Raw genomic sequence first — 72089 nt, forward strand, 5'->3', positions numbered from 1 at the left:
GGCGCTCACTCCACCCCCGAACTAGGGATTACACATTTTATTCACATGTTCACCACACATATTCCCGTCTTGACCACATTTTTGTACACCAATCCCTGCAGGGCGACTTGCGCGATAGCAAAATCTTTCCACTTTCGGTTTCTGATCATAGCCTTTTGGCGACGTGCTTGATCTGGGCCCCAGAGTCGTCCCCCCACCGCAAATGGTATTTCCCGGCATCCCTTACGCGGGATGAGGAGTCCTGCAAGAAGCTTAGGGCAGCTATTGGGGAGTTCTTTGAGCTTAACAAGATTGGTGACATCTCGGTCTTCACCCAATGGGACGCCTTCAAGGCGACGACACGGGGCACGTGCATCGCATTGAACTCCGCCCTGAACAAGCTTCGACGCGAGGAGAGGGAGGCGCTGGAGGCGGAACTGGCGACGTTGGAAACTGCGCATAAGCAGAATCCTTCTAGAAAGACCCTTCGCCCTCTTGCTGCGGTGCGAGGGAAGCTTAGGGCGCACTATAATAATCGGGCTGAATATACCCTCTTGCGCCTGCGGCGCCTCTCCTATGCTCAGGGCAACAAAGTGGGGAAGCACTTAGCACGGCAGCTCCGTGATAAACGTGAGAGGGAATATGTGGGAGGCATTCGGGCCCCCTCCGGGGTCGTAGAACACAGGGATGCGGTTAAGGCAAAGCTCTTCGGCGACTTCTATGCCGCATTATACTCGGCAGACTGTCTGGTGCCGGCCGCTTCAGCGAGCATACTTGGAGGCCCTGCCACTTCCGCAGGTTTCCAAGGAATGGAACGAGCTCTTGGAAGCCCCCTTTACCAGGGAGGAGGTGCTGTCCGCCATTCGGTCCCTTAAACCGCACAAGGCCCCAGGCCCAGACGGCTATACGGCTTTCTTCTATCAAACGTTCGCGTCCGAGTTGGGGGATCACTTGGTGACTCTTTTCAACAGCATGAGGGAGGCGGGACATACTTCGGGCACTATGGCGGAGGCTATGATCTCAGTCATTCCCAAGGCGGGGAAGGACCCCTCTAAATGCGAATCGTACCGGCCCATAGCCCTATTGAATGTTGATGCCAAATTGTACTCCTCTATCTTAGCCACCCGACTCCAGGACCTTATGCCTGCCCTCATCCATCCGGATCAATCGGGCTTTATAAAGGGTCGCCAGACCCATGATAACACTAGACGGCTAATCCATCTGGTCGAGAAAGCTGAGCGCTTCAAGATTCCGGCTGTTCTACTAGGCCTTGACGCTGAAAAGGCGTTTGATCGGGTGGACTGGGACTTTCTCTTTGGTACTCTACTTGCTTTTGGCTTTTCTCCCAAATTTATAGATATGCTTCGGGCCAATTATCATGGCCCGTGCTCGAGGGTTATGGTGAATGGTCACGTCTCACCCTTCTTTGCACATTCCCGAGGCACGAGGCAGGGTTGCCCCCTGTCTCCCTTACTTTTTGCGCTCAGCATTGAGCCTCTTGCCATTAGGATACGAGAGGACCCGGATATTGTGGGCCTCCCCTTTTCGGGGGAGCAGCACAAAATATCTCTGTTTGCTGACGATGTCCTATTGTCGCTAGCTGACCCCGGGACTTCCCTCCCGCTGGTGCAGGACGCTCTCTCCCAGTTCGAAGCGGTGGCGGGATTTCGGGTGAATCCCGGCAAATCATACATTCTCAACCTCACTCTGCCACCCTCTGAGGTATTCAACTGCTTACGCCTCTGACCTGGACTAGCTCCTCCATTCAATATCTCGGGGTCCGGCTGACCTCCTCTATCGCCACCTTATATGCAGCTAACTTCCCTCCTCTGCTGACTCAGATACGGGCTGAGCTTAATCGCTGGAAGCCTATGTTTATCTCCTGGCTGGGACGCGTCCATGCCATCAAGATGACGCTGCTCCCCAAGCTGCTTTATCTATTCCAAGCCCTCCCCATTACCTTGGACGGGGTTTTTTTTCGACGTCTAAAGACTATGGTTCTGCTTTACATCTGGCAGGGGGGCCGGGCTCGGCTCTCCTTTCTTACGCTTCGCCGGCCGTTGGGGAAAGGCGGGGCTGGACTTCCAGACATGCTTCTTTACTACAAAGCGGCACAACTCCGGGTGCTGGCTGAATGGACACAAATGGAGTCAGAGAAGCACTGGCTGCATATGGATAGGAGTGTGGTGAGTCGCTCTATATGGGACCTGGTTTGGAAGGCAAAGGGGGATCGGCCCCGCAACGCATATATTAGCACCCCTACGAGCACCACTCTGAAGGTCTGGGACTCGGTCTCTGGTGATGAGAGATGGACCTCCTTTCCCTCCCCCTTCACACCTATTCATTTTAACCCAGAGTTTCTGCCGGCTCTTGTTGAGGGGCCTTTTGATGGGTGGAAGGCGGGGGGCTACCATGCACTTACACATTTGTTCCATGGCTATGAGCCGCTCACCTTCCAAAACTGCATGCGTGACTATGGTGTGCCACCTACTGAGCGCTACCGGCACGCCCAGCTGCTGCATTGGGCATTGTCTCCTGAGGTACGGGACGCCGCGACGAGGCCTCCCAAGGATTTCGAATCTTACATCACACGCACATCATCTATGAAGGGGGTCATTTCATTTCTCTATGATTTACTACTAACCACAGCTATCTCACCTCGCCCTAGATATATGGGTCTGTGGGAGGAGCACCTGGGGCGGGATATCTCCGACGAAGAGTGGTCTCATTTATGGCGGGATTTGCACAAATGTAATCACTCTATCGATCTGCGAGAAGCACATATGAAGACCATGCTGGATTGGTATCTATATCCGACTCGGTTGAAAAAGATTTTTCCCTCTGCGTCTGACAGATGTTGGCGGGGCTGTGGTCTCTTGGGGGACTTTCGCCATATCAGGTGGAATTGCCCCATCATACGACCCTATTGGGAGGAGATTTTGTCTCATATTAGGGAGATCCTGGGATACCCGATTCCGGATTCCATTGGCTTTGTGCTCCTGGGCCTTCGGGACCCACTTCTGGAGCACCAGACCAGGGCTGACAAACACATTCTTTCGCTCTGTTTGGGTGCGGCCAAATTGACTCTGGCTGCTGCATGGAAAAAGAGGGAGGCCCCAGCTCTTTCCCTTTGGTTGACTAGGTTGTGGAGGCTGCTGAGTGTGGAGCGTATGGCAGACATTTTCAGAAATAACTTTAAGAACTTTACTTTCAGATGGGGCCCATTGGTCCGCTTTCTCTCCCGAGGGTTACCGTCAGCGGTTTGCCCTCCCACCATACGTGCTCTACATCTGTTTCAGGTGTAAACTGTGCTTGCGTGAATGGCTGATTTCAGGCTGCCACCAACGGGGGGAGGGGAACATCGGGGAAGTTGGAGCCTCTGGGGGGGGGGGGTTTGATTTGTTTTTCTTTTCTAGAGGGGGATGGAGACGTTTGAATTTTTGTGAGCGTCTCTGCCGCGTTGTCTTCCTTATGGCCGGACCGCCTGGAGGCGTGCATGGACTTGGTCGACTAAGCCTCTGACTTGGATGGCTTTGCCCGATGCCAGTGCGGGCTTCCCCCTCCGGGTCTTCCCGGGGGGCTTGACACTGTCCCTGGCAGATTTTTGAACTCTCTTTCCCTGCCCTGACTGATGACACTATGCGGCCCTTCATTACTGTTATTACTATTCGGCCTTTTGCGTTGGCCCCTGCGAGCGCACTTCTTTGTTTTGAGATTCATGTGCTTTCATCCCCTCTCTCTTCTGTATTTTCTATCTTTCTATCTTCTCAATAAAAATATCTTTAAAAAAACAAAAAAAATCAGTAGAGCTACTTTGACATGTTTATTTTAAAACTGTACTAAATTATTTAGTGGTAACTAGACAGAATGTAAAAAGGAATGCAGCAATGCATGCAATGGTCAGCAAAAATGGCAAGAACATTTCTAACATGGCTAGACAATTCTTAGTATCCTAACTCCCTAAAGTATTTGTAGGTGCTATGGTACATTTGAGCAGAAGCAGTAAATACCAGCAGGTATATTGAGATAGTTTGCATAGTGTACCTGTTTTTGTTGGAAAATATCAACTCATATTCTCTTTCACAGCTTTGCTAGGGAATGAAATAAAGTGCTAGGCCAAAGGCCACTTCTCTGCACTGCTCACCAGCATCGCAGACCACTGAAGCGGATTGTTGTTGGAAACTGGCATGACCTATGACTTAATAGTCATATCCTGAAGACTCTCTAAAGTATTGTACCTGGGTTTTGAAAGTATCTGGTTGCTGACCGTATCTTTATATTTATAAAAGAGAACTGTACTTAAGGATACTAAATTGTCAACAAGATTAATCAGACATTGTCATAAATCTGTCATCTCGATTTACATAACAATATATACTCTTATAACAAAAAACAGGAAAACATATAAATGTATGCCTTGAGTGCCCATAAGGTTATAGCACAGTTCATAACTGAAAACAGTAAAATATAGAAGCCTAGATAGTAAGCAGACATGCCAACATTTCTACTCATGTCTAAAATATCACACTTTCTAAAAAGAAATAAAATACTCTGAAAGCTAGCATAGGATAAAAATAGAATGGATGAATGAGTGATGGGTTTTTAGACAGTGCACCTACTCATCTGAGAGCTCCTGCACTTAGCCACAGGTTCCATGGGTCCAGAGGAAGCTGATTCCTAGTTTTATGTGACAAAAAATGAGAAAACTGTACCTCTACTCATGATTTGAGGCCCCACCACCAGAGCTGCCAACACCAATCACAGTGATCTCGCCAGACAGTAGTGGGAGCACGTGGTCTGAAAGATCATCATGGCTAGCTTGGAACAAATCCTAGTGAACAAAGGATCAAAAAGAGCTTGCTTCCTAATGAGCAGCCAGTGAAGAGATCTAAGCAAGGGGTAAATCCAAAACCTTCTAGGAGGTTTCAGAATAAGGTGGGTCACCAAGTTTTGCACAATATGCATTTGGCATAAAGAAGCTTCAGCAGCCCCCTGGTAAAGAGCATTAACGTAGTCCAGCTGACGTGACCAATGTATAAACCACTGTTGTCTTACAACACAGGTTCTAGTAAGAGCCAAGATCTGAGTTTAAAGAGAAAGTTTGTCGTCCAATTAAACTCCTAAGTATTCAGGCACAGAAGATAAAGTGTGGGGGCAGAAAGGAAAGTCAGGCTGCTTCCTACCAATTGGCTGTGTGGGAGCCAAAAAGAAGAATTTCCATTTTTATAAATTACATTTTAGGTAGCTACTGTGCATCCAATCAAAGACTGTCAGCATGTGGTCCGTGATTAATTTCATAATGGAAGAGTGGGCCCCCTCAAAGGCAAAGTGCAGTTGGGTGCCATCTGCAAAATAAATAATTCTTTATCCAAATGATTCTATCACCAATGCAGGCAGAGCCTTTAAGACATTGCAGAAGGTAGGGATCAATGAAGAACCCTGAGGCATCCCCTTCTTAACCACTTTAACAGCTAAGGTAAATGACTCCATGCAGACGACCCACCTTCTAGCTTCAAGGAACAATTTCACACAGTCCAGAACAGCACTTTCAACCCCTGTCTGTGAGTGACTGTAGGAACATTTTCCCTGTGAGGTGGTATCAAGTGGTGCTGAAAGATTGAGTAAAATCAGTGCTGCATTATTGCCTTGGTTCAGAGATATCTTGATATGGTCAGGTATTTCTAGATGAGCATTCTCAGTGCTGTGGCAGGGGCAAACCCTTGCTTGACAAGGAAGCAACAGCTTGCTCTGCTCTAAGTATTCAGAGAGCTGTGTGTTAACCAATTTCTCCATCATCTTAGTAAAAACTGGCAACATGGAGATGGGCCTGTAGTTACAAGCGATGTTCGGATCTAGAGAAGGTATCTTAAGCAAGGGAGCCACCTTAGCTAGCTTCCATACAGCTGACACAGTGTCAGATAGTGGTTAAAAATGTTACTATTCACCAGATGGCTTACTTCAACTGCTACTGCTAACATTGCAGGAGGACTGGAGTCCAAAGGAGAGCCAGATTTGCAGTCCACAATTGCTGCTGCAGATTTCTCAAGGGAAATCCCACTGAACTGATCAAAGTTACTTTTATCATCATCTGGCCTTTCAGGTGGAGATACTTCCAACAAAGTGGGAATATTCCTTTGAAGATCCATGATCTTAGCTTCAAATAAATATGTAAACCTGCACAGTTCCTGAGGAGGCAATCACCCTGTTGAGGGCCTTAGGAGTAAGAAAAGACTTTGCAATCTGATAGATGGCCCGAGGTCTACTGGATGTGGCTCTGATTTTATTCTCAAGATAGGATATCTGCGCCAGTTTAATGAAGGCATGATAGAGCCTCAGAGCATTTTTATATCTGGTTTTGCTGTCTAGAGAATGATCCTTAAGCCACACCCCTCTTGTCTTTTGCAGACTCTTTTTTGAGCAGCCAGGGAAGAGAACCATGTGGCAGAAGCACCACCTCACACCTCCTTTTTCCACTAGCAAAGGACCATACTCTCAGCAGCCTTATCTTGCCACTTTAATTGATGTTATTGGTTGAAGGGAAAGCTGTCCTGGCTAAGAACCCCGACCAATCGGAACTCTGTTCCAAACACAGAAAGATTTCTATACTCCAGGACTGGCTTGTTGACCAATGTTATTGAACCTTCACTTAAACGGGATTTGAAAGTGATCTCACCAGGTACTTCTTCTTGAAAACTAACAAGGACAGGACCATTTGAAAAGATCAGGTCTATAGTATGGACTGCTGATTGAGTGGAGAGTTTTACAAGCTGAGACAGTTTTAGTGAAGCCATTGTATTGGTCAAAGTAACCCCTGATGAAGGTTAAATTCCCCTAGCAAAGTAAAATTGACAAAATGCACTGTGAAATGGGCCAGTGCAGAGTGAAGGAACTTAACAAAATTGCAAGAGTAGCCTGGAGGGCAATAGATTAAAGCACCCATATGGGACAACTGTACTGATACTGACAGGCAATACTTCAAAATCTTAGCTTCCAAATGTTTGGGCAACTTGAAGGTGAAGCATTGTAGTGGTTGTTTAAAAGCAACCATGACCCTTCTTCTAGAGATATCATTTTGGTCTACGTGAACAAAAGAAGGACGAATCGGTTGAAGAGTTTGTTTTAGCCTTAATAAAACTTGCATCTACATGCAAGTTTGGTGGTGCTGTGGAGGAAAGAATCAGGGATCAATTTGTGTGCACATGACAAAATTAGAAAAGAACTGTGCTTAAAAGATGAGCCTCCGTTAGATGTGGTTTTAACGATCGCTAAACAGGTTGAACATATGATGAAATGTGTTGATGAGTTAAGTTCTGATAAAAGTAAATCTAATGTAACTAGCACAACTGTTGAAGAGGTTGTATGTCAAGTTCAAACCAAAATCCTGTGGCCAAAGATAGAGACAAATTTTCATCTACTATTAGTGGTGGTCCTGCTTTTGACAACAAACCTACCTGTTTTAGATGTGGTAGGATAGGACATCTGGCGAATGCTTCTTTCTGTCCAGCCTTATGTGTTATCTGTAGTACCTGTGGTAGGAAGGATCATTTTTCCAGATGTTGCAAAAGCAAAGTTAAAAAAAGTAGATCAATCGTTGGCCAAAGATCAACCTCAGGTTAAGGAAATTATCTTTCAGGTCGATGAACAGAAGGCTTGGTTGATATTGAGGGTGTTCAACTTGAGCTAAAGTTTGATTCATGTTTACATCTCACCATGATTAGTGAAGATATTTTTCGACAGCATTTTTGTGCTAAAGTTAAGCTGATTAAAAATGATGTTTCTTTTCTGGGTTATGGTGATTACCCATTAGAATATTACGATATTTTTTGGCTACCATTGAATTGTGTGGACGTGTGACTGCTGGCAAGGTTTATGTGGCCAAGTATGGGGATGCTCTTTTAGGGTGGCCCCATCAACGTTTGCTTGGTGTTCGTCTTAATCCAAATGCAGTTCCACAAGTTCCGGTTCAAGAGGTGGATGACTCTGTCTCGGTTTTTGCGGAACAATTTGCTGATGTGTTTGGGGACAAACTTGGATGCCTCAATGGGTACAAACATCACATTAGATTGAGAAAAGGAGCCGTCCCGGTAGCTGCAAAAGTAAGAAGAATGTCTTTGATTGAACAGGCAGGGGTTCAGAAAGAGATTCAGTGGTTAGTCGAAATGGGAGTCATTGAACCTGTTGAAGCGATAGAATGTTTAGCTCCCATAGTCGTGGCCAAGAAGGCTAGTGGTGAATTACGCCTCTGCATTGATTTACGCTCGCTTAACAAGGAGGTGATAGTGGACAGATTTCTCTTGCCCAATATTGATGAGATGGTTGACACTTTGGTAGGCCCTAGTATTTCACTACCCTTGATCTGGCATCAGTGTATCATCAAGTGGAGCTGGAAGAGCCTTCGCAGGATTTGACAGCCTTTGTGACACCTATGGGAACTTTGAAGTGTGGTGGGATGCCATTTGGGCATCGGTTTTTAAAAGCATAATGTCTAAAATTCTTAAAGGGGTTACAGCTGTAAGGTGCTACCAAGGGCAAAGGGTTTAGGTGCCTTGTTACTGGAAAATTTCGATGGTGTTGAAGTTTAATTGCTTCCGCCTCCAGGTGTCTGAGGATCGGAACTTAATTACTCGGTTATAGAAAACGAGTTGTTGACCATCTTTTGAAGTGCTAAGAATGTTCAGAATCTTGTTATGGGGTACCAAAGGTGAAGGTGTTGTCTGATCATAAACCTCTCAAGGATGTGTTTTCTAAAATAAGGTCTTGATTCCATCTCTTCAAAAATTAAGAAGTTGGTTATTCAGGATTTTGATTTTGAGGTTGATTATATTCCTGGTGCTGTCAATAAATCTGCAAATTGTCTTTCTTGGTTGGTTAATGATAAGGAACTTGATACTGATGAAGAAATTTTGGATGATGATGTGGTTAATGTTTGTGAAATCACTGCCGGTGCTGTTAGTGAGTCTGAGTAGAAAGATGAAATTGAGAATGCTGCACGGGACATATGCAGAGCATGCCCACGTAAAGCTCAGGCCAAGGACGGGCCCGTCCTGCACCCGTCATCACCAGGAAGATCCTTAAGCTCACTCCTTATGGCTTTGTCTCTCCATGCAGGGCTTGTTTTTATTTTCCATGGCCTTGTCCAGCCTACCTGCTTGATTGACTGGTTGGTGGTGCGTGTTTTGACTTTGCCCTTGTTTATTATCTCTACTCCCCTTAAGCGCCATGAAAAAATAGAAAGTGTCCCAAAATTCTGTGGGTGTTTTGTGAAGAAGCCCAAACCTAAAGGGGGCCCTGCAGCTTAAAATTGTGCTTTTCAAGAAATTGATGTATCAGTTGTTGAAGTCAAGGACATGATTAGTAGTGGGAGATTTGTCCCTGCCATGCCTGTACCTAGGAAAGCAAAAACTGAGCTCACTCAATTCTATAAGGGACAAGACGCTGCTTTCAATGGTGGTCCATGTAACAAAGACTCATGTGGACCAGCCATTAATTTGGTAAACGAGTCAGGATGTGTGGGTGCTGCCACTGCACTCATTCCTCCTCACCTGCCATTGACACTTGCCATTTGTCAATTGGGGAGCTGTCTGTTCAAGACTCCCAATCTCCATCATTACCCCCACTTTCCATTCCATTGCCCCCACCAAACATACTAGTTTTAGTGCTTAGCAGAGAGCTGGATCAGAACCTGTTACTGTTGACACTGATTGTCCAGATGAAATTAAGAGCCTGGTTGTACATCTTAGAGTCAGAGGCAGATGCACTACGGAGTACGTGAGAGGCGGAGCAAGCTGTGTGAGCTGTGCGAGCTGAGGCAAGGAGAAACAACCTGCTCAAACTTCCTCTGAGCCACAGACCAATCCCCGCACGTCCCTGCTGGCTCACAGGGACACACTGCGGCCAGAATACAGGACCGGCTTAAGGAGTGCGAGGAGAAGTGCGGTCACCGTTAGCTGGTGACCGCGGACTAGGAACCATCATGTGCCCATGGAATTGACCCGACTTGGATCGGGTGCAGCCTGTGGACTCGCTGGGCGTGCCCCACTCGAGCAGAATAGGGGACTGGGACATTTTAAATTAGCCTTCTTAAAGAAAAGGCACAGGCAGAAATGATTTTATGGGCGTATTGGGAGTTGGGCACAGCATGTATTTTCCTGGATTACCAATGATCTAGGACCATGGAGGGGCCAGTAGGAAAGCAGTAAAGGAGGTAAAAATATCAGGATAATGGCATGGAAGTGAGGCAACAGAGGGCATGGCTGCTGCGGAGGACAGAAAGGCAGTGGATGCTGACCGCTCTTGAGAACAAAAGAGGAATACATTACTAGAGAGTAATTAAATGGTCAAGGGTCAAGCCTCCGAAAGTAGCTGGTCGGCACCAGACTTTTAACTACCCTGCCAGTTTTCGTAGATTACAGCCCAAAGTGCATGCCCTTCTTCACTGCAGAAGCAGCCCGTGTAGAGTTGGGTACGGGTTGCGGGTGTGGATGGTGTGCCCTACTTGAGCCTTGAAGCCTTAGAAAATATGATGGCTTGGTCGTAAGGTACAGCAGTCTAAAACGGAATAAGTAAGGCGCCACAACGGCCTCCTCTAGCTCACTCCGGATTGTGGATTAAGGAGGGAGGCGAAGTCATTAAACTACAGAGGCCCGCGTTTTTCATTGACTATTATGAAGCTGCAGACCCAGAGGTTATAAAGGGAAATGCCACTGAAAACAAAATCACGCAGGGTTAAAAAGGGACTGAAAGATGGCACACAAGAAAGTGCAAAAAGGACCAGCATCTTAATTCAGTAGAGAGTACTATCATTGACCCCTTTAAGAAAAATCAAAATCTACTAGGCAAGATACAGTGTTGCTCCCGGTAGAAGAAGTGAGTGGGCACCCTTGGGGCAATCTATAAAAGAATGTGTGAGGAAATATTTAAAAATAAAACCTGTTGCTTGTGATCATCCTTCTGCGTCTGGGGGAATTTAAGGAAATGAGGACCATAAAGAGAGTCTAAAGAACGTAATGACTGTAACAAATGACTCTAATATCCTTAAAACACTATCAGATTTGGACCAAGTACTGGGAGATGAAGGGAGGGTTAATGGAGGGGGGTTGTTTTTTATGGGAAGCTAGGTTATCGTCATCACCCTGCCTCTCCCTTAATAGAATTGATAGTCCCACAGTAGACAGAGAAGCCTTGCAACAAGCAGCGACTAGACAGGGATGAAAGGGAGCGGATACCCTCCAGCAAGGCCCTATCTCCCCCGATACCCCACTATTGTCTTTTGCACTCAATATGACAGCAACCTCAGCCTCTTCATTACTAGGGGTGATGTTTTCAATGCAAAAGACCCTCCAGGCAATATTAGAAGCTCTAGTTGAGAACAACGGACAAGGGAAAACCATTAAAATCCAATTACAGCAGATCACAGAAGAATTAAAATAAATTGACAACTGTATGTCAACCATAGTATGACCAGTAACAGAGAAGCGAGATCAGGAGGCATATGGGTCATCACGCACTGATGAAGGAGAATCTGCACAGCCCAAAAATCCCCCTACGGTTTATATCTCAAAATGCCCAATGCTGGTAATGAAGAGGAGGCAGCACTGGAGAACGAAGAAATATATATCTGATCATAAAGCTAGAAGGAATTCTCAGAAAATGTTGAAAAAGAAAGGGGGTTTAAAACCAAGTTGGAGGAAAGGGCAAGGTGTGGCAGAACCAGAATTAGAGAGATGACTGACAGATGGAATCAGAAGTAAAAAGGGACCTGGGGGAAATTAAATAGAAAAGACAGAAGAACCCTGAAGGGGATGAACTCCTTGTTCGGAAGCATGCAATTCCAAGGTCTGGTAGTACAGAGGAAAAAGGAAAAAATGGGGTCAAGGACGGGTGGTGATCTGCCCAGTATAATAATAAGGGGAGAGCCCTCTTCAGATCAACCCAGGAAAAGAGATTGCCCAAGGCCGGAGACAGTACCTACAGATGGGAGGAGTAAAGGGAAGTATAATAACAGAGATAGTCTATGGGTATTTATAGAACCATGGGGGAAGAAGGTTAGCAAGAAAACGGCAAAGGACACTAAAACCCCTAAATCGCTTACACCTGCTACAAATACTGGTTAAATGTCCTACACTGGGTGAGGTTACATCTAGTGATATAAGGAAAATAGGCTCCACAACTAATTTGGAAGACAATGAGGTGACAGGTCCTTTTATATTCCGAATGTGTAAAGCAGATGGTGGGAAGGGCAGAGGGAATACTGTAAAAGGAAGGGATAAGACTTGTGCATGATGGTGAACTGGGTATAAAAGGGAGTAACCCCGGGAACCTTGGGGCCCTCACCTACCATGCAGGACTATGCCCAGAGCAAATAGAGTATGACATATCAGGTGCTCAGCATGGAAGAATTTGTACTGATAGAAATCAGGGAGGTATACAAGTAACTATACCAAATGCTGTAAACGGTCCAGTATTGAGCAATCAATGTGAATCACTATCTGACTCATTATTAAGTTGGGGTGATAATATAACTGAAGGGTTGAGCGACCTGGATTAGGAAGTGGGGCACAACCTACGGATATTGTTATGGAATATAGGGGGATATAAGAGACAGTTAACCCAAGACAGCCTTAGTGAGATTTTGGACAATTATGAAATTGTGTGCTTCCCGGAGTCTTGGTTGTGCAAGGTACCCAAACCAATAGACTTTTTTTATGCTTACTAAAGAAGTAGTGCGTATGAACCTAGAGTGCCCTTCAGGGGGGTTGATTACATTAGTAACATCAAAAATAGCTAACAAAGTAACCAAGTTAAAAGTGAAATGTCGGTGGCTATTAGCTAGTCAGGTAGAGCTCTATAGTGGCACGCGGGCAAGAAGACAAATAATATTGATCAATATATACATCCAGCCAGGAGTCATAACAGACTATGAAGAGCAACTGGGATTGCTAGACGAAGACCTGGAGCTCATCTGTACAAAAAAAGTATCACAGATGATGATGACCTTAGGGGATTTCAAACACAAACTGGACCCCTCCCTTTGAAATAAACAGTTTAAAGACATATTCACCATGGCACAGGTGCCCCCAGCAATCTTTACTAGAGTAGGTAGTTCTCCATGAATCTCTAGCAAAGTTTCTTGGATCTATAGGGCTATTCTGTGCCAATGGTCGGGCAGATACCGCCCGCCCGCAAGAAAGAACTTTTGCATAGGGAATCAGAATTGCCCAACTGATTATGCCTTTATAAATGCTTGGCATTTTACGGAAGTAGAAGGCTTTGAGTTGCTGCAGAGTGAAGGCAGTGACCACTGTCCCTTACGACTATTACTCAGGATAGAACAAGGGTCGATAAGAGATAGAGTTGTCCCTTTACGGATAGAACACCCTCGATGCATAACCACCCGAATAACAGAGGACAGTCTGAAATTGGTCAATGACCTCATGATTGATTATACATCTCTCGGTAATCTAGAGAAAAGAGAGAAAGTCCTAACATGGTATGACCAGATGATTGAGCGGGTGGTAAATTGTTTAAGGATACACATAATTAGAGAAGTGTGGCTCAATGGTTAGAGCGGCAGACCCTGATGCAGAGGTCTGGCCCAGACCAGGGTTCAATTCCATCCTCGGTGGGACTTGGGCTCAATTTCCCCGGACCTGATAATTCTCGCCTCGGTGCCTATTCTAATCATGGGTCCCACTCTGCAACTATGGGCAATAGCTTGCTTAATCTCCACAATGGCACCAACAGTGCTAGGATGCCTGGCTTCACCTTGGGGTGCCCAGGAGTTGGCACTTCACAGGAAAAGTCCAGGAAGGGTTCCAAAGTGGTATGTGCACAGCGCCTTGAGACCCCTTTGGGGGTGATTCGTGAGCTATATAAAAGCACTACATTTACATTTACATTAAGTAAGGCTGGTGGGCTAAGACCTAAGATGGGGGGACTCATATATCATGTCTGTTATACTCCGACGATCTAGTGATAACAGACATGACAGGGTGGGGTTTGCAAAAAAATCTGGACCTTTTTAAGATTATTGTTTAAAAAACTTCTTACGGACAATTTAGAAAAGACTCAAATAATGTTGCTGGGGAAAAGAAAGGGTTCTTTCTACTGGCAACTGGGAGCGGTCGGAGTTGAAGTGGTGGCCAAATATAAATACTTGGTAATGTGGTTCGAGAGCAAGCTAAATTGGAGGGACCACATACAGTCATTCAAATCAAAGGCTTTTTTCCTCAGTATCGGACCATAAACAATGTAAGATGAAGTATGCAGGCCCTTCTCTGTGGCCAATTCTATCAGCTTTCAATGCAATGGTCCGCCCACAATTTCAATATGGAGTAGAGGTTCTATTTTTAAGTGGTAAATTGGATTAGAATCTATAGAAGAGTAAATGTGTTAAACAGCTCCTTGCTCTCCCACCATCAACTATGATCCAGGCGGTGAGAGTAGAATGTCAACTTACAGCCTGGAGTTTCCAGGGAATGCAAGCTGCATTGAACTTCTGGCAGAGACTGAACAGAAGGGCCCACCAAAATATCAAAGGTTTGTAAAAGAGAAATAGAGGAAAGCAAACTTATTTGGGTATCCCAGTTGGACATAAGCTAGATAAGTTGCAGGTGGTTGTTGGGGGTGCCCTAAATTTCTCCAACATTTACCCTGCACAAGAACTCAGCATTAGATACATTTAAGACATTGTTTAGCATAGCTCTCGGCTATGTCTCTTGATTTGTTACAAGAGTGAGCCAGTCTTTGAGAGCCACTTTTGTGTCACTTTTAACATGGGAAAAGTGACACAAAAGTGGTGCAAGGGGCTTGCAAATCTACCCCCCATTGTCTTGTCAGATAAGCTTATTCGCCTATTTAAAATTAGCATTTCACTTGAATGGCTCTAATCGTTTTAGTAATCAGCATTGTATCACTTACCCTGACAAGAAATTGCTCAAACTGCAGTTTTTCTCTTTTTTCCTTACACAGATAAAATGGTGACTTGTCAAAAACTATTCCTAATGCTCATTATTTAACTTTAACTTCCCTGGGTACTCAGCCCTATTTGGAGGGGGTACTTAATGCATACAAGCAAACCCTTCTTACTAGACAAAGTTTGTTCATTATTATCATTAACTCAAATTTCCAAAAACAGTGGTGGTGTCCAAACGACTCTGATCTTTGCCCTTGTGATTGTCTCTTAATTCACACTATCATGTAATCCCTCTTAAATGTATTTTAGAGAGTTCCAGCCAGGAATTGTATCATTCCCTTGTAGCTCCCCTTTAGCATGAAATGGGCTTCACCACAATTTACCAACATTTGTATTTTTTCTTTGTTTCCATCTATTAGAGTCTATTTTGTGGTTGGGACATGTTTTTAAAAAAGTGTGAAAATTAGATCAAGTTCTCCCTCAGGATTTGATTATTTTTCACTGACTGTATCAATATGAATTGGATGAAGTTATGTGCCTTTAATTTTATATTTGCATGAAACAATGTTTCAATTATTTTATTTTCATTTCTTTGACTGTTTATGGTTTATATATGGTTTAATAACCTTTTTTTGATAATGATACATTTATGGATTATATGAGCTTCATTGCCTTAGGAGTGAACACCAAATTCATAGAACTTATTTTGAGTAAATTCAAAATCATCTGTGGTGATCCACCCTGTTCACGGAACACCATCTAGTGGCCTTCAGCCATAGGGTTTCCTCCACCATCAGTAAACCTGCACTTAATTAATGGGTTATTCCTCATTAACATGCGTCTTTTACCACCTACATCAATTGTTGATATTGGTCTGCATTTTGTTCCTCATCATTCTTAAGAAAATGTGCCCCTTTTCCTGATCTCCCGAAAGAAAGATTTGGTCTAGGCCACTAATATTTCTTGCCTGAACTATTACAACTCTCATCTCCTCAGTCTCCCATTTTACATATTGGTCAAATATCACACACATCAGGTTTTTCATTGGCTTTTAATTCAAGAGTGATGTCTGTTAAAAGCCCATTGCCTATTTTATAGTTCTATTTCTCATTCTGCTCCGTTTTATCTTACTCACCAAACAGAACATTGCTCCTCTACAACTTCCTTAATTGCTGTACCACAGTTTCAATGCTACAGACTGAGAGGCAGGACCTTTTAAGTGATCACACACAAGGAATGGGATAGCCTACCTCTCTGACAAATGTTGACAAGAGAAATCTCCTCTTTTCATAAACTTCAGAAAACTTTTCTCTTCTCCTCCTTCTGGTGGGTGCCATTTCATGCTTGTGCTAGAGCATCTGTTTACATTGCACACTATAAATGCTAAATGAGATCACATTTGTAACCTGAACAATAACATATATGAGAAAGATCAATGTGATATCTGTTATTTTGGCAGAAGCAGCTACAAAGGACTGTGGTCTTTTCTATACTGCATATGTTATGTTATGTTATGTTATGTTATGTTATGTTATGTTATGTTATGTTATGTTATGTTAAAAACATTTAAACCGCGCACGGTCACCAAATGGTTTCATGGCGCTCCAGACAGTTGCGGGAAGAACAGTGCTGCAGGTTAACTCAGTAGGCTAGCTTGAAAAAGTGGGTCTTAAGTAATTTGCGGAAGCAGTCGTACCGAAGGCAGAGTCTAAGGGGGATAGGGAGAGAGTTCCACAGAGTGGGGGCCAGGAAAGAGAAGCATAAACCTCCGTGTTTTTTACGTTTGTACCTAGGGATTGTGAGCAGGTTATGGGAGATGGACCGGAGGTCTTTAGATGGGGTATAGCGCTGAAGGCTAGATGTAATGAAAGCAGGAGCTTGGCCAATGAGGGCATTAAAGACAATACAGCCAAGTTTGAACAGACAGTGGTAGGCCACAGGGAGCCAGTGCAATCTGTTCAACAGGGGCGAGGTGTGTTGATGTTTGGGCAGATGAAAAACTAGTCTTGCCGCCTGGTTTTGCACCAACTGCAACCGGTGGAGATGATAGGCAGGGATACCAACATAGAGGGAGTTGGCGTAGTCAATGCGTGAGGTCACCAGAGCCATAATGACAAGAATGAGTGCTTCGGTGGTAAGGAACCTACGGATTTTGCACACCTGCGAAGATGGTAAAAGCAGGATGATGTTACTGCATTGATTTGAGGTCTCATAGACAGGTCATTAGCGATGATTACACCTAGGCTCTTTACCGACTTGACAGGGCAGGGCGGAGATCCAAGAGATGGGGGCCAGAAGCTGGAGTTCCAAGGGTTGGCTGGCCCACCCATCAGTACCAACTCCGTCTTGTTCGGATTAAGCTTTAGCTGACTATACTGCATCCACTCCGAGATCAGAAGCATGGTGGATTGAAAGTTGGTACAGGAAGAAGGGGAGGAGTCCACGGGAAAGATCAAATGAAGATCGTCTGCGTAGTTAAAAATAGTAACGGGGCGTGACAAAGGGAAGCCAAAAGGGGTTGCATATAAAGATTAAACAAAAGAGGCGACAGAGCAGAGCCTTGAGGGACTCCACACACTAAGGGGGTATAAGAAGCAGAAAAGGTAGACAGATGAACTGCCTGAGAGTGCTGATACAGGAAGGATCTAATCCATGAGAGGGCCACACCCTGGATACCCATAAACATCAGCATCAGCTTATGTATCCACTGAAGACAGATTATACTTAAATGAAAATACAGATCACTTTTGATTCGGTAGGATAGGATGTCAAAATTAATAAAATGCCTATATCATATAGGCAAACTGTGATAGAGCCCACGCCTACACATGATTTTCAGATAAATAATGCAAATGTGTTACACACTTTCAAACCTCCAACACCCATATAACATTAATTGTCTACTGTGAATTGTTACCTATAAATAAAGCTTGAGGCGCTAATGTCCCTATTTCACTTGAGTGGCAAAACATTTGCTTAGACACCAGTCAAAGATAATTTCAATATATTTAATCATAGCAGGACCTCAGGCCCAAGAACCAAAACCTTCTCAATGACACTGATCGTAGCATACATTGAAGAGAAGTCTTTTCAGTAGTTGCTGCCTCCTTCTGTACTTTTGTAGGGAGTGAATTCCGCTGCATCATCCTACAGGAATAAACTGAGAGGGATTCCAGTGTTCATTTTCCCTCACAATGTTCTATAGATTAAGGGGGCCTTGTTGGAACATACCCATTAGAGCACCTTATGTTTACGACTGATTCATTTAAAAGACTGCACACCTTTGTTAAGTATGGACCTAAGAACCATAGTCAAAACCACAACTTTCACTCACTTTAAAAGTTTTCTTAACAGTATGGTTCTTAGTGTGCTGTAATTATGCCAAAGCAGAGAAACAACATCCTAGTTTTTAGATACAGACTGTGTCGTAATCTAAAATAGAAAGTATAACAGGAAATGTTAAAACAACTATATTTCTGGTTAGAACTAAGTAGGTGGAAATTCAACATTTTTATATTTTCTGAACTCTGCCTTTTTAATGGGTAACTGTGTCCAGCCATTAAATAAAAGGTGAGAGTTCTGATGATGTAGAAGCGCCTATCTGTATTACTCATACCTTTATGCTAATTACAGTCAATTTACTCCTCCTTGACCATCAGTGGATCACCTCCATGCCTTCAGGCAAGATCTTATTTTCCCCTTTCTCCACAGGCATCATCAGTTGAGTATTATGGGTGCACATCTGAATATCCATCATTCAATACCTCCAAAGTATGTGCAGAATTGGATATCGATGTTAAACAATATTGGAAACATACCCCAACAGTGCACCATAATGTAAGGCAAAGATGACGTCAGTTTCTCTTGTTTCTGTATTGAATTCATAAGTTTATGAAAGGAATGAGAATTTCCATACAGTCAAACTGAAACATTGTTTATATTTGAAACCTGAACCTGGCAATTAAATTCATAATCCTGTCTAGTTTTTAGAAATGTAATGCTTTATGTCTTCACACATAGTTGCCAAACCATTCTCTTTACTAATTGTAATATTGTAGAAACAGCAAAAATAGCAAATAACAACTGCAACCTACAAATACAATGAAATAATAATGACCCTTTAATACAGACAAATTGTTTGCTTTGTGGATCATCTGGTTTTAGACTTTTAACGGTGGATGAGGCACACTATATGTGTCACAACCATGGTAATCACATGGCAAATGGACTGTGCATGTTTACCACCCGAGGGTGCCCTCATTTTAAAATAAGGCAGCTGTAAAGCAGCAAGGAAAATGGGCACTTGGCTGGTTACACAGGAACATCTCTCCACATGCATGAATTTATGTGTGAGGGATGTGCATGTGAGACTACTGTTGTGCACAGCCTGGTAACTGAGGGGAACTCTGCAGGATTAGATATTGACCTGGGGGGGCTTGGCTTGTCACCAGTAGAAGATGGCCGTGCCCGAGGGACAGTCCTCGGGGCGGCAGGGTCCGACCGCTCTCAAACATAGTCGTCTTCGGTTTGGTAGGGCGCTCCTGCTTGCGGATGCCGTGCTGCTGCTGGCAAAGTCCTTTGAGGCTGAATTCCTGGCTCTGCAACAAAGAGACTCACCGCCTCAATGAAGCACAGGTCACGGCCGCCATTTCAGGTGATGACAGGCCCCGGCAGTAGTGCGATGATGTGAGAAAAGTGGTATGAATTACCAATCTTTCCGTTTTTCTTTTTTTTTTCCTATGAAGCATCCTTCATTGCCACTCATGTCAACCCTTTCCTTTATAAACTCATGCTTTATGGTGCACTTATATTTTTAAAACTAACTTTCATCTGGTCTTTGCCTCTACTGTGGATTTCCTATTTGATGACCTATTCTTTTTGATAAAGTCTGGAATTGCTTTCTGGCCTCAATTTTTTTTTATTTTTATTTTCTATGGCAAGATTGAAAACGACAGGACCCCAAGCCTCACGCTCTGCACAATATTTCATTAAAAACTCTAAATTCTTTACAGTATTTTCTAAAATGGACTACTCCTTGGTGTTTCTGTCTAAAAGCTCCTCATCCTCATGGCCGATTCCTCTTGCTGCAGGGAAGGCTTCTACAAAATGCTTGAAGAAGGAACAGTTTTCCCCGCCAAAATCAACTTCTCCTGTCTCCTTAGAGCTGTTGATGGAGGATATTTGTGCTTTACACTCTTTCATGGAGGTAACAAATGTTAGGCTGCAATTCCTCATAGAAACTGGTCACGGATAGATAGATAAACATCTTACCACAGTGGAACACAAAATGTCTTCTTTCGGGCTCACTGATGTTAATGTCAACACACTTCAATCACAGGTATCCTCACTTCAGAAACAGGTTGAAGACCTTGAAAACCAGAACAGAAAAAAAGCAACCTTCACATTTATGGTTTAAGCAGAGGCACAGGGGCTCGGATCCCAGCTCCTTCTTCAAATCCTTCCTCCCCAAGTTTCTGAATTTGCCAGAAGGACCTACGCAAAATATCCAACGCAACCATAGACTAGGTCATCAGCCGATGGCTGTATCCAATTCAAGGAGACCAGGAGGAGTCAGCTTGTATTTCCTTGAGAACACAGATCTGCTTAAAGTCCTTGCAGCAGTCAAGCCAATTCGACATATTTTATGGCAGGGTACCACCTTATACTTTGCTCAAGATTATGCCAGAGCCACTGCAATCAGACGTAAGGAATTTCTGAATATGAGACCTGACCTTCTTTCTTTGTGGGCCTGTAGTGGACTTTTTCATCCATGCCTCCTTAAAGTCACTTATGAAAACAAAACCACAACATACAAAGATCCTGTAAGGATGCGGAGGTTCATCAATTTCTGCAAATCAGAATCCATGGACTTTTTTATCCATGCCTCTTTAAAAGCCACTTAAAAAAAAAAAAAACCACAACATACGAAGGTCCTGCTAGATTGTGAATATTCATCAATTCCTGCAAATCAGAATCCATGGACTTTTCTGGAGTCTCCTCGTCTCAGGTTATTTAATTTTAGTGGACTTTCATAGTAGTTTTTGATTTGATAGTTATTTGTTTCAAACTTTATTGGGTAGATGGCTAGTTTATAGCTGTTTGCTATAATGCATTCCATCATAATATTGTGGTTGTTTTTGATGGTTGCCTTCTTTCCTCCTTTACAGGTTTGTTGATGTTTGTGCCTGCCTTACTCCTGAGTTATTTATGATGTGGTCCTTCCTTACCCACTCTGTTGTGCTTGGGCATATCATCTGGTCCATGTGGTCTCACCCCCCCTCCTTATCTGGAACTTTTAGGTAAGTTCTTCTTCTCTTATCCTCTTGTTCTTTCCTCTTCTCTCTTTTTGCATGCCTACCCTTCCTTCTTTCTTTCCCTTTGTTAGATCTTTTTAACATTACTTTATTCAATTTGTTTTTTATGTATTAGTATTTACTTTTCTTGTTTCAAATGTACTATTATATTATTTATTTGAATGGTTGGGCTGATATATGGCTTGTCTCATACGTCCTATATAGTATGCATAGATCATTGCTTTTGCATTTTCTTTGAAATGTTGCTATGTCTATGAGCATAGTATCTTGGACTGTCAGAGGTTTAAATGCTCACATAAAGAGACAATGTGTTTTATACCACTTATCTTAACTTGAGGCAGATAACACCCTTATACAGGAATCCCACCACACCATATATGAATCTTTAAAGTTGAAGAGTTGTTGGGTGGGTGAAGTCTTTTTCTCACCAGGAGATAGCAAACAGAATGGCGTGAATCACTATCTGTTAAATTGCTTTCTCAGATTTCTGACGATGATGGTAGATGGCTTTATACTAAATTGTTGATAGGGAATACCCCTATTTCCTTGCTCAATATTTATGCCCCCACTGTTGGAGATCCCTCTTTTTGGTTGTCTCTTTCTCAAGAAATTATACAATGTGTAGATGATAACTTTATTGTTTCAGGTGATGGTAACCAAGTTGTTTATACTTTTATTGACTTTAACTCGTTGGTCTCCTTCACATAAAGCAGATACCTTTTTTGTTCAAACTGTTTAACAATATAAACTTATCGATGCTTGGAGGATTGCTTTGTAATCCCACTTTGAGTGAATACACCTATCTTTCCCCTGTTCACCAGACCCAATCATAAATCGTTTATTTTTCTATAACACACATGTATCCCAATCCTTAATTGCTGCAGATATTGGATCTATTCTAATATCTGACCATGCCTGGGAGCTGGTGTTTTATTAATGCTCTCCTTTTGGACCCTACATTACCTCCTCTTTTATTCCCTTTTGTAATTAATATTTTTCCTTTAATCAAAATGATACTTTACCTTTCTCTGTTATTTGGGATACATTTAAAACAGCTGCTCGTGATTTTATGATTGGATATGTCTCCAAAAAACATAATACCTCATGTAAGCAGGCCAAAGAAATGTTAGCAAAGATAAAGAATTTGGAGCTTTCCTGCTACTCTTCAAAATTGAAAGATTGTCCATCGCAGGCGTTATCCGTGGGGGAGGCATCACCATGCAGGGCTTTGAACCAGAACACATTCATCACAACAGTGTGTTGGCCTTGTTGAGCTGTAATCATGGTGCCATCCACTTGGGTCACTGTCCACACATCAGGCTCATACAGAGTGCAAAACTTCCATCCTGGATGGCAATTCTTAAATACCACCCAGGCTCCTACTTGCAGTGTTGGAGTATTTGCCCTCTGATATTTGCTCACTTTTTCGTTGGTTATTTGCCACTTCTGTTGGGCACTCTCTATGTCCACACATGGCAGGATCCCGGTCATGGAGTGAGCTGTTTGTCGGTATGAAAGCATGAAGGAACTTGTGCAAACACACTTCGGGGTCTTGTTGTTGATCCACGCCGATCCTGAGTGCTCTGTTCAGCGTCATCATGAATCGTTCCACCTCCCCGTTAGCTTAGGCCCTTTGCAGGGTGGTCTGACAGTATTTGATGGCCCTTTGTGCCAGGAAATCATGAAAGTCTTGCCCCCGGATGGAGGCCCGTTGTCTGACTTGACATCTTCTGGGAGGCCAAACAGCGCAAAAGTCTTCTCCAGTACTAGCTGGACATGAATGAATGTCGTAGTCGGCACAAGCTCCACTATGGGGCAATTCGAGAATGAGTTCATGATTACCACTGTGGCCGCCCATCTGGGAAGCTGCCAAAATCGATGCTGATTTTCATCCAAGGATCCCAGCAGGGCTCTTCTGTCAGTTCGGGCGCTGAAGCTGGTTCCTTCACAGTGATTGCATAGGGATGACAGCGCCTGACTTCTTCATCCATCATTTTGTCCATGTTGGGGAACAACACTTTCGCGCAAAGTCTTGCTTATGTCTTTGTGGCCGCTTGATGTCCTTGATGGGCAAGTGCAACTATTTGACTGCAGAGGCTTCTTGGAATGACAATTCATTGTCCTCGTAGTGCCAAACCTGACCCGCTGATGCTTAGCTTGTGTCAAACCCTCCAGAGCTGGCATCTGACATTTAGTTCCTCTGGTATGTATGAGTGACTTGGAACTATCAAGGAATCAATACTACTGTCCACTAGCCAGAGTCTCCTTCTCCTTTTCGAGGGTTTCATCTGCACTTATGGCACTCTTGCGTGATGGAGATCAGCTAAGCATTGGCTTCCACCATGTTTATGAAGCATTCAGTGTGTTTGTCCTCCGCCATGGGTTCCCCTATGCTGCTGGGGGGTGGGTGTCTTGACAGGAAGTTACCTGGGTTGTCCACACTGGATCTGTAAATCAGCTGGAAGGAGTAGGCTTGTAGCTGGATGGCCCATCTCTCTATTCTTGGTAGTGCTAGGCGAGACAATCCATTGAACAAGGGTATTAGAGGTTTGTGGTCCTTGACTACACAGAACAGTTGGCCGCAGAAGTATAGGTGGGAATGTTTGCATGCCCACTGGATGGCCAGGACTTCCTTCTCTATTTGTGCATAGCGGCTTTCAGTCTGTGACATTGCCTGACTGGTGTACGTGATGGGGATACAGGTGCCTCTGTTGATTTCTTGCAGGAGGACTGGCCCGAGCCTACAAGGCTGGCGTCCACAACGAGCTCTGTTTTCTTCGTTATAGTTGACTGGTAGAGTAGCACCTTTTTAATATTGTTGAATGCTGTCTCTTCTCTTGGGCCCCACCCCCATGGCACAATGGCCTTCGTAAGTTGGCGAAGGGGTTCAGACAGCGTTGCTAGGCTGGTGATGAACCTCCCGCAGTATGTCGCCAGGCCAAGAAAGCTCCTTACTTCTGTCAGGATCTGGGGAACCAGGGCATTTTGGATGGCATGCTTCCTTTCGTGGATCTACATAGAGTCCATCTCAGGAGAATATGAATCCAAAGAACTCAATCAACCCCTGATAGAATGAGCACTTCTTCTTGTGCAGCGTGAGGCAACAGTCCACCAGATGCTGCAGCATGGCCACAACCGGACGTGGTGTTCTCCCAGGCTATCAGAGTATATCAAAATGTTGTTACTGAGATTCATCATGCTGACCATACCTGAGAGGGTCCCTTTGATTACATTTTAGAGCACCTCGCTAGAGGCCCACATGTGTTGAAAAGGTTGTTATGTAATGACTTTCCAGTGCCAGCTCCAGCTGGTGGTACCCCAAGTTCAAGTCCAGTTTGAAGAACCCCTGAGTGCCATTTAAATTGGCAACAATGTTGTCCATTGTCGGGGTCAAGTGTCTTTCTCTCCGGATGGCCTGGTTGGGGAGCCTCATACCTACACATGGCCAGATGGCTCCAGGCTGCTTGGGCTTCAGGGCTATCATCAATCAATCAATCAGTCATTTGTTAAGCGCACTACATACCCGCGAAGGTCTCAAGGCGCTGGGGGGAGGTGGGGGCCGCTACTGATCGAACAGCCAGGTCTTTAGTATCCTCCTGAAGGTCAGCAGGTCTTGGGTCTGTCATAGGCTCAGTGGGAGGGTGTTCCATGTCTTGGCAGCGGGGTGGGAGAAGGATCTCCTACCGGTGGTTGCTCTTCAGATGCATGGGGCTGTGCTGAGTGAGAGGTCGGCAGAGTGTGGTTGGCGGTTGGGGATGTAGAAGGAGAGGTAAGCTGGGCCGGTCTTGTGGAGTGCCTTGTGTGCGTGGATGAGGAGCTTGAAGGATATCCTTATGTTGACGGGGAGTCACTACAGGTTTCTCGGTGGGGGGGTGATGTGACCGTGTCATAGTACATCGAGGACCAGTCGTGCTTAGGAGTTTTGGATGCGTTGTAGTTGATTGATGAGCTTGGTCGGGGCTCTCGCGTAGAGGGCATTTCCGTAGTCAAGTCTGCTGCTGACGAGGGCCTTGGTGACTGTCTTTCTTGTATCTGTCGGGATCCATCTGTAGATCTTTCGGAGCATGCAGTGGGTGTTGAAGCAGGAGGAGGAGACGGTGTTGACTTGCTTGGTCTTTGAGAGCGTTGAGTCAAGGATGATTTCCAGGCTGCGTGTGTGGTCGGTGGGGGTCGGGTCTGCCCCCAGTGCCATTCGCCACCAGGGGTCATCCCAGGCTGACGGGTTGGAGCCGAGGATGAGGACCTCCGTCTTGTCTGAATTCAGCTTCAACGGCTGATCTTCATCCAGTTGGCGACAGCCTTCATTCCTCCATGGATTTTGGCTTTGGCGGTGATGGGGTCCTTAGTGAGGGAGAGGATCAGTTGAGTGTCGTTGGCATAGGAGATTATGTTGAGGTTGTGCTGTCAGGCGACATGTGCGAGCGGGGCCTTGTAAATGTTGAACAGTGTTGGGCTGAGGGAGGATCCTTGGGACACCCCTCAGACGATCTCGGAGGCTTCGGAATGGAACAGGGGAGGCGGACGCTCTGAGTTCTGCCGGAGAGGATGGAGGTGGTCCATTCCAGAGCCTTGTCTTGGATCCCTGTGGTGTGGAGGTGTACCCGTAGTGTGTGGTGGCAGACGGTGTCAAAGGCGGCGGAGAGGTCTAGGAGGATGAGTGCCGCAGTCTCCCCGTTGTCTAGCAGGGTCCTGATGTCGTCGGTGGCGGCGATGAGGACGGTCTCAATCTGTGGTTGCTGAGGAACCCTGACTGGGAAGGGTCCAGGATCCTGTTCTCTTCGAGGTATCGGGTTAGCTGTCTGTTAACGATTTTCTTGATGACTTTGGCCGGGAAGGGGAGCAGAGAGACGGGTCGGAAGTTCTTGAGGTCTCTTGAGTCTGCCTTGGGTTTTTTGAGTAGGGCGTTGATCTTGGCTTGTTTCCAGCTCTCTGGGAAGGTTGCGGTCTCAAGGGAGAGATTGATGACGTTGCGCAGATGGGGTGAGGTGGAGCTGCTTGCTTTGTTGAAGACATGGTGCGGAATGGGTCTGATGGAGACCCAGAGTGAATTGTGCTCATGGTCTTGATGGTGTCATCAACGCTCACGCTGGTCCAGGTTAGCAAGGGGACGTGAGCGATGGTGTGCGGAGAGTCTGTTGTGTTGCTGTCTGTTGGGGCTGTGTGGGTGTTGAAGCTGTAGTGGATGTCTGCTATCTTGCGGTGGAAGAAGGTGGTGAGGGAGTCGCACAGGGCTTGCGATGGAGGGATGTCGTTGGTGTTGGAGCTGCGGTTGGAGAGTTCCTTCATGATGTTAAAGAGCTCCTTGCTGTTGTGTGTGTTGTTGTCAAGGCGGTCTTTGAAGGAGGTCTTCTTGGCAGCCCTGATGAGGTGGTGGTGGTTGCGGATGGCGTCCTTGTGTGCTGCGTGGCTGTCCGGAGTTTGTTTACTGTGCCATTTCTTCTTTAGTTTCTGGCAGGCTTGCTTGGAATCTAGGAGTTCTGGGGTGAACCAGCTGGCCCTCTTGCTGGTGTCTCTTTGGGGGGGTTTCTTCAGCAGGGCGAGGGTGTTGGCAGAGTCCTCGATCCAGCTTCTGAGGTTGTGGGCAGCGACGTCAGTGTTGGAGGGTTCGTGGGTGGACTGAGAGCGAGGTTTGCATGTAGTTGGTCTTCGGTGATTTAGCTCCAGTGGCGGTGAGGGATCTGTTGGGTGCGGGGGTGTGTGGTGGGTTTCTGGAAGGTGAAGTGGATGCAGCGGTGGTCGGTCCAGAGGAGTTTGGTGGTGTGGCTGACAGAGACGTGCAGGCTTGAGGAGAAGACGGGGTCGAGCGTGTGGCTGGTGGAGTGGGTGGGTGTTGTGACGAGTGGCCTCAGTCCGAGGTTGGCGAGATTGTCGATCAGGGTGGTGGAGTTGCTGTTGTTGTTGTTCTGAAGGTGAAAGTTCAGGTCTCTGAGGAGGTTGCAGTCGGTGGAGGTCAGGGCTTCCGTGCTGATGAAGTCGGTGATGGAGTCGCTGAACTGGAGGCGGGGTCCGGGAGGTCGGTAGACGAGGGTGCCTCCGAGGGTGGAGTTGGGGTCAGTGTGGATCTGGAAATGCAGGTGCTAGTCGAGACCCTGATGCTGTTCTGTTCTTGTAGACGATGGCGATTCCTCTGCTGACTCCGTTGTTGCGGTCTCTGCGGATGATCTTGTAGCCGTCTGGATGGCTATGGCAATGTCGGGTGCGGAGGAGTTGTTCAACCAGGTCTCTGTCAGGAAGGCGAAGTCCGGGGAGGAATGTGTTGAGCAGGTCCCAGAGCTCGACGGCGTGTTTGTGTGAGGAGCGGGTGTTCAGTAGTATGCATCGGAGGTGGTTGAGGTCTTTCTTGGCGGGTGGTTCATCGGCTCTGTGGCTGGTGTAGCTGCAGTTGTGGCAGGTGAACGGACTGTGTGTGCGTTTCGGGGTGGCCTTGAAGCAGTTGTGGGTCCGTCCAGGGTTGAGAGCGTGCAAGAGTGCTGGTGTCGTAGTGGCGGCGGTCGTCGTGGCAGGTGCGGGGGCCAGGGGTTCTGGCACTGGGCGTGGTCCAGGTGCTGACTGGCACATACAGGCTTGCCACACACCAGCGGCGCAACCGCGCAGCAGCCGGCATGTAGGTAGGAGCGAGGAGCAGCTGGGAAGCAGGAGGCGGGGGCAGTGAGTGGGCAGTCAGGGGGGAGGAGCCGCAGGGGATGCAGCGACGTGGGCGGTGAGGGGCGACAAAGGAAACAGAAGGCAAAAGGGCATAACAATTGAGGGGGAAACGAGTGGCACAGAAGACAGAAAGGTCCCAAGAAAGGGCAGAAAGGTCACAGAAAATGGGGGCAAACGAGTGGCACAGAGGCAGAAAGGTCCCAGGAAAGGGCAGAAAGATCCACGACACCCCCTTGATGGCACCCTTGCGCTCGAGGTCTTGTATCTCTTTTACCATGAGGGGGCGAAGATGAAATGAGAAGTGTCTGTGCCTGAGGGCTGTTGACTTGACTGCCTTGTGTATATATGGAGGTTCAATTGGTATCCTTTTAGTCTTTCCAAACCCTGGTAGAGCTGTGGGAATTTGTTCAGAATGTCCTCCACATGTGTTTCGTGGACTTGCTTGGCGAAGTACACCAATTCCAGATCCTCAGCAGTGTGGCACCCGAGCAGCATCCCTTTCTGGCCTTCTGTTACGTGAAACCTTGTCTGGATGGAACCGTCGACTTCGATTACTCCCAGGTGTGGCATCGGCATTGTGCCTCATAAGGGTAAATCTTGGCAGAGCTGGGGCAAGGTGTGGTTGAGGTGATAGTTTTCTGTACTTATCGGAGTCCATTACATTCACAGACGCATTTGTATCGATCAGTGTGTGAACGGTGGTGCCATTAACCTGCAAGTGGCATATTGGAGGGGGGCGTTTCTTTCAACCTGACCGAGTGGCAAAAGAGATGACAAATACAATGTCTTTGTCCTCATAGTGGGCCTTGTCCCCATTGCTCTTCTGTGTAGGTGGAGTCTTCTAGCATCAGGTGTCATATGGTCGTTTCACTCCCTCTTGGTGTGCTTCCTTGGAGTCGCCCTTCACCTCCACGGCAGACGCTGGCATAGTGGTTGGCCTTGCTGCACTTGGAGCATGTCTGCCATCTTGGTGGACACCGGTCATGTGCCCTGTGGTCAAAACCACAGTATCCGCTCTTCCCTGTGGGCCGGCTGGGGGGAATCTGTGCATGTGTAGGTCCGGGGTGCTATTGTACTGCCTTTACAGACTCTTCTTTGATGTGGACAGGTTTCAGCGCTGGAGTAGCTTAGCTACTGCGAACCCAAGCAGCCTCCATCTCACAGGCCCTGCTGTCTGACAGATCAAGGGAGTGTGCCAGGACAAGGATCTAGTCGAGGGATATGCCTGGTTTGCGGAGTATCAGACATCTCAGTGTGACGGATATGCACCCCTGAATGATCTGTGCACGGATCTCCTCCAACTGATCAAAGTTAGTGCATGTGCGGGCAAGCTTCCTCAGCTTTGCATAGAACATATCTACAGTCTCCACCTCCGTTTGCTGGGCCTTACGCAATTTGAATCGCTCATAGTCAGGTTTTATTTGGGGTCGAATGTCTGGTGAGGGCATTGACTGCTGCATCGGAGTCGTGATCCTCCCCGGTGTCTGACAGCATCTCGAACAGTTTGTATAGATCATCGCCCCCAATGTGCACTACCTGAGAGCGCTTCACCGCATCATCATTCTCTCTGGTCCCCCAGAAGTAATGATTAAGGCGACCCAAGCAGAGCTTCCACCTGGGTGCAGCCTTGGCAGGAATCAACGATGGGAGCACACTGCTAACCTCTCCGCCGGATTGCCCCTCTGCACTCTGGTATATGCAGTGCGTATGACTTGAAGAGTTGGGAAAAAGTAAGTTTGTGAGTGTTTCACCAAGGTTGGTGCAAGCAGGTACTTGATATTTCCATTATCTCTAGACACAAGACATGGCTCGTGTTTCAGGTAGTATCCCTCATCAGTAGAGAAAAGTTCTGGGGTGGCAGAGAAGGCCGCCAAACAACGGTCACAGGCTTCGTTGCCTCTGAGGCACGCAGGTGCGTTTCCAAAAGCTTGTCAGCTTGGGGGCTCAAGGGAGCCCTATAACAGGAATCAATGATGGAAAAACACTGCTAGCCTCTCCGCCGGATCGCCCCTCTGCACTCTGGTATATGCAGTGCGTATGACTTGAAGAGTTGGGAAAAAGTTTGTGAGTGTTTCACCAAGGTTGGTGCAAGTAAGTACTTGATATTTCCAGTATCTCTAGACACAAGACATGGCCCGTGTTTCAGGATAGTATCCCTCATCGCCGGTAGGAGGAGCAGTGTGCGACCATATGGATTTCTGTTTATTAAATCTCCCTTGAGCTCGTCGAGCTGACGAGCTCATAGTTACGCACCTGCGCGCCGCAAGAGGTATCAAGACCTGAGAACATTTTGGCAGCCTAAGCAGCAGCCCCATACATACGCCTATTCCCTGCTGATGAAAGATAACGACCTAGAAACACATGTCCAGGGATGGCCGGCACAACAGTGGATATACTCAACATTTTCCTAGAAGCGCACACGCTGGAACAAACTGCATTAACCATAATGCTCACGGGTGAACCCGCTGGTAGGAGGAGCAGTGTGCGACCATATGGATTTCTGTTTATTACGGCTCCCTTGAGGCGGTCGAGCTGACGAGCTCATGGTTACACACCTGCGCGCCGCGAGAGATATCAAGACATGAGAACATTTTGGCAGCCTACGCAGCAGCCCCATACATACACCTATTCCCTGCTGATGAAAGGTAACGACCTAGAAACACATGTCCAGGGATGGCCAGCACAACGGCGGATATACTCAACATTTTCCTAGAAGCGCACACGCTGGAACAAACTGCATTAACCATAATGCTCAGGGGTAAACCCGCTGGTAGGAGGAGCAGTGTGCGACCATATGGATTTCTGTTTATTAAGGCTCCCATGAGCCGTTCGAGCTGACGAGCTCATGGTTACGCGCCTGTGCGCCGCAAGAGGTATCAAGACCTGTGAACATTTTGGCAGCCTATGCAGCCACCACATACATACGCCTATTTCCTGCTGATGAAAGGTAATGACCTAGAAACACATTTCCAGGGATGGCCAGCACAACGGTGGATATACTCAACATTTTCCTAGAAGCGCACACGCTGGAACAAACTGCATTAACCATAATGCTCAGGTGTAAACACGCTGGTAGGAGGAGCAGTGTGCGACCATATGGATTTCTGTTTATTAAGGCTCCCTTGAGCCGGTCGAGCTGACGAGCTCATGGTTACGCACTTGTGTGCCGCGAGAGATATCAAGACATGAGAACATTTTGGCAGCCTACGCAGCAGCCCCATACATACGCCTATTCCCTGCTGATGAAAGGTAACGACCTAGAAACACGTGTCCAGGGATGGCCAGCACAACGGTGGATATACTCAACATTTTCCTAGAAGTGCACACGCTGGAACAAACTGCATTAACCATAATGCTCAGGGGTAAACCCGCTGGTAGGAGGAGCAGTGTGCGACCATATGGATTTCTGCAGCCTTGGCTGAAGGGGTGTATGGGCATCACTGACGCGTGTGAAAATGGTGCTCGTGGTGCCTGTGCGGATGGTTGTGGCGGTGGGGGATCTCCCATTGTTAGAAGATGGTGGCCGTTGTGTGTTGTTGGGGCAGCGCTGCTGGAGGTGGGTAAGGTGGTATTATGGAACTGCCTTTCTTTGCAACTGACCTTGTTTGTGCTTGTGTCTCTCTTTCCTTACCCCTTTTAATAGATATGGGAGTGCTTGCCTCTAGTGATGCTTCCGGCTGTAGTGTGCTCTATAAAAGTATGTGTGATGCTATTGCTGGGCGCCAGCTGCTGAAACAAGTCTCCACGCCATTGTGTGAGAGAGAGGAAGGTCTACCTTAGCAGGCATCTCCTTATGCTTTATGCGTCTCCACACTTGTCTGGTAGTGTGGGTGGCAGGCTTGCTTCTCAGCTGATCTGTTGAGTGAAGCTACCAGAGGGAGGGGGTTTGTTCGTTAACCATCCTTATTGCCAGTGTAGCGGACAGGGGTGATCAGTGAAGGCCTGTGCTACGCAGCATGCAAGAAACCACACAAGATACTTTTGTCTAACTTCAGCCAGTGGTCGAATGCGACCCTGGCCACTTTATTTATACCCTCGGACTGTGCCCGGTCACGAGGGCTGTCTGGGTGCAACCAAGTGAAGGAAATGCCGGGTGACTCTCTACGTAGAATAAGCCACAATCAAGATATACATGAATTTGACTTAAACAATCAGCAAATTAAAATAGCAGCATATCCTGATGATGTATTACTATGTATTTCACAACCTCAATACTCCCTTCCTGCATTTTTACAAGAAGTCCGGTGTTTAGTTTCCAGTTACAAATTGAATAATGATAAATGCGAAATCTTGGCTATGACTAAGTATAGTTTTAAGAGGATTTTACCGCCTCAAATTTTACTTGGAATCCATGCCACATAAAATATTTTGGTTTCAATTTTAATCCTTCACTTCCAGCAACCCTTTCCTTGTGTATGGATACATGTATTTAGAGAATTTCCTCACTAACTAATAAATGGCATCCCTTTTACCTAACATGGTGGGGCAGTTTAGACACAATTAAGATGATGTTAATTCCCATAATACTTTATACAGTTTCTAATATCCCAATACCCAGTACCTGTAAATTATATTCATTTTTGCAGAATAATAAAAAATCTTGTATTTTATTATCAAAGTTAACCCGTCAAAAATGAAAAGGTTGGGTTCATTTTCCTGATTTTTCTACGTATCAAAAAAAATGTTTGCTCCGCCAATCCTTAACATGGCTATCCAAGTCTTTTTTGGATTGCCTGCTGTGGGTCGAGCTAGTGTGCTTCTACCTTTCACCCTTTTCATTTCAAGAATATTTCTCTTTCACCTGCAAACAACAAGCCATATCTACAACCTCACGAAGTGGATCAGCAATTGCGCAGACGACCTCGCCCCACTGAGGACCCCGCCCAGCAGACTCGGCAGCAAGAAAGCATCCTGGTTCACCGACAAACTCAAGAGCTCCAAGAAGAAATGCGGAGCTCTCGAGAAAGCATGTAGAAGAGACCCAACACCGGACAACATGACCACCCTCTAGCTCGCCACTCGAAAACACCATCAACTGATTTGCGCCACCAAGAAAACATAATTCAAGGAAAGACTGGACAACAATGCACACAACAGCAAGGAACTCTTCAACATCGTGAAAGAGCTCTCCAACCCCAACGCCGGAATCAACAACATCACCCCATCACAAGACCTCTACAACTCCCTCGCCTCCTACTTCCACAACAAGATCGCTGACATACACAACAGCTTCAGCACACAACCAACGCTCCCCACGACCGCACCAACGCCCCCCACCACCACCCTCAGCGCCTGGACCCCAATCAACACCGTAGACACCATCCGCACAATGAACTCCATCCACTCCGGATCTCCAACCGACCCCTGCCCTCACCACTTCTTCAACAAAGCCGACGCCGCCATCGCACCCCAGCTACGGGACATCATCAACGCCTCCTTCGACACTGCAACCTTCCCTGCGAGCTGGAAGCACGCCGAACTCAGCGCTCTACTAAAGAAACCAACAGCAGACCCCACCGAACTCAAGAACTACCGCCCCATCTCGCTCCTCCCGTTTCCAGCCAAAGTCATCGAGAAGACAGTCAACAAGCAGCTGGCCACCTTCCTCGAGACAAATGGATCCCTCGACCCCTCACAGTCGGGCTTCAGGGCCAACCACAGCACCGAGACCGCCCTCATCGCTGCCACCGATGACATCCGTGCCCTGCTTGACAACTGAGAAACAGCGGCCCTCATCCTCCTAGACCTCTCCGCGGCATTCGACACTGTCTGCCACCGCACCCTAGTGCAACGCCTCAGGAACGTCGGAATCCAGGAGAAGGCACTAGAATGGATCATCTCCTTCCTCGCTGGAAGAACACAGAGAGTCCGCCTACCCCCGTTCAGGTCAGAGGCCACCGAAGTCATCTGCGGCGTTCCTCAAGGCTCCTCGCTCAGCCCCACCCTCTTCAATGTCTACATGAGCCCCCTTGCGGCCATCGCACGCCAACACAACCTCAACATCATCTCCTACGCCGACGACACACAGCTGATGCTCTCCCTGACCAACGACACCGCCACCGCCAGAGTCGACCTACACGAAGGGATGAAACACGTAGCCGAATGGATGACGACCAGCCGCCTGAAACTGAACTCAGACAAGACGGAAGTTCTCATCCTGGGCTCCTCGCCCTCCGCCTGGGACGACTCCTGGTGGCCACCCGCCCTGGGCTCCGCACCCAAACCAACAGACCACGCACGCAACCTGGGCTTCATCCTGGACTCCTCCCTCTCCATGACCAGACAAGTCAACGCCGTCTCCTCGTCTTGTTTCAACATCCTGCGCATGCTACGTAAGGTCTTCCGGTGGATCCCCACCGAGACCAGGAAGACGGTCACCCAGGCCCTCGTCACCAGCCGTCTGGACTACGGCAACGCCCTCTACGCCGGAACCACCGCCAAGCTCCATAAGAGACTCCAGCAAATCCAGAACGCCTCGGCAAGACTCATCCTCGACATCCCCAGACGAAGCCACATCTCCAGACACCTGAGAGACCTGCACTGGCTCCCGGTCAACAAGAGAATCACCTTCCGCCTCCTCACCCATGCACACAAAGCCCTGCACAACCAAGGCCCGAGTTACCTCAACAGCCGCCTCAACTTCTACGCTCCCACACGCCACCTTTGATCGACCAGCCACGCCCTCGCCGCCGTCTCCCGCATCCGAAGAGCCACAACAGGAGGAAGATCCTTCTCCCACCTAGCCGCCAAGACTTGGAACTTCCTCCCGACCCACCTCCGCCTGACCCAGGACCACCTCGCCTTCAGGAAGCAGCTCAAGACCTGGCTGTTCGAGCAGTAGCGGACCCCCCCCCCCCCCCTCCCCAAGCGCCTTGAGACCCTCCGGGTGAGTAGTGCGCTATATAAATGCTATGATTGATTGATTGATTACTCCTATCCTCAAACATACATGCAAAAATTTTGAGTCTGGACTATCATTATTCTCTAAGGATCTAGACTCCTTTCTTAAATCTATATCATGGCATAGTACATTTATTTTGATTCGTTGCAAACCCTTGTATTGGAAAACTTGGAGACCTAGAGGCCTAATCTGGTACATCAACTCATTGAACGGGATGAGGTTATCCTTTCCCACAAGCCAGATGTCTCTTTGACTTTCCCCCATTCTTTCAGTCCAAATATACTCTTCTGACACATGCCTTTCACACTGCATACACTCAATTTCTTTCTACTAATCTTCCTATCCAATTAATAGGATCCATACTCTTCTTCACACCTATCCCAGAGTGTCTACTTTTAATTCTCATCTTTGTACATCATTTATTTTCAGAGACAAAAAACTAGAACAGAGTTGTATTGGGAACACAATTTAGAGGCAGACTGGTTGATTCTCTTATGGAATAAAGTATGGACCAAAATATGAAAATCCACTCGACATAATAGACACACCGCACTCCCTCACAATTGTTGGACTTGTTTCTCTGCTTTCGCTGATTTAAAACACTTACTTTTTACCTGTCCTTATATACGCAATTTTTGGAAAAGAGTTTGGCCTCAAATAAACTTAATTTTTGCTTCCACATCTCCCTTCTCCATCATTAACTTATCTTTAGTCAGTTTATCTTCTGCCTGGATTACTTGCAATTCAAATGTAAAATGTAAAGATCTTAGACCTATTATTAGTAGTTGCTTTTCACAAATTACTAAGAATTGAAAAGATTTCAATAAATTATCTTTTCAAGCTTGGTGGTACACAGTATGTCATAATCATAAATCAGGTACAGCTTTTGTACATCCTCTTCAAATTGCTGCAAAACGTTTGAATTTATGATAACCTGTTATAATGTTCCAGGATGCTAATGTTAAGCGCTCATTTTCTCAAACCCTTTCCAACAAGGCATTTTTAAGCCTCCTTGACTTTCCTTTACTTTAATATTGTACTAATTTGCTTATGTTTATTATTATTTTATCATTTACATATAATGTAACACTTCTATAACCATATACATTAATCTCTCATTATTTTGTTCTCTTTTTTCTCTTTCCATGCCATGTTCAATCTGTATTGATACCCAACTATTCCTTTTAATGCATTTTTATATTTCATAGAACCATTTACTGCTCTTTTATTTCATGTAATTATATTCGAATTCCATTTACTAATTTCAGAGCTAAGATATTGACCTGGGGTTGGCCTTATAATGTCAGTGTGCACTTATATATATGTGGGCACTGTTTTGTCTGCAGTGACACTTTGTTATACAGGAAGAAAACTGCCTTGCCTAAGATTGCAGGTGTGTTACCCTTTGTCCTACAAAGTCCTGCAACATATGAAAATGGGGTGGAACATAGCCACCAAAATCAAACCGGCGAGTTCCAAGAAGGTATCTATACAACTTATGGGTCATCCAGTATAGTTGTATTTCTCTCGCTTAGCTCAGGATCAGAACGGAGGCCTTTTTATCACCCTGATGGGCCAAGTAAATTACAATTCTGCCCAGCAGAGAGAACAAAACCTACCCCACAAAAAACAGTAAGTAACAGTGCCCTGGCCCACTGAGCAAAGGAGGAAGCCCAGACAACTAAAGCCATCACAGAAGGAGGCTCCTCTTTGATATTTTCATGGGAAAGGCACTGGAAATGATGTCAGTGAGGGTTGGAGGAGATACCCCAAGAGTAGATGTGACCAGTGACACCTAGATGATGATATCTTGAATTGACCCAGCATGCTATGCAGAAGGGTTGGGACAGGGGTGGAAAGGTGATGTGGCAACGAAGGGTTGGCTAGCCAGAGGTGCCTGATTCTAGAACCTTCTACTCACTGCTGGACATTGCTGGACACTGGAACTGCAACAGCCATGGGAAGCTTAAAGTAGAAACCTCCTGATGCCGAAAAGGACTAAATACTCTTCCTTTGTTGAACCTAGGACCAGCGTGTCTCTAAAACATCCAGTGAGGCTAACCCCCTGAGAACCAACTGTGGAATCAAACTACACATCTGCCTTCAGGAACAAAGAGCAAAAGGAGATCTGATGCAGAGAGCCAGTGAAACCAGTTTCCTGCAAATTACTCTGGCTTGATGTGAGGAGATCTTCTAAAACTGTTGCTGTTGGCGAGAGTTCACCACCAGGAATAAAATGAGGCCTAGTTCACCCACATTGGCCCAATAGTGCCAGAGTATAGTCTTTTAAATGCTGGTGACCTTTTACAAAAAAGGAGCGAGTAGGGCTAAAATGCATTTCCTTTACATTACCCCCGGATGAGCTAGGGGCCCGGGGATTGGTGTAATCATTATTTGAAGAGAGGGTGCATGAGTTGGGCGCCCTCCCTATTTCAGCTTTTACCTGGAGGCCCCCAACTCCCCAAGGGACTAATGCAAGCACAGGACCAGGGATTACATCTCTGTGCCCCAGCTCACTAACAGAGAATCTGAGAGCATTGTCAAACCCCCCTCAATGGTGGTGGCCTCGCCCCTGCTCACCATCCCCAGGTCTGGGGGAGCAGAGTAGCTACTGCAAGGTACCACACCCTGCCTGCAGGGATCAGGCAGGGAAAGGAAGAATGCCATCTACCACACCAGCAAGGATGAAGCCTGACATGTAGGGAGCCACCTGGGCCTCACATTAGTGGGCTCCTTGCATGGGCCCCAGCAATGAGGACAACAGGGGTGTACGGTTTAGTCCAGGTACCCCATCAACAAAAAGTAAAAATAAACTAAAGATAAAGGTACGCAACTCTTCCTGGCACAGCAGGAGAACTGCTAATAAAATACTCATTGCTACGGTCTGGAGCACCTCATATTGCCCTGCTGGGCTTTTCTATTTACATATTGTTTTGCCTTGTGGTGGCCCGAAAATGGACAGGGCAGATCAAAAAGAGAGATTGAGAGAGGAGATGGTTTATGGTTGCACTTTATGTGGCCTGAAAGTATATAAAAAGCACACAAACAAATTATTTTTATTTAAAAAAATTCTTTGATGATCTAATAATATTGACAGTGATTATTGATCAAGATGATAAGCTTTATTGATATTTATAATTGCATTTACACCTGGTTATTATTGATTATTGCATTTACGCATAGATGATGGTAGTTTATTCATGTGGTTTGTTTTCCTAGTATGATGGTGAACCCTTGGTAAAGTAAATAGTCCTGTTTTATCTAAAGTGATACTCCCTACATTGTGATTTGCTATCAGGTATAGGTAAGGGGATACTGTGATTTTAGGGATCACAACCCTTGGAATGGCTCCCTTGAGCTGAGTATTGCAATGCAGTGATTTGCACTGCCTTGGATTACTCCAGATTTTATAAGCCAATCAAAGCCAAACATAGTGGCTTTGCTTGGTTTAAAAAAATCAATCTGACTTAAGGTTTGGGTCGCTCTTGCTCCACATTGCATGGTGGAAGAGCAACGCAAACAATGTTGCATTGGCCATTAGCGTGCTATGACTGCTACTGACTCAATTTTGAGGATTTGCTCTATTTGTAAGTCTTGACATTCTATACTGTAGCTAACATTTGATATTTGAACTTTGTGCAAGATGCCAAATCTGCCAAATCATTAGCAAGAATGATCAGCAATGTTTGCAGTGAAAGGCTGATTGGTAATAAAAGTATTGCTTCCCTAGTGTGTTGCATCATTGTATGGGCATAAGAGAATAATGCCTAGAAAGTTCATTTGGGGTTTGATCTGAGCAATTTCCTGATGTTAATGGAGAAATGTGTCTTAGATTTTTTTTTCAGTAACAAATGGAATAGTGATATTACTTTTTTTCTGGAAGCAATTTAGTAATTAGTATACCTGGAATTTTGTATCTGGGGGTTATCCCTTTAGCTTGATGAGTCAGGTTCATCTGAGATTTGTATTGAAAGCTGGAGTGGACAAGAGCCCAAAACATCTGGGTTTCTCTGTTTCTTCTTGGGGAGTTCAACTGATGCCACATCAACTGTCCAGGACCTGATAGGCACCTCTTGGATGTCAGGTACTCACACCAACAGAGGCAAGTGGAACTCAGGCAGGTTCAACTGCATGTCCTGTGAAGCAGGTCTAGTGCAGCAGGTCAGCTGGGAATTTGCAGGGAGGCATCTGGAGGTTGTTCTGTTCATGTAGCTCAGAACAGAAGGCCAGTAAGCTGACCCTTGGAATGACTGCAGCCTGGGATGAGGGGTGCAGGGACAGTCTTTCCTCTCAGACATCAGGCTAGACTTCTGGCAGATTCAGTTTCGTATTCATGCAGGTCCAGTTCAGCAAGTCAGCTAGGCAGTCCTTCTTCTGTAGTAGTTACAGGTTCAAGAGTGCACCAGAGATTCAAACTGAAGGTCCCCTCTGTATACCTGGTGCCCACTTTGAAGTGGAAGAAACTTCTGGAGTCTTCAGCCTACAGGTGACAAGAATTTCCTGCCTTCATGACCTGGGCCTAGTATGTTTGAAGTAAAAATAGGCTAGTGGGTAGTCCTTTGAAGGACTTCCCACTTTGAAGTGCAAGTGTGACAGGTTATAGTCTGCCCCCTCATCAAGTCAGGATGGCACATCCTGCCAACAGTTCCTAGAGAGCAATCCTATGGGTTGAGGGGCGTACCCCACTTGCACTCGAATTGAAGTAGTTCAGAATTACATTTTGTTAATAAAGTACCTTTTCAATTGAATTTATTTAGTTTTTTCATTGGTATTCTTGTGATATTCATAATTGCATCATTATGATAATTTTGTAAAACTTTGTTCAATATCATTGTTTACAACGGCCCAATGCATTTCGGGCTGTGGCCCTTCATCAGGGGCGTGGTACCTGTGTCCTATAGGAAACGTAAAGTGAATGACATGATGTAGTGCATGTTCCGATCTCAATCAGCAACCAATATCATGTTCAAATCTTCAACTGTGCATGCCAACAAAATACATGCAGCGTGATGTGTGTTTAACTTTGGATGATCCTGAATATGTTAGTATTGGTATATGTGCAACCTGCTCAAAGTGATGAAAAGATAGATAACATCGTGAAATAAGGAGGACGGGGGTAAATTCCTGGTAAACGAATAGAAGTGGAAGCGTGCGGTATAAAAATACATGCAGAATTGACTAATTTGTGTCAAATACTTTCGGTAGAATAGCTAACGTGCAATTACAAACGTCCGATTTGTGAAAATGCAAAAACTAATATTGGGATGTTCATATTAAGCGGAACTGTGTGCTTGTGAGAAAAAAAGTGCTTGTGAGGTATAGCACAGGTGAAAAAGCTGATGTAATCCCGGTCTCTTCTAACCTCTGGTAAGTTGGCAAATTACATCTGATTGAACATCAAGGTAATTGTCAAGGTTTCCAAATCACATCGATTGCATGATTATTTGACCACTTTGCAGGCAAAGAACGAATAAACCATATCTGTGCTGCCCGACTTGCTGGTTCGCCTTACTGGTCCGCCCTCCGTCCACCCTCTGCCCTCAGTTCTCTGACCCCACCATCCCTGCGGGGAGTGGCCGCACTGTCCAGGAGCGGCCCGGGGAAAGCCCGGAGGTCCCGGTGTGGTCCGCCGAGGGAAGCGCTGCGGGACGGCTGTTGCGGCTTCCCCTTTCTGGTGGGGGGATCGGTGGGCAGCTGCCTGGGTCCTCGACCCCCCCGCCCACCCGCTTCCGTTCTGCTGTGGTCCGAGGTCTGAGTGCAACAGAGTGATCGGGAGCTGGCTGGGCGCTCTTGTTTCATCCCTCCTGCTGCTATCATTTGCAGCGCCGCCCTCTCCCTCTGAGACCCAGCGACCCGACCTCCCTCGGTCCCGCCCTGCTACTGCGGTCCTGGGGAGTGGACTAAGCGGAAAGAGCGGCGTGGAGCTCCCAGGAACATCCACTGGTCCACAGAACACAGGTAGAACGCCGCACCTACGGGGCAAAGGGGCAGTGGAGCAGCGGATTTGCATGAGACTGTTGGGCAGGGGAGCACTGCAGGAGTGTGTAGCGGGCAGTAAGCGATGGAGGGCTTTGTGACTTTGTGACTTTGTGACTTGGTGCCACGTGAGTTAGCAGCCTCTGTTAGTGGACTTAGGGACTCACCATGGACCACTACAACCATCGACATTAAACACCAGGCACCCAGTCCAAGACTGTGGCCGAGTGTCTCTCAGCAAACGCACCGGAACCTTCCCGCTACGAGCTGCCGGAAACTTTGGGCCAAAACCTAACCCATTTAACCCAGCTTAACCCAACAGCGACAATCCGACATCCTAATTAAGTCAACTGTCAATAACAATGACATAGGGAGACAAAACTAGTCGCCAAAGCCAGCACTTAATCCGAGCATACCAATTGGGGAAACATGAGGTCCGGCAGAGTGAGAAAAAATCCACCCATCCCTAAGTCTACTCAAAAAACAATGAAACAAACAAACAGGAAAAAAACGTCTGACAACGGGAGCAACGGGAACAGGGTCGAGGACTCCCTCGGCTCTGATTCAGACACTCAGAGAGTCAAATGTGGAAAGTTCGAGGAAAATAGCGACATATTATCGCTTGTAGAGCGTAACAGTGCCATAACAACCACCTCAGCTAATAGTCCAGTAAACTACAGCCCAAGTCAAAACTCCTTACACCGTCTCCCCAATGCAGGCCAGGACACCATTAAAAGTAACGACTAAAGCAGCCAAGTTAAATCCATTGGCCACCCCTAGGCCGAGTCCAGGTATTAAAAATTTACTTAAAATAGAGGGATCCTCCAAACGGAAGAGCCCACACTCCTTCCAACCCAAGATCTACACCAAATTTGCGTTTAAGAAAGACCCAGGCACTATAATATTCTCAAAAACTTGCGGCATTAAAGGATTGCAAAGTCCCCTGCAACCAAGCAATTTTAATTTTCCCACCGAGACCGAGACAAAACCAAACGCAAAGCAAACAGTGGTACAAATCCACACAATGGAGCCACAAAAATTATATCAAAAACAACAACCAGAATTAAATAGATCAAGCAACAGGTACTTAATTAACACCATGATCACTAAAGAGCACAAACCTAAAGACAACTCAGAAAGCATAACGGAGTTAGACCCGGACCTGGACTTAGAAAACGCAGCGGAACCAGGCCCCACTAATCTAAAAGTGGACCTGGGGGAACCCGCTAAGCACATTGATATAGAAAACATACGAATACAATACCCAACACTTTTACACTCACAGGCAGGTAAAGGGCTCATTAGGTCCCCCCCAATAAATCTGCCCAACTCACTCAGATCGCAGCAAGCAAAGAATTCGAGCTAGCCACTCAACCATCACTACAGCACGAACCACCAGTAAAGGCTACAACAACTATACTTAAACAGTACTTCGCAAAATCAGAGGACTTACACCTTCCAGTCAACACCCTTAACCCAGAACTACTGGGACCAACTCTAACGGTACGCTCAAGCATCAACCAGGTGTGCCTAAACAGCACAGTACCGACACCACCTAGCATGCAAATTACCAGCGGCTCTTCTCAATATCGGCCAACTACGAAGAAAGCCCCAGTCAAGCTATCACAGGCTTAAAACTTAGAAACAGACAACGAGAGACTATTAACATCAGAACCCATGACCAGAGAATTACGTCATGCAATACCAAAAAACTCACCGCTAACTAAATCCCTGGAAGAAAAAGCCTGGGATTGCCAAAGACAACTACCAACTATTAACAATAGCACCGGAAGTAATAACTTTGTCCCTAACATCTCCAGTCTACATCAGGTTGGAAGCGCCACTAGTCACTACTCTGGGCATCAAACCCAGAGGAGGAGTCTGACATGCTCATATTCGCTCCCCTATACAAGTCGCGAGGCCGTATAGATATCTTAAACAGAGGGAATATACTACGACTTCTGCAAGCCATCTCAAAGTTAGCTAACATTCACAGCTCTGACCTACTGTACATTGAGTTTTTACCACACAATGGTTTGCCAAACCCTGAAGCCTCCATAACTAGATAGAAAACACCGGAGAAATCTAGCAGAATTACTCAAGAAAGCAAAAAATTTTAAAATTGGGGGATCACACTAAAATCGGTGCTTAAACCACAATACCCAGCTCCTTTTCTAATTACAGACAGTCTACCTCAATCAGTGTTTTCAGTCCTAAGGGGAGCAAGGGGTGGAACATCAACAGCCAGTCAGTCCCCCCAAAGGAACCCTTGTTTATGAATGGAAGGCAATCGCTACAACGCACCATCCTCCTAACGCACCCAAATTGACACAGGGTGCAGTCTTCACCATCCCCTTGATTAGGCTCCAACGAAGTCAAAATCTGTATCTGGAATATTAACTACTTAAACTCCAAGCTAAGCGACCGTGACTTCCTGAACTACCTTAAAACCGTCGACATCATTTTACTCCAGGAGACCTGGGAAGATAAACCCTTCAACTTACAGGGATACACCTCCAGCTTCACCCCAGCTACTAAAGGCTCCATATTTGAATGCCGTTCGGGGGGTTTACTCCTCCTCTCCTCTATAACAAAAATAGGTGAAATGCTTCCTATAAAACACATATCACCTCTCCAAGCTGTATCCAGGCTTCAATGGTCAAGTTGTTCCTTAATCAGACAGCACAAAAGGTAATACTGATAAACATCTACCTTCATCCTAAACACAAACTACAAACATCCAAGGAAGTGATTAAAGAGAAGTAACAAGAATAACAGAAGAGGAGGATGCAGACAAAGTCATCATGGCAGGAGACTTCACCTTTTAGGGAATAGCCAAGAAGACAACCTTATACAGGATCTAACTGGCATATGGGGTATCCCGACTCAGGGCCCCTCAACTGTATTTAAACCAACAAAGAGTTCAAGCTATTTACTCTCAGAACTAGAGCACCTGAATTTGAGGGTAGTTAATGGCTGTTTTAAGGAAGATAACCCCGGCACCAACATTTCACTCGCCTAAAGTTTCCTCCTACCTTGACTTCACTTTTTTACAACACTATCCATGTTTGACAGGATTCTGGGTAACAAAACCTGGGATGTAGGCAGACGATTTACCCCATCCTAAATTCCCCTGGGTGTCTAGTTTTCAAAAATGTATAGGTTTTCTAGGTTTCCCTAGGTGCTGGCAGAGCTAGGGCGCAAAAACAAAAGTTAGTCTTTTTGTCCAAAAAGTGCAAGATTTCACTGGGAAATTGAGGTGCGACCATGTTGAGTTTTGCACTGTTTTTTGTCGCAGCCACTATGCCTACCCACGCAAGTGAGGTACCATTATTTTTGGGAGACCTGGGGGAACGCTGGGTGGGTGGAAATTTGTTGATCAACGCAGATTCCAGAACTTTCCACCACAGAAATGTCATGAAAATGTGTTTTTTTGTCAAAATCTTAGCTTTGCAAGGGATTCTGGGTAACAAAACCTGGGGGTAGGCAGATGAGTCACCCCATCCTGAATTTCCCTGGGTATCTAGTTTTCAAAAATGTATAGGTTTGCTAGGTTTCCCTAGGTGCTGAAAGAGCTAGGGCGCAATAACAAAAGGTAGTCTTTTTGTCCGAAAAGTGCAAGATTTGACTGGGAAATTGAGGTGCGACGATGTTGCATTTTGCGCTGTTTCTTGTCGCAGCCACTATGCCTAACCATGCAAGTGAGGTCCCATTTTTTTGGGAGACCTGGGGAAACGCTGGGTGGGTAGAAACTTGTTGATCCACGCAGATTCCAGAACTTTCCACCACAGAATTGTCAGGAAAATGTGTTTTTTTTGTCAAAATCTTAGCTTTGCAAGGGATTCTGGGTAACAAAACCTGGGGGTAGGTAGACGAGTCACCCCATCCTGGATTCCCCTGGGTGTCTAGTTTTGAAAAATGTATAGGTTTGCTAGGTTTCCCTAGGTGCTGGCAGAGCTAGGGTGCAAAAACAAAAGGTAGTCTTTTTGTCTAAAAAGTGCAAGATTTCACTGGAAAATTGAGGTGCGACCATGTTGCGTTTTGCGCTGTTTCATGTCGCAGCCACTATGCCTACCCACGCAATTGAGGTACCATTTTTTTCGGAAGACCTGAGGGAACGCTGGGTGGGTGGAAATTTGTTCATCCACGCAGATTCTACAACTTTCCACCACAGAAATGTGAGGAAAATGTGTTTTTTTTTGTCAAAATCTTAGCTTTGCAAGGGATTCTGGGTAACAAAACCTGGAGGTAGGCAGACGAGTCACCCCATACCAAATTCCCTTGCGTGTCTAGTTTTCAAAAATGTATAGGTTTGCTAGGTTTCCCTAGGTGCTGGCAGAGCTAGGGTGCAAAAACAAAAGGTAGTCTTTTTGTCCAAAAAGTGCAAGATTTCACTGGGAAATTGAGGTGCGACCATGTTGCGTTTTGCGCTGTTTCTTGTCGCAGCCACTATGCCTACCCATGCAAGTCAGGTACCATTTTTTTTGGGAGACCTGGGGGAACGCTGGGTGGGTGAAAATTTGTTGATCCACGCAGATTCCAGAACTTTCCACCACAGAAATGTCAAGAAAATGTGTTTTTTTTGTCAAAATCTTAGCTTTGCAAGGGATTCTGGGTAACAAAACCTGGGGGTAGGCAGACGAGTCACCCCATCCTGAATTTCCCTAGGTGTCTAGTTTTAAAAAATGTATAGGTTTGCTAGGTTTCCCTAGGTGCTGGCAGAGCTAGGGCGCAAAAACTAAAGGTAGTCTTTTTGTCCAAAAAGTGCAAGATTTCACTGGGAAATTGAGGTGCGACAATGTTGCGTTTTGCGCTGTTTCATGTCGCAGCCACTATGCCTACCCACGCAAGTGAGGTACCATTTTTTTCGGGAGACCTGGGGGAACGCTGGGTGGGTGGAAATTTGTTGATCCACGCAGATTCCACAACTTTCCACCACAGAAATGTCAGGAAAATGTGTTTTTTTGTCAAAATCTTAGCTTTGCAAGGGATTCTGGGTAACAAAACCTGGTGGTAGGCAGTCGAGCCACCCCATCCTGAATTCCCCTGGGTGTCTACTTCTCAGGAATATATAGGTTTGCTAGGTTTCCCTAGGTGCTGGCAGAGCTAGGACTCAAAAACAAAAGGTAGTCTATTTGTCCAAAGAGTGCAAGATTTCACTGGGAAATTGAGGTGCGACCACATTGCGTTTTGTGCTGTTTCGTGTCGCAGCCACTATGCCTACCCATGCAAGTGAGGTACCATTTTTTTCGGGAGACCTGGGGGAACACTGGGTGGGTAGAAATTTGTTGATCCACGCAGATTCCAGAACTTTCCTCCACAGAAATGTTAGGAAAATGTGTTTTTTTTGTCAATTTCTTAGCTTTGCAAGGAATTCTGGGTAACAAAACCTGGTGGTAGGCAGTCGAGTCACCCCATCCTGAATTTCCCTGGGTGTCTACTTTTCAAAAATGTATAGGTTTGCTAGGTTTCCCTAGGTGCCCGCAGAGCTAGGGTGCAAAAACTACAGGTAGGCACTTTGCCAAAAAAGGGTCAATTTGTAACTGCAAAATTTAGGTGTGACCATGTTGCATTTTGCGCCGTTTCCTGTCGCAGGCACAAGGCCGACCCACACAAGTGAGGTACTGTTTTTATCGGGAGACTTGGGGTAATTCAGATTTGTAAATCAACTGTTATTACCAAATGAGCTTTCATGCATTTCTCCCTTTCAATGAAAGACATTGTGTAAAAAAAAATATTTTTGAAAAATGACCAATAATTCTCATGCTAGTATGAGTATTCCCAAGTTTGAAAATTAGCAATTATATACTGTTTCCGAACTCTATAATTTGTACCCAATTCAGAAATACATAGGTGTCTTTCATACAGATTTTTCCATGTATACATTTTCCAAGACAAAGTGCTCTATACCCAGTAAATGAAAAAATTTCATTGCAGGTTGCTGCTCAGTTTTTGGATCTGGGTTCGTTGGGTTCTGGGTGAAACTACAAGTCCTATATATCCCCACAACCAGGAAGGGCTTTCCAATGTAACGGTATATTGCTTTCAAAGAGCTGTCAAAATTAGAAAAAGTTATAGGTGAAAACGTTGAGACAAAAGGCTGTTTTTTTCAACAAATTTTCAAATATTCCAATATTTAACTGTTAGTTTCTATAAAGAAACCTTCATGGATTTAGACAAATGACCCCTTTCCGAATTCAGAATTTTGTCTACTTTTCGAAAATGTACGGCTTTTCAGAATCCATTATTGCTTTCAAACTCATTTCTACCATTAACTGGAAAGAGGTGGAAAGCTCTAAAAATAGCAAAAATAGGCTATGTCCCAGAAAAATGCCGAAACTGTGTGAAAAATGTCGGTTCTCTGACAAAAGACTGTCATTCCCTAAAATCTGAGAAAATGGAGATTTCAGCCCCACAAACCCTTTTTTGATAACTTTTTCAGGGAAAAACCCAGAGGCTTTCATTTGCAGCCCGTTTTTCCAATTTTTCTGAAAAAAACAAAAAAAAACTATATTTTGGTTAATTTCTGGGACCCCTCCAAGGGAATCCACAAACCCTGGGCGCCTTTAGAATCCACATGATGTTGGAAGAAAAGGACACAAATTTGGCGTGGATACCTCATGTGGTCAAAAAGTTACAAGGGCCTAAGCGCGCACTACCCCAAATCGCCAAAAAAAGGCTTAGCACAGGAGGGGAAAAGGCCTAGCAGCGAAGGGGTTAAAAAGGAAGGTTTAGACCTGGCAAAAGGTTTAATTCGCCAGGTCGAAATTGTAGTTTAAAACTGAACACCCAGGCTGCAATGGCAGGCCTGAAACATGTTTAAAAAGGCTACTTAAAAGGGTGCACAATAAGTGTTTCAGGCCCACTATTAGCATTAGCACTATTGCAGTCCCTGGGTACCTGTATTACAATTTCACTAAGGGCTTAAAGTTAAATTAAATGTGGCAATTGGATTTGAGCAAATTTTACCATGTTTAAAGGAGAGAACACAAGTACTTTAGCACTGGTTAGCAGTGGTAAAGTGGTAAAGTGAACAGATTCCTAAAAGCCATTAAAAATGGGTTCAGAAAACAAGAAGGGTGAAGGTTTCCTCTTGGGCACAGAGATCGGGATTGGGGTTGGGTGCAAATTTTAATTCTGCCGGCTGAATTCAGTAATTTTATGCTACTCATGTAATGCAGAATTACTAATAAATTCTGCCAAACTGTTCCACCAGCGGATTGATCAGATTCAGGACAGTGAGGTCAGAGGCTAAACATTCACTGGCACAACACTAAAATCTGATATGTGTTGTGTGTTCTTTTTGCTTGCAGCCAGCCCACTGACATCCAGGATAGGCAGACCTGTAAACTCACTGGCACATGCTGCACATGCTTCCGTCTGTCAGCAATCAAACACATGTTGTGTCACCAAGCTGTAGCACACTTAACTTTTAGATAACATTGTACACCATAGGGCATGTGCTAAAAGTATGCTGCCCCTGCCCTAACTGTGCTGCCATGGAGGACTCACCAAACCCCTCAGGTACTCTTGAAAGTGCACGAGTAATCATCATTACAGCTTTCCCATCAGCCCATCTAAGAGGATGTTCACTCCACCTACAGCTGCTTGATTAATCACGACATTCAGTGTCTCTTCTAACTATAACTCACACCTCTCTCCTGAGAATTTAATGTTGTAACTATGAATACGTGAGTAAAATCCATGTTAACCAGTGCCTCTCTTGTTGTCACATGGAGTTCACCTTTCCATAATAAACCTGCATAAATTACAACCAGCCTTTGGGTCAAAAGGGAGTCATAGGTTTGATAACATTCATCTGGAATTTCATCAGACCCATGCTTTTTACCTCTTGCTATATCTTTAATAGCCCCTATAACCTATTTGGCTGGGATGCAGCCACCCAGTTTCTCCACTTTATCAGGTTTCAAGTCAGCCAAATGGGCTCAGTCTAAGAAGGACTGTATTTCCCCCTGTGGCTCCTCCATGGGTATCCCATACAAGTTTAAAAGTTCATACAGTAATCCTTGAAGGCAACATTGATCTCTCATTGAGAGTGTATCATTGTTGGATTTGGCCCTCTCTGCAGGGTCACTCCCAAAATGTTTACATTCACCCCTCCTGTTTTCCGAATTCATTAATGTTGGCATAATAACTCCGTGAAATTTACCACTGCTAACTAGCACTAAAGTGCTGTGCTTCTTCACTTAAACATGACAAAATTGGTTTATACCTGATTGGCCAGTTTGCTTATAAGTCCCTAGTATATTGGGCCTGTAAATTAAATTCTACTTGTGGGCCTGCTGGACTCACTGTGCCACCCAATACAGTAGACCTTTAAAACATGTATCAGGCCTTCCATTGTAGCCAGTAGTGTAGCTTTAAACTTACAACCCAACCTGGCAAAGTAAACCTTTTGCCAGGTCAATGCCTTCCTTTCTAATATATATAGGTCACCCCTAAGGTAGTCCCTAATGGTCTATATGGTAGTGTGCATTTTAATTTAAAAGATAGGACATGTGGGCTTACGTTTTACATGTCCATATAATGAAAATTTCCTAAATTTGTCTTTCACTACTGTAAGGCCTATTCTTTCTATTGGATAATATCGGGTTACTTTATTCATTTATTAACTTTTTTTTTGGCAGCAGGTAGAATTGCCTTGTCTACAATTTTGAAAATGGCTGTTAGAAAGTTGACATTTTCCAACCAAAAGCTTCTGATTCCTTCTAGGAGATTCCAGCTGACTGTGCATGTTAATGGCACCCCCTTAGAAATGAGTACTGGACCTAGACAGTGAATATCAGGGGACCAGGTGTTTGGAGGATGGGCCATCCTTTCAGAATAGTTGGAGGCAGAGCTGTTCCCTGAACCACTTAGATTTCAAAGGGCTTGCCTCCAGCACAAACAAAGAAACCTGAAGTTTTGGAAGGGGAAAGAAAGGACATTCCAACACCATATGTAGGGGTAGCCTAGGAAATGACCCCACTTTATATGTATAAATACTATACCTCCTGAGGCACTCTTCAGTACACTTCAGTACGCTTCTGGACCTGCAGACATTACAGAAAAAGTACTGTTTGTTTCCAGAAAACTGCCTTAATCCTTGAGGCCAGCCTTGTTCTCAAAAGGACTGCTCTGCATGTTGAGGACTGTTGTTCTCTTCAGAGGACTGCACAGCTGCTACAAGAGGACTGCCCTGCTGCATGAGTCTTGCTGCCCAGCTACTCGAGGCCTGGCCCATAAACCTACTGAATCTACTGAACCTACTACCTTCCTCCGAAGCTACCTGAGTGGCTCCAAGTGTCATTTAGCTGACCTTTTCTGAGCTACAGGGACACAACAAGCTCCATAGGTCTCCCTGCAGGTGCCCAGCTGACCTGTTGCAACTGGATCTGCTGGGATTACACGTGGGCCTGCCTGAGCCCTGATGGCCTTGGCTAGAATGAGTTCCTGATCCTCAAGAAGTCCTGACCCCTTGGTTGGCATCAGAGTCCATTCCTCTACAATAAAAAGAGATATTCTGAAGCTCTGGACTTTTCTAGTCAGACTTTGATTAGGTAACTTTTTCAGTGGTACCAACCTGGTCCCAGTAGCTGAATTGCACTCCATCACGGTCGGCCTGAACTTCTGTTTTTCTCCCGATCTAGCATGGCCAGATGACTGCGAGTGGAGCTTTGTATTTTTGGGCGCTATACCTGCCTAAAACTTTAAAATTGCACATCTCAGTTTCTAATGATCGTATATTTGCCATTTTGCTCACTTTTTTTTGTTAGAATGCACTTTGTGAGAAGTTGGCCTGGCATATACTGTCCACTATTCTAGTGGGCACCTGGCACCAGTCCAAACGACCCTTATTGATGGTAGGTTTAAAGACAACCTGCAGAGAAAGCTATCCTAATGGTAGCTGTGGAGAGCAGCCTTCAGGTTAAGTCCTGAAGGAATGTAAAACAGCTTGTTTACCAGTCTATAATCTCATGAATGACCAAATGAAAGGAGAACCACACCAGGTATATATATAAAATATATGTATTTATTCTAAACACATCCCTCTACTCTCTTTATGAGGCTAGAGGCTAAATTACATTCAGTAAACTTATTTAGCACACAGTAAATTAGCACAATATATGATTAGCCCTAGGGGCGTCACAAACCATATACTAAGAAAGTGGTATAAGAACCATGACTGACATAGATACAAGGCCTAGAGCCTTTAGAACTGCTGGGGCCACCAGGAACTGCCCAAGGTAGTGACACAGGGGACCCAAGGGGTACGCGTGCAGTGTCTAAACACAGACGCGAAGCACTATTTACTTCTATGTGGAAAGTCGCGGTTGGAAAATTACAAAGGAACAACACTTAGAAGATGACTTGGAACAAACCCATTTAGAACTAGGTAGTACTAAAGTCAATACCCACAGGAGCACCGGAGTATTCGAGTTACCTCACCCAGGGAAGCCGGGTGCATAGGTGTCTTTTGGTGTCGGGTTCCGTCATCGTTTTCAATGGCAAACTGCTGAAAAGTGCTGCAGGTGACCAAGTCGAAAGTGTCCGGGTGGATCCAAGGGTAGATTGCAGTTCTGCAGAAACAGAAAGCAGAGGGAAAGGAGTCTGGGTCACTAGGCAGTGACCAGGAAGGCGATAATAAGGTGCCAACCAATGTCGGGTGATTTCAGGTGAAGAAGGTGAAGCTTGAGTCTTTAGCCACGAGGACCAGGAAGCGTTTAGGACAACCAGGAGCTGGATTTGAGCTATCCCACAAAGGATGTCGAGTGCTGCGGTGTCGGTTTCCGGATTGGACCCAACAAGAAACGCACGCAGAAAGCAAAGAGTGGCTTCGGTGTAGACCAGCAAAGCCTTTGGAAGGGAGTCAGGGTACATCTGGAGCAAACAGGAAAGCCCAAGAAACAGAAGAGTTACCTTTGTGGGGACCCACCAGTTGACAGACCAAGGATCGCAAAAGAGACTCAAGCGCAAATCATAGAAGCGGGCCAACAGAACACTCATGGAGTGTAGGCCCACAATCTTCAGTGCAAAGGGTGCTCGGGGCTTGGACTACAAGTAGCCCAATGCACAACTTCAGGAAAGCTCAGGAAGTTGATGCCCTAGCAAATGTGCACAGTGTCCAGTGGTTCCGGTTCCACGTCACTTGTGAGGGCTGCAGACCTCAGCTTTGCTGAGATCTCGTGTCAGCCTCGGAGAAGTCTGGAAGTCTGGGTCCTGTGTCACAAATCTGTTGGGATCCGGGAAGGGGCCTTGGAAATGCAGACTGGCAAGATGCTTCTTTATTTATTTACTTTATCCATTTACAGAGCATCTGGTTACACCAACGGTGTGTCCCCACGCTGAGACTCAGAACAAGGTACTAAGGAGAGAGAAGACGTGCATTGTTACACCTGTCAATTGACGTAGGGTGATCTTTCCTACTCGTTCTTTTTATCAAACAGCCACGTCTTAAGTTGTTTGCGGAACCTACTTTCACACGTCTCTGTTCTCATATTAATTGGAAGGGTGTTCCAAGTCTTGGCTGCTAAGTATCTAAAAGAATGACCTCCCACCCTGGCTCTGTAAATTCTTGGTATACTGACCATAGATTTGTCCATAGATCTTAGATTTCGTCCAGGGGTATAGTGGGTTAGTAGTGGTTGCAAGTATTTTAGGCTGTTTAGTGTCAAAATGCAGTGGCAGTAGCACATTGCCTTGAAAAGCACTCTATTTTCTATTGGTAGTCAGTGTAGTCCTAGCAGAGCTTTCTTCATACTTGTTTTTTTGGTAGTCTAAGCACCAACCGGGCAGCCGCGTTTTGAACTCTCTGTAATTTTGCTAGTCGTTTCTTTGTGGCCCCCAGTATGCTACAGTAGTCCAGTTGGGAGGTAATTACGGCATGTACTATCGTTTTTCTCACTACGGGCGGGAGGAGATCAATGATCTTTTTCAGGGTTTTTATAGCTCCATAGCATTTGCCGGCCACTTTCCTGATCTAGTTGTCAAATGTCATCTGGTCATCGAACCAGATCCCTAGGTTTTTAACTTCTGCTTTGGGGGTGGGAACTATGCCTAGAGATTCGGGCCACCATGCGGAGGACCAGATGGTGGGTGCCTTACCCACAATCATTACTTCCATTTTGCTTCTGTTTAATCTAAGGCGGTGGTTGGACATCCACTCTGCCACATGTACTAGCCATTCGGATAAACGGGTTGCAGCTTTCTCTTGATTTTGCAACAGCAATACCATCAGCTGCGTGTCGTCCGTGTAGGACACGGTTGACACATCATACTGCTCTACTTGTTCTGCCAGCGGAGCCACAAACAGATTGAAAAGTGTTGGGCTCAAAATTGAGCCCTGTGGTACTCCCTGTGCGAGTGGGAAGGTCTTCGATAAGTGTGATAGTTGTGACTCTTGAAAACTCCTTCCGGAAAGGAACTATGTCATCCATTTCAGTGCCCTACGTCTGATGCCACATGCTTCAAGTCTTTGTAGAAGTGGTTTACGAGATACGGTATCTAACACCACACTCAGATCCAGCAGGATCAGTGCTGCCGTATGTCCCCAATCTGCCTGCTTCCTCAGCTCTTCTGCAGCTAGTAGAAGGGCTGATTCTGTTGAGTGGGCCCTTCTAAAACCTGACTGGGTGTAACAGGTTGTTTGAGTTAATATGTTGTGTCAGTTGTTTATTAACAATTTTTTCAGCGATTTTAGCTACGAAAGGAAGGTGTGAGATTGGCCGTAAATTCTCGAGCACAGTACTAGCAATTGACAGTTTCTTTTTCAGTGGTTTAACTATGGCTTGTTTCCATTTGACGGGGACCATACCTTGTTGGAAGGAGCGGGAAATGATTTTTGAGATATGTGGAATAATCACGGTCGCTCCTTCCATTATTATTCCTAGTCGGGCTGGGTCCAGAGGTGATCCTGATTGTATGGTCTTAGCTGAGGCTGTCAATTCCGTTAGTTCTGGGATACAGAATTCGTCTAGAGTGGTCCTTATGGTGTTTATTTGCTCTAGATAGATTTGGCCTGTTCCTTGTCTAGCTTCTGCTGGGAAGGAATCATATATCTTTTTTACCTTCTCTGAGAAAAAAGTTGCTATCTTATTGCAGCTCTCTACAAATGCTTTAGTGTCATCATTATCTATTGGTGTTTTTAGAGATTTTAGGATAGAGAACATTTCTCTCGGGGCATTGTTGGCTTTCTTTATACTGTCTGTGTAGAAGGTGCATCTGGATTGCTTAATCAGTGAGTGATAGTCTTTTAATTCTTCCCCATTAGATTTTTTTGGCCTGGCTACTGTATTGCTTCCTCTCTTTACGTTAAAGTTTCTTACATTTTGCTTTAGCTTTTTTCAAATCCTCGCTGAACCGAGGGGCAGTTGCTTGTTGTCTCTTAGGTATCCTCGTGCTCCAAGGGGCTATCTCATCTAGTACCTCGGTAATCCACAAATCCCACTCGCTATTTGCTCTATCAGCTTCCTCATCTAATGTGGGGGGGGGTTCTTCATTAGGGCCTGCTGGAAGGTGGTGGAATTGAAGTTATTCCATTTCCTGGTGGTAATCGCGTTTGTTTGTGAGTATGATTTTTTCCTAGGAAGCGGTGTTTTAAAGGGCACTAGATGGTGGTCCGACCATGGTATAGGCCATGGTGTCTCCACCTCTAGTTCTCTAATATTAGTAAAAATAGGTTCTAGGATATGGCCCATTTGGTGTGTTGGGATTTCTACTTTTTGTACCAAGTTTATTATTAGAAGATCTTTGCAAAGTGCATCGATATCCTTATTCAGTTTATTGTCGAAGTCTATCTTCAGGTCTCTCAGTACTAGAATTTTTTTAGATCTTAGGGCTGGAGATACTATCTTATCTTCCAGACTCGCTATGAATTGTGCCGCGGGGCCTGGTGGTCTATATATCAGAAATCCAGTTATTGAGGTGTCTTCCGTGGCCCTGATCGTGAAGAAGAAAGCCTAAAACTGTTCTAAATCTGCTTGTTTTATTTAACATTTTATTGTGGAGATGTGGATTATGGCGATTCCGCCCCCCACTTGGCCAACACTATAATGCCTTACTAGCCTATACTCTCTTGGAATAGCATCCAAAATGTCTGGCGTGGAGTTTTCGTTAAGCCAGGTTTCGGTTAGGAATAGGACATCCAACGATCTTTCTCTTAGTGGATCATGGATCTCATGTTTGTGTTTGGCCATTGATCTGCAGTTTCGGAGTGCCTGTTGGAACAGGGGAGTCACTCCCAAGGGAGATTCTTCCGTCTTCTAGTCGATATAGAATGTAGAAGTTCCAGGATATATGTTGCAGAGTTTCATCCAGGGTAATCTAAAGTCCTATGGTCTGGGTTCCTATTCTTATACTGAGTTTAGGGGTTGGACTTACTCTAGGGACCCACCTATGGGTGGATCCAGGCAGGGGGTAGTTCCACCTGTTTTCCTTTGTCCAGTTTCATGCCAGAGCAGGGGCTGAGTGCCCCTGCAACTGGTTTGAACTGGGATATGCACAGGGACACCAAGTGTGCCTCCAGCACTGTCTGAAAAGCATTCTCTGAATGTTTTTGTAAATGTTTTTGTACTTGTATAGCGCACAGCTACCCGCAGTGGGTTTCCCGGTGCTTGTACGAATACCGCAAGGGAACCCTTCCTGGCTTTCCCTGTGAAGTGTCCACTCCTGGGCACCCCCATGGTGCAGACCAGGCATCCCTCGCGTTGTGGGGGCCATTGTGGAGACTAAGCAAGCTATTGCCCAGAGTTGCAGCGTGGGACCCATGATCAGAATAGGCACTGAGGCGAGAATATCCGGTCAGGGGAATTAATGAGCTGGAGACCCACTGGGGCAGGAATCGAACCCTGGTCCCTGGCCAGAGCTCTGCATCGAGGTCTGCCTGCTTTAACCATTGAGCCACACTTCTCCACATGGAGAATGCACCCACCCAACATCAAATCACTAAAGCCTGTCTGGGAGGTGGTTACACCTCCCTGTGACAGGAAACATATTGTTCAGGCCTCCCCTGCCCGAGTTTCATCAAGCAGCAGGAGGTCAGACTTGTGTCTGTGGCTGAAGCATCAATTTTGTGATGCTGGGGCTCTTTTAAACTATTACCGGTTAGGCAGTGTGTACTTGTCTTCTCCCTCTAGAAGGGTGGAATTCTACCCCCGCTGCAAGGACTGGCGGGGGGGGGGTAGGATTCCAAAGTGTTTGACTCCAAACACAACATGTTTCCCTGCAGCATTTCCAAAGTTAGCATTAACCACAAGGTTATAATGCACTTAAGGGGTTGTTTGGCATTACAACGCGGGCTTTTACCCTGCATGCCATTACAACGCGGAGATTACATCGACTTTCGGTGGAGGGCACTGGATAGTGGAATAGTTTAATTTTCTATTCCAACTCCAGCCCACGTTGACAGTAGGGAAGGTGTTGGATAGAAAATTGAACTATTCCCTATCCAACAGTGCCCTCCAGCGAAAGTCATTGTAACAACTTTCATTGTAATCCCTGCGTTGTAATGGAAGTGCGGGGTAATCCCCACGTTGTTATGGCTGTTCCCCCAATTAAGAGTATATGATCTGGCTGCATCACAGAAGAGCTACAGAGAATAGATTCTGAAAGCTGCAGAGGGTCCTGCTCTTGCATGGGCACCCTCTCACACAAAACCAAGCACTCTGCCTTTAGGATTGATAAGGCCTGCCATAGGAGTGACTTATAGGTTTATATGTGTCAGTGATTAAGGTAGATATAGGTAACCTATATCTTAGTAAGAGGTACATGCACCACCATACCCAGACTGCAGTAGCAGACCTGTGGTGCCATTTTGAAAGGCTTCCCAGGGGTGGCATAATACATGCTTAAGCCCTTGGTAGGCCTCTGGGGTACCTATGCCCTTACTACCTAAGGTACCATATACTAGGGACTCACAAGAGTAACCCAGTAACCAATCTGGAGTTTACCTAATGTACATACAATCAATTTAGAGAGGAAGCATCTCAACTGGGGTCCTGGTTAGCAGGTCCCCAGCCAGACTAAAGTTGAAAAACAGTGAAATACCAGCAAAAAGTGGAGGTAACCATAAGTAAGCAAATCCTACTTTCCTACATACTTTATTGATCAATATTTGTTTGGGATTTTTCTTGTGTTGTGGTTTCACTTTGTTACAGTTTGTGTCCTGCATAAGTGCTTTATAATCTTTATAAGTTAAGCTTATCTGATTTTGTGCCAAGTTACCAGAGAGTTAAGAACATGTTAATTTAGTGACTTTTGTGGTTTACTCTGACCAGAAGTCCTGTTGTTCCTTCATTCAAGTTTTCGCCCCTCTCAATCAATGACTCAATTTCTTACAATCATCCTCCCCTCCCGTGTCATTATTTGTGTTATCCGGGTGCATCAGCACCCAGGACACACTACCCATGCCAAAGGTCTCCCCATTTTGCTCTGACCTTCATGTACTCTGGGGATATATTTCCTATATTGTGATGACGGAGCCTTTCAACAAACTGTAAATGGTGCTCCCTACATTCATTAAGGATCCATTTTGGAAAAGTATTTAAGGGTGCTTCTAGCTCTAGGGCATGTATGGTTTTCACAAGTGTATTCAATTACTTATCTAGCTCTTTTCTGATGCCGTTTGACTTTACCCCTTATCACCTCCATTAAGGCCTCCCATTCCACTAGGGCGCTGGAGGCTGAACATTGGTTTTTATCAAAATACCCTCATATTGCATATCTAAGGAACATTCTAAAGGGAAATTCAGACAGAACACTAGGCTGGAGTCTCCAGTTCAAAACAGGTGGTCGGCGCTCCCCAATTGCATAGTAACTCTCAAAGCATTATTATCTGACAACACTATACCAAGATAATATGAACCCTGTAGACAGCATCTTATGCTGAGTCTCATGACCATCATAGAGTCTAGACCAGAACGAGTAGCCTTGTTCTAGGCCCTGTTGCTTTCTACAGATGTTGGTCAGCCCCCAGTCTGACATCAATAGCCTGGAACCCGACAATGGGGGCACAGAACAATCCAGGTTTAGATCACTCACACAATTGAAATGATCTCGGTTAGATGCATAAATACAACCCAATAACACATCCCTGCTGTCCAGCCTTATGATACTAATACAAATCAGACATCTGTGTGGTTTTGTGTCTCCACAGCTGCAAATGGAATCATTCTTTGTCTCTAAATAGGAGCTCCTCTGGCAAAAGAGGAATACCCCATGGCATACTCTCTTCTCCTCAGGTGTGTGTTAACCTTCTGTTTGGTTACTGATCCAACTCACCGCATGTTCCACATCAGGAACAGGTAGTTATCTGTCATAGACAGCATATCTGTACTGCATTCATTCAAGCCAGTTTCCTATTAATGGGATTCCAGCTGTTTAATACAATTCATCACCATCCAGAAGCTGACATGACCTTAGGCCCTCCCTCGACAATCCTCAAAAAGCTACTCAGATCCAAATTCCCAAAATAAGATCTTAAATCTACACTACTTGTTCCGCTCCCTCACCCCAGAGTAGAGTAGCAATGACACTCCACCTAACCTGAGAAACTTTCATTGCTGTGTTCAAACTATTGCCTACAATTTACCATCAAGGCAATCTAGGGATGTTTGCCTTATGTCTAAACCTGAGCCACAGCTCCTGTTTCCCTTCCTCTACAACTATAAAAGTAACACATTCTTACTAAATTGCTGAAAGCCATGCTATCCTACTTAGTGGCCCAACTCTGCTAATCAGTATCACTATACTGGTGGGCCCACAAGTTTTGTCAGCGTGTTTGGTGAAAAACCAAGTTTCGTTCTTGATCACTATTTACAGTTTTGCAGGAAGAATTAAAGTCTACACAGGTGGTTGAATCTCATTCAGCACATCTTCTGTGATCTTCACCATGTCGGATAGCTTGCAATTATCTCGTCCTGAAAAACCACACATCTAGAGCCGCCATATTATTTAGTCAAGGACCTTCCTGGACTCGGTGACTTGTTTTACAATATTTTCAAGTTTGTTCTGAAGTGGATGAAGCTGCAGGTCCTGCTCCAAAGAGCAACCCGGTTCATGCTTAATGCTGGAGGCCTTTGCAATTTGACTAATTGCTTCTTTTTGTATCGTCTTACTTTTTGCAGTACCCCATCGTAGGTAGCGAAAATGAGAAGTGAAGGCAGAGCCCAATCTCGGAGATTAGTAAAGGGTTATTTGGGCCTTTTAGTTAGTTGTTCTTCCATTCGTCACTAAAGATACTGACCTACTGTAGCTTTATCTGGGGAGGAGGTCTGGGATGCCGCCCCCACGCCCTGGAGTCAGGCAATGAGTGGATTGCAGATCAGTAGAAAAGGTAAATATTGCGCTCCCAGGAGACCTTCACCCTATGCTGATAGTTAGGAGTTTTGCCCAACTTTAATAGCCAGTATGTGTAGGTCCTCATTTACTGGTAGGTGAGGGTCTGCTTTGGACCTTTGATTAAGTGTTCCACAGGAGCGTGGCTTACATTTTCATGATCCATTGTGTATGTTGTCACTAGTCCTCAATAAGGGATCCAAATGGAGCTATTCCAGGTCAGAGGGTCTATAGCAGCAGTTTCCTGGAGTTTTACTACGGGAGCCCCAGGTTGGACTAATTCAAGGTATTGCCTACAAGTAAAAGGAATACTCAGTAACATCCACAATCAAAGCCCCACTGCAGGTCTCCAAAGGCTGTAGCTCCTTAGGTTCCATCATCTAGTCTGAAGGCCTCCCTCCTAGGGGGACTCAGGGAGAAGTTGTCAAGAGGTCATCTCTCCTAGCTCCACCAGCACTCACTAGTACATGCTAATAGGATTTAGGTCCAGATGTAGGTAATTTGATATTTCCGATTCATAAATATCGACTCATACCGAATCGGTATTTCAGAATCGGAAATTGTTATGTAGGTAAAAAATCGGTAAAATTTACCAATTCGGAATCACTCGGTAATTTCTGATTCGGTAAATTCAGATTTGGTAACACCCATTCATTCCAATGGGCCTCCTGGCCCATAGGAATGAATGGGTTTAACCGAATCGGAATTTACTGAATCGGAAATTACAGAGTCCGTAAATTCCGAATCGGAAATTTTAAGCTGACAAACATGTGAGCCTGTGAACCAATCAGAAACACCAACCACACACAAAAACAAAGGTACAGTGGAATCAATCAAGCACTCCTCCCTAGTACCTGGGAGTGGCCACACCCATGCAGGTGCAGAAACTGAACAGTCAGGAGAGCAGGAGGACAGAGAGAGGAGCAGGCTTCCCTGTGCTTACCTGAACAGCACAATGTAGACACAGGATGGACAGAGGGATGCAGCAGAGCGCAGGATGAAACTGAAATTCAGCCCTGCAGAACTGCAGGTGCTGGTTGAAGAGGTGGTGAAACACTACTGCAAAATCTTTGGCAAACAGTCTCTGCATGTTGCAGAGTCTGTCAAGCGCACTACCTGGATTGATATCCAAGCAAAGGTAAAAACCATCGGGGTCACCCACCGGGAAATTGACGATTTTAAAAAAAAAGTGGTATGACCTTCGTATTATCACCTAAAAGTAACTAGCTACCCACAGAAAAGAAGCTGCAGCAACAGGGGGAGGCAGAAAGCGAGCACCACGACTCACTGACATTGAGGAGCTTGTGGAACCCACCCTAGAGCCGGAAAGCATCCATGGCATTGGGGACGCTGACAGCTCCGCCAGAGCTGCAAAGAAACAAGGTAAGAAGCATGGACATTATCATTAACCCATTTCCCTGTTCCCCTTCCCCACTCTGTCTGACTACATCACACTCCAGAACAGGTTTTACTAAGTACCAGCAATGCTTCATGGGAGACGTAGTCATAGGTAGATAAAGCAATGCAGTCAGCATACCATACAGCAAGGGATGCAACACACTACTAGCAGAACCAAATGAGGAGCAGGCAAATGTGTGAAAGTAGTGTGATTTAATCAAGACACACAGGTGAACTACTCCACTGACACAATGTCCAGGTCTGTCCACAGGAGAGTCATCGCTCAGCACAGCTATGGATAGGGAGAAGAGGATAGAAGAAGCTGGTCCCAGCACAGTTCAACGAGGGAAGAACACAGAGCAGGCAGCCAAGACACCTGAGCAAACAACCACACTACAGCCTCAGTCACCTCTTTTGTTTGGGACTCAGGAGTCAGTAGCAGCAGCACAGTCCCCCACACCATCAACACCGTCACCTGTGCAGGAAAGGGCATGGCGGCTATATGTGCCCCCTCTCCGCATTCTAGAAACATCTGAGGAAGAAGAGGAGGAGGGTGACATGGCAAGCAATCCACCAGAGTCAGCCTACGCTGATTAGCAGCTTACTCCAAGAGCTGTGCGGGCCAGTGTCCGAGGCCGAAGGGCACGGGAGAGAGCTGAAGGGCAGTAGGGTCAGGGGGTCTTCTATGGTCTGGAGGCCACCATGGTCAAAGTCCAGCACCTGCAGGCAAAGAATGGGTGTTCAGAAGCAGGTGCGCACCATTAACAACAAGCTGGATAACATTGACAAGGGCATAGGGAACATCTCGGACAGCATGGAGTAGTTGGCAAATGGCATGACAGACATGACCCAGTGCATGACTGTCTTGTGCAACAAATTGGACAGGGACCACTTGGAGAGGCGCAAGGCTCGTGTGGATTTGCGCCAGCAGACTAAAGGATTAAACCGCTTTGCAACTGCAAGCTCCCTGCTGTGCAGACGGTCAGTAGCGATGCAGGATGCAATTTTGCACTGCTGCACCGATTTATCTATGGGGATGGGCAGAGTAACCTCTGCCATGGAGCTGATGCTTACGCAACAGACAGCCACTAGAGGCGACACATGTGTGGTTGAAAGTGAAGAATCCACCAGCAGGAGTGGCGCAAGCACTCCTGTACCGGAAATACGCAGGAGTGGCAGGCGTCCATCCACAGAGCCAGGCAACACCGAAAGCCGTGAAACACAGCCACGTCAACCCCACCCTGTAATCCGTGGATGGAAACATTAACTATGCCCTCAACCCAAAGGACAGGTCACGGTGGGGTTAACTGTGACCACCCAGTCATGGACATTGATATTTTGTGTTACCATTGTGTGGTATTATTGGAATGGCGTAGTAAAAATTAAACTACGTACATCATAATCTTAGCCTGTCTGTGTCTCATTACTCACTCAGAAATATTGCTGAGTGATCTCTGCCCGTCTTAGTCTCCCATCTGTAGCTGGTGCTGCTACTGTAACATGGGGCTCTGCCTGTTCTGTGTCATCATCAATGTCCTCATGATGTGTGATCTCCACCTCTGTGCCTTCCTTGGTGGCAAGATTGGGTAACATGGCACAGGTTGCAATGATTTTGCAGCAAAGGATTGGAGTGTACTGGCGTGCCCCTCCACTCTTGTGGAGGCAGCGAAACCTGCTCTTGAGGAGTCCAAATGTGCGCTCCACAACGTTGCGTGTAGATCTGTGAGCCACATTGTAAATCCTTTCACTCCTGGTGGATGGGTTGAGGTAGGGGGTGAGCACAAAGGACCGCAGGGCATATGCACTATCGCCTAGGGGGAGAAAGGTTGCCATTAGTTGCATTATCATGATACATTCATCTACTGTGACTGTCAGGGTGTGTCAATGTCATTTACCTAGCAGGTATCTGTTCCCAAATTCTCCGGCAACTAGGCGTGTGTATATCCCACTGTTCTGGAATATGTACGAATCATGGGTACTCCCAGGGAATTTCGCCACAATGTCTGTGATGATGTTGCCAGCGTTGCATATGACCTGCACATTGATGGAGTGCGTTGACTTCTGGTTCCTGTATATGTGCTCTGTGGCTGCAGGTGGGCAGAGTGGTATGTGGGTGCCATCTATGCAGCCTATCACGTGAGGGAAGTGTGCCAGGTGATACAAATCCGTCTTGGTGTTTGCAAGTTCCGCAGGTGTGTCAGGGAATGAAATATAATTCTCCATCCTCTGCATTATGGCGTCAAGGAACCTCCTGAAGAAACGGGACAGGCAGCTCTGGGACACACCCCCTACTGCTGCTATCACACTTTGGTAATTCCCAGAGGCAAGTAGGTGTAGGCTGCACAGCACCTGCACATGGGGTGGGATGGCGTGCGCCCTTGGTGTTGGGTGCTCCAGGAGTGGGTGTAGGTCCCTGATCAGGTTCAGGATGGTTTGGGGATGTAGTCTGTACCTTTGGAGTATTTCTGGCTCTGTCAGTTGGAAAAGTTTTATCCTCTGCCTGTACACTTGCTCCTCTCTTAGCCATTCCCTCTCTCCTGCCGCCTTGCAATGACGTGGAAAGCCGCCATTCTGGTTACACTGTTGCATTTTGGGCCTCATTTTATAGCCTGCACTTGGTTACCACCTGCATTCAATCCATGGTAAATACCGACTCCTAAATACTGAATTTCCTTAAATTCTGTATTTTTCGGGTTTCCTACATCTACATGCCCATTATTTTACCATTTCCTATTTACCGATTAAGCATGGGCGGAAAATCCGTTTCGCTCGCGGATTTTGCGGATTTTCGGTAAATTCGCAATCCGCGAGATTCGCGAATCTCCCGCAAAATCCGCAAATCCGCGAGCAGCGGATTTTATGGCTTGCTCGCACTGTTCGCGTGAGTTCGCGGCTTCCCAGTACAACTTTGCGCCCCGCGAATAAGCGCTAAATTGCAGAAATACGATCTTAGCAAAACTGAAACTACTTACCAGGTTCAAAAGTTTCGGCTCATCATTAGTAGCCATTTCCTGTAGTGCTTCCTGAGGGGCCCCTCCAGAGTTCAGTTGCCTACTTGCAACTATTATGTGACCCAAATCTGAACCTCAGAATAGTTACACATATGCCACAAAGGTCCTGAATTACAGCTAAGGGAGACAAGCAGGAGCCAGGCTGGAAGTTCAAATCCATTAATCAGCCCCTAATTCATTATTGTCAGTTGGGGCAGGGCAGGTGTTGTAACTGATTTTGCAACAATGAAAGCACTTAGCAAGTGCAAAAGATCACTAATCAGGAAGCACTAAGGAAGCAGGTGCCAGCTAAAAAAATATTCTGTGACACATTAATCAGCCCCAAATTAATTCAGGTCACTTGAGGCAGGGAAGGTGTGCTTTGCTTTGCCACAATAATGTACACTGACTGGACAACCAGAGGGTGCTGTGATGAAACAGAGGGTGGCATGGGTGGGCCAGAGGGTGGAATGAGTAGTCAGAGAGTGGCAGTGGTGACAGAGAGTGGCAGTGATGAAGAAGAGTGTCCCAAACAGGCTGGACACGTAGAAACAACAAGTTCGCAAAACTTGCGACCCGACAGGTAAGTTCGCGTTTTGCGAAATTGTACAAAACCCTCGCGAACTGGCAGAAACACGCGCGAACACAAAAAAAATTCTGCAAATTCGCGAGAATTCGCGGATTTTGCGAATTGCGAGTTCGCAAATCCGCAAAATTCGCGAACGCGAGATTCGCAAAATTCGCCCATGCTTATTACCGGTTCGGTAAGTAAGAATTCGGTAACTGTGAATTCGGAATATTCCGCATTGGTAAAATACCGACTCATATTTTCCGATTTGGAGAAATACCGACTCATATTTTCCGATTCAGAAGAAATTACACTCCTACATCTCATTTCCTGGATACCAGTCGGTAACGGACGAAATTACCGATTTTCGGCCGTTACCGACCGGTATTTGCCGACCTACATCTGGCCCTTAAAGTCTTAGTGGAAAGAAGACTGTCAGCCAGTATAACTTCGGCCATTCAGGTGATTCTACAGCTATGGTGAGGATTGGGCCACTCTGCCCCCTCTGGAAAGCCAGGCCACACAGCAGGGACTGACCCGAGCTGCTTGGAGGTCTATTGTTGTCTTGGGCAGTGCACCAGCCTCAGCTGCTGTAAGAAGTGCTGCAGTCGCAGTCAGGCTGCTTAGCCAACAGGCTCCAGCGAGGAGTGTTCCATGCCACACAGGAAGGCCGCACTACACTGCTGGCTGATTTCTAGCTGCACTTCTCTCCACAATTGGTGACCTAGTTCTCCAAATGTTCAGTGTTTGTCAGTGGATCTAGATGACATCCTTGGCAGGCAGCTAAGGTAGGATACTTGAAGAGTTAGTAACTGGGCTCAGCACTCTGGGGCATGCCGACTTGGCTGACATAACCAAGCCCTCCTTTCCTTTTTATTACTGCTCAATGTAAAGCAATGTTAACAACATTTCTGGTTGAGTAGTGCTTCATAAAAAAACTCTACATAGGTACACAAATACATGTGGGGCTTTACACAGGAAAGTAATGACGTATGTACTTTTGAGGGCAATAGGAAAATAGGCTTCTTGTTGAAATGCACATGTTGAGGTTTTTTTGGAAAATAAGGGCAACTTAAATCAAAATATTATTTGGGAATGGGTTGCCCAGGTGGAAGTTTACAGAAAAGTACAAACATATTTTTATAGACGCAATGAGCCCAATTCATAAAGGTAAACTTGGACATACAGTCTAAGTTTAGACTTGAAGTATAATTTTGGTATTTACAAACGGACTTACTAGTAGTATCTTTACACATGCAGAGTTTCTGGACTCAGGGCGGTGGTTCAGCATTTGGAGCAGAATCTCCACAATTGGAAATATACTTCTCTTAAGTCACTTTGTGAATACTAAACTTAGACTCCTGGTGTAAACTTAGACTTCAGGTCTAAGCTTACCATTGTGAATTGGGCCACAATGAGTTTATTTACTAAAATTTAAATCTGGCATTTGGAGATGAAACATATTTTGTCAGAAAATAATGCTTAAGGCAAATATTTGATTTGTGATGTATTCTGAGTTAAGGAGCACATTTTGTTCATGTTCAGACATCCTTTCCTTTGAGCTAAATGGATTTTCGTGCACTGTTATTGTAATTTTTTAAAGACATGGTGGCATTTAATAAAGCAATCTTGTCTTTTAAATTTTTTTAAATGGGACTTGGGAGCATAAGTTGTTGGGTGTGACTGATGAGAAGTGAGGCAAGTGAGAAACAGGTGGATGGAGTAGACAGAGTGAACCCGGGCTGCCAGGATGTCGACGCAGCTCAGGTTGCTGGGCAGAGTTGGTGGTCTTGCACCACCGCAAGCCAAAACAGTGGCTCATGCTGTGCTGTTTCCTCCACTTGCTGGCCTCTCTGTGGGCTCCCTGTGGATTGCTTGTCACTGCTGCCTTTCCTCCAAGTGGCAGCAGTGGAGCGGGCTGAGTAGAGCGTAGCGTGCTGAGAAGCCAGCTGCAGAATAGAGTTGAGCAGCTCTTGGCCTGTCCCATCTAGACTTGCATGTGAGAAGCTCTTGGACACTCTGGGATTATGACTTCACTGCACACAGAGCAAGCACAGGTATTAGACTGCGCCCCCCCCTGACAGTGGTGTGGAAGCAGCCGGCACATGGCCGTGCAGCTTGCGCCATGACGAGGGGGCCAGTGTGTACTCTTATGCAATTTGAAAACTGCTTTGGTGCTCCTTGCTTGCTTGCTGTACTCCTTGCAAGGAGGAGGCTTCTGTGTTAACTTAGAAGGCTGGGCACCCTCTGGCTGGTGTTGGGACCAAGGCCATTAGTTATAAGAGGACTCAAGAAGCCACACACTCCCCAATATAAGAAGCAGGCCTAAACAATAGGCATCTGAGGTCCCAGAAGAGCATTATGACCCCAAAGAAACTGAAACCTAGCCATCTGGTCTTGGGGAGGGCATACACTAAAACCAAATCCAACTTGTTACTGAACAGAGACCCTCTAGTCACAACATTGAAGGGTAGTAATCAAATATTCACCTTATGGGAAAAAGAGAAGTTAGTACAAGAGGATCTGAAAACAAATGCAAACTCCTTTAAGGAGTCAGATGGAGATGTGTTTCCTAAATGCCCACGTGGGACAACATCTGAGGGGGTTAATTTAACCACAATACACCTTGAGGAGTAGTAACCCCTCAAATTACCCTTCTTTTCTATCTCACCTGTCTGCGATGCCAGATTTGGAAGTAAGTGACATTTAGCTGTGTCATCCTGCAGATCAAGAAGTAAAGGTCTGTCTACAGTGCACAGAAAGACTTCTATCCGCTATTTTAAAGTTGTTAGAAGAATGGGTTGGAGGGTCAGCTTGCATCTTCGAAACTGTGACGGCAATATTGAAGGAACTTGATCAATGGCAAGAAGGACAAGAGACCCGGCCTTGGAAAGCCAGCTGCAACGGAAGTGATTCCAATGACATCCAGATTGGCTGATCATAAAGATGCTTGTTCCCATATTCATTTCGGTTCTGAGGCAAGAAAACTGAAGTGCAAAGAGCCCCCTAACTGCCCCCTCGCCGAAAATCGAGTTGGCTCCATATAATTTATCTTTGACACCACATCGACAGTGAGGGGTTCAGTCGTAAAATCTCTATATTTAAAACCCACACCAGGCATAAGTGTTGGTGAGTTATGTGCTTCTCAATCAATGCCTAAGGACAAGAAGAAACATGTAGCAGGATGAAAAGATCCAACTGTAGAATCTCAAAGAGGGGGTGGTGGAAATTATGAATCAGAGAGGAGGCAGATATTCCATAAAGGCTAGAGGGGCCAATACAAAATTCTCAATCAGTCCCTAAGGCAGTGGGCCCCGTTTATGGATCCTCGAGTGTTTCGAATGAGAGGATCGTAGAGGTAACAGTAGTACAGGTCTCTGTTGTTCAACCTTCTCTGAATCGAATGGCAACACTGTTTGTGGACTCAGGCACAAAGAAGGGTCCTTTGGAGGCACCAAAAAAAAAAAAAAAAAAAAAGCTCCAGGGCGGTTTAATGTGAATACCTGCATTTTGGACTTTATTCCCCTCTTTAGTTCAGATTTCATTTCAAATAGGTCTCCTTTGCTTGGACATTGGGACTTTAAATGTGATTCAAAGTAGTGATATTAATTTGGTTTCCCTATTGCAATTCAGAGTTTAGTTCTAAATCAAGGGTGACCTTTTACTGTAAACTTGCTGCAAATACGATATTACAAAACTCTGAATGTTTGCAATGTAAGGGCATTGATGTGTCAATATTTGAGGAGAAGGGGAGGCACGATGTAGGTGTAGTTTCTCACCGGAATGATGAGGGTTAATGGCCGGTCCCCTATTTGCCTACGTCCCCTAGCCTAGGATACCAGGTTGACTATCAAGGGTCGAAAGTTTATCGAGGAAAAAATGGTAAACAGGTGTCACTCAATGAACCTATAACTTTCTCTGCTCAAGATATAAATAATGAACCATATAGATGGAATTGGTTACCTTGTGTTCCAAATAGTGTATGCCTGACCGGTCATTCTCTGAGGCCTTATAATTAGCAAAGAGCTGGAGGTTTTTACCTGGAATGCAGCGGGAATAAAGAACAGTAGGGAGAAATTGTACTATTTGTGTTTGCTCAAGGCAGCTTCCACACCAATACCTTTGTGTAGTTAATAAAATAGTAATGCTTTTTGACTGAATTTCAGTCGCAAAACATGAAACCATCTCATTGAGAATGGCTTTTTGGAAGTGCCCCCCAAAGCTTGCACCTCCTAAATAGTTATATGTATTGGCATATATCTTGAACTCAAAAGGCTATTCAGAAACATGTTAACTAATCTCAATGTCGGTTTTGTGCCTACCCAAAGACCTTTTAGCGGTTGCAAACATTTCAATGTAGCAAATTTGAGTCTTTTGATCGCTGGGGGGCACATGTACTTAGGGCCAGATGTATCATGCAAAGAAATAGCGATTCCTTAATTGCGATTTTTAAGGAATCGCAAATAAGGACTCGCTATTGGCTATGCATGATGTGGAATGCGAAAAAACAAGGAATCGCTAAAAATCAGTAAAATACAATAGCGATTCCGTGTAAAGGAATCGCAATAGTAAAATAACTCCTATCTCGCAATTTGCGATCCCGCTATTAGCGAAATCGCAAATTGCGAAATCCAAATTGCGAGTTCGCAAAAAGCGGGTGCGTGAAAACTACAGAGTCGCATTGGGAGCAGGCTGATGACATCACAACCAGGAAGTCAATCAGCCCATGCTGCCACCTGTGCACAGAGGAACACTGAGGCAGAAGCTGAGTGCAGGGAGTGAGAGCTGAAGAAAACAAACTGCAGGTTGCACACTGGTGGAGACAGCCATGTCCCAAACAGCCACAGAGGAGGGAGCAGTGGGCAGGAAGCTCAAAATCAAGTTCAGTGAGGGTGAACTTGACCTCCTCATTGAGGAGGTCGCAAACAACCATGAAAAGCTATTCGGCAAGCTCTCCCTTAAAGTGCCAAAGGCAGACAAGAGAAGGATCTGGAACAGGATCAGGGACAAGGTGAATGCTGTGGGGGTCACACACCGCAGCATAGATGACCTCAAGAAACGCTGGTACGACCTGCGCAGTCGTGCCAAGGAGCGGGTTTGCTGAAAGGCTGAAGGAGGCGAAGAGGACTGGAGGAGAAGGCCCAACAGTCCCAGACAACACACCCCAGGAGGACATGGTAGAGGCCACAATTGAGCCAGAAGCAGTGGTTGGAGTAACGAACCTGGACACATCTGGGGCAGCCTGTACCACACAAAGTAAGATGCATGACTATCAACAGCACAAAGTACATACTGATAGTGCCCTAATGTGATTTAACCTGCAAAAGAACAGCAAAAATAGTCCAGCACACATTTAACATAGGGAGACCAATGCATCATGGGACTTGTAGTCTGTAGTACCTATTTGCTTGTTTGAATCCAACAAAGTAAGCCCAAATGCTAACAATAAGCAGTACAGTCACAGATGAGAGACAGTTAGAACATAAAAGTATAATTTTATTAAGGTTGCTGAACTATTGAAAGACATTTAAATAACATTGCACTGTTTCACATCACAGATGCAGCTGAAGCAAACACTGATGACAGTGATAATGGAGACAGCACACAGCCCAACCAAGAGTCTGCGGTGTCAAAACCTGTGTCACCACCACCCAAAGGCAAGGCACCAGCAAAATGCAGGGCCACAGTTGCACCACTGCAGCCAATGGAGATAGAACAGGATACATCTACCGCACCTAGTACAAGCCGTGAAAGAGCCAGACACACACCAACACCGCAGGCACATGTCCGGCCAGGAACACGACGCAGACCAAGGAGCCCTACTTGGGCACAGGAAGCAGGAAGTCCCAATCAGTGGGGTGGCGTGGAGTCACAGATGGTGCGGGTGCAGCGCGTGCAAGCGAGGCACATGGGAGCAATCAACCTGCAGATGACAAAAATGAACACTAACATTACTGCAATGGCTGACAGTGTGAGGGAGCTCACAACTGCACTAGTGGAGGCTCACAGGGAATCCAACAACGCCCTGCTGAAGGTTGCGCGTGTGATGCAGGAGGGACACACCACACAGAGGAAGAGGCATCGCCAGTTTCTCACATGCATGGACGCCTATACCAGGTCAAACAACAAGATCAGCACTAGCGTGTCACACCTGTCACGTCGGTCTGTGAGAATGCAGATTGATATGGCCCATTGTTGTAGGGATGTGTCAAAGGCACTGGGGCAAATTACAACAGCCGTTGAACTGATGCAGGCTAGCACTGGTGTTCAGGGCGACGTTACAGGGGAAGAGGGTAGTGAGGCTTCCAGCCTCAGCAGCATCACAGCGCCACTCAACACTGTCAGGAGGAGCAGTAGCCGTAGACAGGCACCTCCCGCAGCATCCGGGAATGCAGATGCTGAAGCAGGAGAAAGACATTTGGGTGTGAGAGGGAGGAGACGGTAAACCAAATTGGAGGGGTGTTAGACCTCATGGTGACATAACCATGTACAAGACTATCTTTGTGACTGCATTACAAGTCCTTAGTGTGTCTCCTCTGTCCATTGGTGCATGGAGTAAATGTGCTAATGGACACCATTTCAGGTTGTATTGACACCCCATACCGCCAACCGTGATAATAAATAGTTCACCTTCAAATGCTAATGAGTGTTGTGTGTCATTGTTACATACCTTAGCAATAATGCTGGGTGATGTCAGCACGTTTCCTCTGTCCCTCCGCTGAACTACCAAGATGTGCACGGCGTGGTTGTGCTGGGGGCTGGTTGCCCTCTGTGTCGGATTCCTCAATGGGGATGCCTCTCCTTGTTGCTATGTTGTGCAACATTGCACATGCCGCAATTATCCTGCAGCAGGTTTCCGGTTGGTACAGCATTGCTCCTCCAGTTTTATGCAGGATGCGAAAGCGACTCTTGAGCAATCCAAATGTCCGTTCTATTACGTTACGTGTCCTGATGTGGGCTGCATTGTACCTCTGTTGTTGTGGGCTGGCTGGGTTCAGGTAGGGAGTCAAGATGTAATGCCTCACCGCGTATGCACTGTCACCTACAGAGTAACAGGCAAGATGTCAGAGTCACGTATGCATTGCCATGACTCAGTCAGTGATGTGTATAGTATTGTACTTACCTAGCAGGTGTCCATTGCCAAAATCTCCCCTGAGCAGACGTGTGTGCAAGCCGCTATGGCGGAAGATGTATGAATCGTGAGTGCTTCCTGGGTATTGTGCGACAAGGTCGGTGATGATGTTTTCAGCATTGCACACTGCTTGAACATTGATTGAGTGATATGTTTTCCGGTTGCGTAATATATACTTATTCACGGCAGGGGGACATATGGCTATGTGGGTGCAATCAATGCATCCAATCACGTGTGGGAACCTTGCTACTTGGTAGAAATCCTGTTTTGTTTGGCTCAATTCCTGTGGGGTGGTGGGGAAGGTGATGTGGTTGTTGATCACAGTCATCATGGCGGCCAGAAAGGATTTGAAGAACCGCGAAAGGGAGCTCTGTGATACCCCTCCTGCTTCTGCCACTATGTCCTGGAAGCTACCTGAGGCAAGGAGGTGGAGGCTACATAGCACCTGGACATGAGTAGGTATAGCCTGGCTCCTATGTGTTTGGCGCTGCAATAGTGGGTCCAATTCATCTATTAAGTCCAGTATCATTGCAGCATTCATCCTGTACTTATCATAAATTTGCTCAGCTGTCTGTCCTAACAATGTGATGCGCAGACGGAAGATTCTATCCTGGATTCTCCTTCTGGGCTGGCCTGCTGCAAGTATCCTCCTCCTCCAAGCAAATATGTAGAGTCCTGCCATTGTGGAAGGCCACTGGGGCCTCATGGGTCTGTTTAAATACACCTCTGATGTCAGACAGGTGAGTAGGGAATTTTTTTTTTTTACCACCTGATTGTGATTCCCTGTAAACTGCTCTTGCAAAATAGCGATTATTGACAGAATCGCAATTAGCGATTTTACATGCATGGGAATAGCGATTTTATTGCGAAATCGCTATTTGTATATAGCGATTTCGCAATGAGATTCGCATTTCATTGGTTTCTCGCTACTTGCGAGTG

This window comes from Lissotriton vulgaris, chromosome 8, assembly GCF_964263255.1.
Source record: "Lissotriton vulgaris chromosome 8, aLisVul1.2, whole genome shotgun sequence".
Lineage (NCBI taxonomy): Eukaryota > Metazoa > Chordata > Amphibia > Caudata > Salamandridae > Lissotriton > Lissotriton vulgaris.